We start from the raw sequence: 72,089 nt of genomic DNA, 5'->3' as shown, positions 1-72,089 counted from the left end.
CTAAAAATCTGCGAATATTTAAATGTATAAAACCCAATCCAGACCTTCTTTTTAACTTAGCTGGAGTAGTAAAATTTAAATCAGTATAAGGTTAGGTCCTGGATTTGGAGATACATTCCCAGACATTAACAACATTAGAACTATTAGACTCCTTCGTTTAACTGAATTACTCGCTCTACTTCCAGCCATAGGCCCCAGACAAGTTATATTAGTCATACAATAATTTCCCTCCCTAAATAAAGCACATTTCATAAAATCCAAATACATAAAATCCATGGGGTACAGCATTTCATTGTATTGTTCAAACATAACAGAGTTTGTGGATACTCCATATTGTGTCCGAATATCAAAATTTACAGCTGATGATTAACACACTGAGAATAAGCCAGAGACTAATATGAACTTGACAAGATGTCCAAAAGAATAAACTTAGAAAAGACATGCATCCAATAGTTAAACAAGCAATTCGTCGACCACAAAGTCCAATATATAGGCCCGTATAATAAAATAAAACACGTACCATGTCTCTTGTCCGTTTTGACCATAATCCCCGATACACAGTCAGATTCAGCTTGTAAACTGGATGCTTGTGCGCGATACAGCAAATGTGTGTGGTGTAACCAGATTCCAATCTGAGGCTCAAACAATGGCACATAATCACACACACTGTGAGGTTGCGTCCCAAATGAGTGGGTCGCTGTGGGTTCCCAGCCCCCTCCTCAACACAAAAGATGATGGACAACTCGAAGATGAAGGTGTAAGTGGTGGTTTATTTACAGTGCTACGAAAGAATAACCAAAATCCAAAACAAACAAAACAAATATATATATATATATATATATATATATATATATATATATATATATAACTGGCGTAAATGCACTAACCAACACAGAAAACTCTGAACCAATTAGATTACCGAAGATTTGCTCACGGCACCGCAGTTGCCCAAACACTAGTCAGGTAAAAATTGAACCAGGTTGTAAGTTTGGGCTCCTTTTATGCTAGAAGCCCCGCCTTCTTTGGTCAAACCCCAATTAACATCTTACAGGTAAGTATCCACATATTTACCAATTCACACCTACACATTTAACACCAATCCAAACATTTAGACATTAATAAAAATCAAAATAAATGCATAAATATAAGTAACACATAAATAAATACATTATATAAACAAAATACATAAATAAATGACAGTATAACAAAACACACACCCCTCTTTCAACACAGACAATGGACAAGTCGGCTTCCGGTTGCTCGAGCGCTTCCCAACTCATTCTTGACACTACTTATCCAGGCCACAGGGAGGCGCTCGAGTTGGCCGGCCGATGGGGACAACCCGAAGGACAGACAAACAAGACAGACGCAGACAACAACATACCATGGTAAGTATCTTACAAACACGATGCTAAAACAACACAAAAACACAGACAAATAAATGTGTTTGTGATCTGGAAGTGAACATCGGGCAGGTTATTGACGGGGACGGAGAAATGACGTGGATGTATATGCGTGTGTGAAAACCAGCGTGCCAATGGCGGCCGTGTGCACCCGTGCCGCTACCGGCATGAACGGAGAATACAGGCAAGCCATAATAAGTGTATGTGTGAGCACTGTATTATCAACCAGGGACAAGTCACTTCATCACACACACACAATAGCCTGGACCGGATCACTTGTAAATTGATGCTTGCGTGCGATGTAGTGAAAACAGTCCGATTTAAATTAAATTCCTGGTCAAACAAAACTTTGAAGGTTTAAAACTCCAAAAAAAAAATGACCGAAACAAAAGCACTGTCAGGTTTTAGTCTTGTATTTTCTGTTTTCCCAGTGTTTCCCCCCCCATGTTTCTATAGTAAAATGGTTTAGTCCTTGTCTGCCCCTTTTGGTTCATGTTCTTTTGGTTTAGTCTATGCCCATATTTGTATTTCCCCCTCTTTATCCTTGTTATCTTGTTTGTAACCACGCCTTGATTTTCTGTGTATTTAAGTCTGTGTCTGAGCACATCCCAGTGTCCGTCGATGTATTGTTACATGCTGTGTTTGTTTCCTGATTTGGTTTACTTTATTAGTGTTTAGTTTTGTTTAATAAATTAGTGTTTTCATATACTCCTGGATTCTCCGTGTTTTCTCCTGGCTCCTCTCACCCAGTGCACCACCAGCAACTGTGACAGATCGACAGACCAAATCAACATGACCTGGGCTGAGGATCTCCTCCTGAACCTGCAGCAAGGTGAGCGTTCGCTGGAGGAGTGTGTGGAGGAGTTTTTGAGCATTTACCATCTGGTGAGATGGAGCGACAAGACGATCAATGCATGTTTCCAGATGGGACTAAAAGATGATTATATGTTCCAATTGATTACTCCAGGTGATTGCTACCGTCCCGTAGCCGATTTTGTAAATTTTGTTCTTGACTTATGTGGTTCCTCGTTCCAAGTCATGGTGGAAGATGGTAATCCTCCTCCCATCTGGAAACATGCAGCGGTCACCCCATCTCACCAAAAGCCAGAACCCTTCGCATTTCACTCCAGTGACCTCACTCCCTCCTTGCCTCCCACGTGTCCCCAAGTTCTCCTAAGCCCCACGATGGTCCTCAGCCCAGTACCTCAGTGTTTGGCAGCCATTTAAGGCAGACCATGCCAAACAGATGGTGCAAAGTATTGTTTTGTTCCTGCGGACTCTACCAAGCGTTTTCCTAGTTTCTTTGTTTACTAGTTTCCTTGTTGTTTTCTCTAGCCATAGTTATGTTTTTGTTTTTCAGTCTTAGCCATAGTTCTTCCTAGTTTCATTGTTTGGTTTCTTTGCTACTTTGGCCTGCCCTCTTGGTTGTCGATCCCCGCCTGCCTTATTGGATTTTTTATTTTTTATTTTTTTTTTGTCTTGCCCTGTTTGTTCCTGTTTGCTGGTGTTCGACCCGGTTTGCTCTGACTACGATCTTTACAATAAAGCCTGCATTTGGATCCTCATTCTCAGTCGTCCCGCTTTGTAACACAAAAGACTGGAATATGGGGGAAAACAAAGGAAACTAAGGAACATAGTAATATTATTGCTGGACAGAGAAACTGGGGAAAATAACCCACTTATAAAGGGGAGCAAATGAACTATGACAGGTGGGGCGAATTACGCTAATAGGGAGGAAACACCAAATATGGGAAAGAAGAAACCAAAACACACAACACAAGGGGGAAGACACAGGGAGAAACCAAAACAAGGGGTCCAAGGGGAGAAAAACACTGGGAAAAACCTAACCAAAACATTCCATAAACCTGACAGGTTTTAAGTGTGTGACAACATCCTTAATAATTAAGAGTGAAACTGGCTCAAACTGAAAAAAATTATAAGACATGTGTGTTAATGCAGAAATTGTATCATATTTGGATGGTGTAATTGACAATCTTATATCCTCAATTCTTTGAATGAAAACATCAAAAACATTTCACACGTATCTGCTAATGGACACTGTATTCTGGTTTTATTATAGTATTTATAATTTTAAATAAAACCTGTGGACTATGGGCATTTTGTTCAATTACCCCTGAGAAGTATTCTGCTCTTGATGTTTTTACTGCTTTTTCATATCTTTGTAGACATTCTTTTAAGGCCTCAAAAGAGACCTGAAGCCTATCCTTCTGCCATTTCCGTTCCGCTCTCCTGCACTCCCGTCTAAGCCGTCGGGTATTTTCATTTATTCAAGGCTGGGTTTTGGTCTTTTGTTTCCTTAATTTGTATGGAGCAACATCATTAAGGATATCAGAACATACATTATTAAACAAACTAACCAATTCTTCTGGACCCATTAAGAGGAATGAAGATTCAATAGTATCAGTTAATGAATGAGCATAGAATACTGATGAAAAATCACTGACTGTATTAGATGTAATTGTCACGGTTCATGCATCTGCCGTGTTCTCAGGTCTTGTGATCATGTGTCTGTCTGTGTTGTTTATTATGACATGTGCTCTGTCTTGTCAGTGTTGTTTATTATGCCATGTGCTCTGTCTCGTAATCATGTGTCTGTCTGTGTTGTTCGTCATGCTCATTCAGCGCAGCTGCTAATCAGTCCGGCACCAGGTGTCAATCATTACAGACTGCTACATATACTCACGCCATTCTCTTCTCCTCTGTCCGATCGTTCGTCTTGGATGTTGGATGTTCGTGCTCGTGTCTGGTTCGTATCTTGTTTTTCGTGGATTTGTATTTCGTCGTTGGATCGTCTTCACTTCACAGGAAACATCACTTCACTTTGACACTCTGCCATCCAGTCCTTGCGTCAGTCAGTCGAGAGATCTCACCACCACAGAATCACCGTTTCACCACATCTGGATATTGTTCACCATCTGTTACTTCATTCTTCAATAAACATCATAACCTGCACTTGTTTCCCTTTTGTTTATTTCCCAAACGTTACAGTAATCGCACAAGTATAATAAGCAGTAGGTTTTTGTTTTGGGACTTCATAAAAGTGTGATATTAAAAACAATAGGGTTATGGTCAGAGAAATAATGATCTAAGATCTGTATGATGCACACAGGAATACCCATATAAAGAACTTGATCAAGAGTGTGACCAAGCTGATGAGTAGGGCCAGTAATACACCATGAGAAATTTAACAAGTCAATCATATTTAAAAACTCTCTGGCTAAAGGCTTTGATGGTTTGCAATGACCTATTGGTCAAGTCAAGTCAAGTCACCTTTATTTATATAGCGCTTTTAACAATACAGATTGTGTCAAAGCAACTGCACAGTATTTAAACAGAACAATAGTGTGTAAGTAACGCATTATTGAAGATAATCAATTTTCAGTTAAAGGCAGTTCATCAATGAATTCAGTGATATCATCGTCAGTTCAGTTCAAATAGTATACGATATCGCTGGAAAGTGTCCCCAACTAAGCAAGCCAGAGGCGACAGCTGCAAGGAACCAAAACTCCACAGGTGACAGAAATGGAGAAAAAAAACCTTGGGAGAAACCAGGCTCAGTCGGGGGACCAGTTCTCTTCTGGCCAGACGAAACCAGCAGTTTGTACCAATGTCCGATTGTAGAGAACTCATCAGGTTCCTGTGGTGTAGCGCCGATGGCCGTCTAGGTTGGCGAGGTCTTCATTGATGATCCGTCTCTGGAGCTCATCTGGTTGACATCCATGGCTATTGAAGTCATCTCCAGGTGGTGATCCATGATCTAAGCTGGGTGCGGACTGGATCCGGGGGACTGGAGTGACCATCTGATCCGGATACAGGCTGGGTCTGGTGGCTACGGTGACCTCGGAATAAGAATGAAACAGACTAATATTAGCGTAGATGCCATTCTTTTTACGATGCAACGAGTGCATCAGATGTTATGGGAGGTGTTTTCGGTTCCGGCTGACCTAATTAATGCAGCCTAACAATCCTTTAACAGATTTGAATTATAGGAAGGTGTTAATGTTTTATGTGTAAGCCAGGTTAAAGAGATGTGTCTTTAATCTAGCTTTAAACTGACAGAGTGTGTCTGCCTCCCGAACAGTGTTAGGTAGATTGTTCTAGAGTTTAGGCGCTAGATAAGAAAATGATTTGCCACCGGCAGTTGATTTTGATATTCTAGGTATTATCAAATTGCCAGAGTTTTGAGAACGCAGCGGACGTGAGGGACTATAATGCGATAGAAGCTCGCTCAAGTACTGAGAAGCTAAACCATTGAGGGCTTTATAAGTAATTAGCAAGATTTTAAAATCTATACGATGTTTTATAGGGAGCCAATGCAATGCTGACAGAACCGGGCTAATATGATCATACTTTCTAGTTCTAGTAAGAACTCTAGCTGCTGCATTTTGGACCAGCTGGAGTTTGTTTATTAAGCGTGCAGAACAGCCACCCAATAAAGCATTACAATAATCTACCCTTGAGGTCATGAACGCATGAATTAACCCTCCTGTTACCCTAAAATCCGCTAACACCTTTTTTCCACTGGGGTCAATTTGACCCCAGCAATTTAAAACCTCCAGAATATGATTTTTTTTGTTGCTAAAAGGTTAGTGTCAGGTAATTGATGTCTTTGTTGACTACTTAACAACACTCTGAAACACACCCCCCACTTTCACTGTTAAACTGTGACAAAATCTCACTGACAGAGAACCTTTGCTTAGAGGCCATTTTCAATTGAGAGAGCAATTCAATTGACAGTGGTTCTCGCAATACTACAGGTGTGGTTGTGTTAGTTTTTATTTTTATTTTTATTATACTTAACATATAAAATTATAGTGCATATTATAAAATCATAGCATGTTATAGTGACCTCAATATCACCCAAAACAAATGTGTGTAAATTTTTCATATTTCTTATGTTTTATACAGCTAAAAGACCCTGGGGTCAAACTGACCCCAAAGAACACCGATGTGACAAAATGTGTACAGGGCATTGAAATAATAATATCATGTTAATTTTATGTTTACCAAGTTTTCCCCATTAATTTAGGAAAAGTCATTCAATCTGAATAAAAAAAAAAGTCAATTATATATGTACATAGGTTAAACATTGAATGAGGTCAAATTGACCCCAAGGATAACAGGAGGGTTAATGTTTCAGCATTTGACATTGATAGCATAGGTCGTAATTTCTATATATTTTTAAGATGGAAAAATGCGGTTTTGTAAATGCTAGAAATGTGGCTTTCAAAGGAGAGATTGCTATCGAATAGGACGCCTAGGTTCCTAACTGATGACGACGAATTTACAGAGCAGCCATCTAGTATTAGACTGTGTTTTAGGTCATTACTTGTGGAGGTTTTAGGTCCAATAATTAACACCTCTGTTTTTTCAGGATTTAACAGTAAGAAGTTATTCACCATCCAGTTTTTAATATCAGCTATGCATTCTGTTATTGGTCTTATCACTGAGTCTGGTTCATGTTTGTAACCCTTCCCAAACATATCTTTCACATCTAAAATATGTTTATGATGCACTTTGACAAGGTTCACCCTCAATTGGCTGTTTAAAGTCCAGGTGCTGACCAAGGTTATTGGTGTACTGTGTGATAAAGGATTATCAAACATTACATCAGTTACTAATCTTTGAATCAATAGGGATTAAAGAAATAAGCAACTCAGGGACTTTTGTAACTTCAGTTTACTCAGCAGAATATTCTCTCTGGCCACTGTTATGAATGCAGGACTGCAGTGATGCCCACAGGTACTTAAAGTTTTGTTAGAGTTGTAAACACTTGTGGGAAATGAGCTGAAGAAAGATCACGTCACACCTCTCTTCATAGATTGCTCAGACCGCCAATAACTGCTTGCATCAAATTTAAGGTACTGATGTTTGCCTACAAGCCAACCACTGCACTGCGCCAACATACCTAGTCTCACTAGTTCAGACTTACGTGCCCTGCAAAAGTTTACATTCTGCCAGTGAATGACACCTTGTGACACCCAAAGAAGCACAAAATCACTCTCACAGACCTTTTCCTAGACGGTTCCCAGTTGGTGGGACGACCTACCTATCTCAGTTTGATCAGCTTTCTTTAGCCATTTTTAAAAAAAATCTAAAGACACATCTTTTTTTGTGATTTTGTCACCTGGCCAATTAATACTAGCACTTACCTGTTCTATTTGTTTATTTATTTACTTAAAAGTGCTATGTGTACTGTGCTAGTCTAACTGAGAGATGTTCTTTGATGACAGCAAAGGCTTTTTAGCAACAGACATTGATTACAAACAGTGCTGTATTAGTGCAAACCCCAACAAGCATTTCTTGAGTATAAGTTTTGTAATATTGGATCCATGCATTTCTTGAGCATTTCTTTAGTATACATTTTGTAATATTGTATCCAAACGTTTATTACCTCTCAGTTGGACTATTGCAACTCTTTGTATTGTGGCATCTCAAAGTCCAAGGTCATTAGTTTACAACTGGTCTAAAATGCAGCAGCCAAATTTCTAAAGAAAGGCCGCAAATATGACCCCGCCACCCCTTTTTTGCGAGCTCTTCATTGGCTCCATGTTCATTTTAGGATAAATTTTAAAGGTGCCATAGAATGGAAAACTATATTTACCTTGGCATAGTTCAGTAATAACAGTTCTGAACATGGAAAATCTGGTGTTTGCAAAAGACCACTGAAAAAGAGGCCAATTTCAACATAACAGACTATGATGTTATAGTCTCGGCATCATTAATAGTCACGCCCCCAACATTTGCATTGCTGAATCATCAGAAGTTCTGCATAGAGGTAGGCTATTGTGAAAAAAACAAAGCGAGGACAATAGCGAAAATGGCAGATCACGGAAATAAATGTTATGTTCCAGGTTGTGCAGGAAATGTTAAGTGCAGGGATGGGTTGGTGTCTGTACTCAGAAAGGCATGGAAAATAAATGAGGCGTTCTAATAAAATAAGTCGAGCCACTAAAGGGACATGGTTAACTTCTTGCTAGCGCTAGCCTGTTACATTGCAGTACATAAGATTTCACTTACCACATAAACAGAGTAAGGAGAGATGACTGCACGGACGATGACAAATTATTTGCAGATCCGCGGGGTCGTCTTTCAGACCATAACCTCCCGGCTCCAGTGAGTCTTCCATTCCACCCCGATCTCCATTCTGAGATTGAGAAGGTATGGGTATCCCGTATCCATGGTTCGCCACTGGCTAACTATGCGAACATCGAGGGAATGAGTGACCATGGCTATGAGAAAATGCCCCCTGTCGAAGAGACGCTGGCTTGCTATCTCTCTACAGGGCAAGCATCCTCTCTTAAGGCAGGGAGCCTTGCCATCTGCGGCCCTTCAGACTACATCACGCTTGAATGGCAAGGCGTATGCAGCAGCAGGTCAGGCTGTGGGTGCGTTGCACACTGTGGCGGTGCTTCAAGCCTACCAGGCCGATCTGCTGAAGGACCTGGATTAAGGTCAGGGGCTCTCCCCTGACGAGGTAGCAGAGCTGCGTCGCACCACAAATCTTGCTCTTTGTGCCACCAAGCAGGCCGCTACCCATATGGGTAGGGCTATGGGGGCTATGGTGGTTACGGAGAGACATCTGTGGGTCAACCTGGCTGAAGTCAGGAGGAAAGAGAAGGGCTTTCTCCTTGACGCACCGGTTTTGCCATCCGAGCTTTTCGGTGCTTACGTTAAGACAGTGGTCGAGAAGTTCAGGGAGGCGAAAACGCGCTCCGCTGCTTTTAGATCCTTCATTCCTCGAAGGTCCAGGTTCTAACCCGAACAACACAGGGGTCCTGCTCCGTCTCGTTCTGAGGTACAGAGACGAGTCCAGAAGGCTAGTGTTGCAGCCCGCGTCAGGTAGACAGGACCTGAGGGAAGTGATCCAGACGAGACAACGCTCTCATATGGATCAGAGTAAGACACCTACTGCCTTCCCTCTGTCCTGTTTTGTCCCCTCATTAATTCTCCTGCTTTTACCATCAGCACCTGACCGTGGTTAGGTAGGAGCTTCTTGCACGCTCCCTGGACCCATTTCATAGGACCCACCATTACTGATGGGTGATTACGATCCATTTCTTTTCTTTAACAAATTTTTATTGTGGACTTGCATCTGTGTGTTTGGCGGGTTTATGGACCTTATTTGTATGTCTTTCCTAGTGTTTTTCCCCCATAGTTCTAATGTTTTGGTTTCTTCCTGTGTCTCCCCCCTATTGTTCCGTTTGTATTGGTTTCCCCTTTTGCCCATATTTGGACTTCCTCCTCGCAATCTTGTTTGGAATAACCTGTCCTAGTGATTAGACTACCCTTAATAAGTTAGTTGTTTTCCATTGTTTCCTTGTTCGGCGTTGTTGATGTTAGTTCATGTATTCATTCCTACCTCCTTATGTTCCTTTGTTTACCCGTGTTTTAGTCTTTTGTTTACCGGTTATATTTCATTCATTAAACACACTGCACTTACTCCTTTGATGTTTGCCAGTTCCTGAGAGCACCGTGACAGTGTTGTGTTTATCCCTTTCAGGAAAGGAATAACAAGTCTTCAGCGGGTCTTTCAGAGTGCCACCCATAGGCGGCAAGTCAAGACTCTATGTTAGTGGTAGCTCCTTGTTCTAGTAAGTCTAAGTTCTTTGATACTTAGCCGTTCCCTTAGCACCCTCTAGAGGACACAGTGTCTCATTCCCCTTCTCAAGGAACCATGCATTCAAAACAGCAGATCCAATGCCCCACATATTAGGCTCGAGCTCCATAATTAAATGTATATTTTCCTCCATACAGGTCCTTCTCAAAAAATTAGCATATTGTGATAAAGTTCATTATTTCCTGTAATGTACTGATAAACATTAGACTTTCATATATTTTAGATTCATTACACACATTTGAAAGTAGTTCTAGCCTTTTATTGTTTTAACATTGATGATTTTGGCATACAGCTCATGAAAACCCAAAATTCCTATCTCAAAAAAATTAGCATATTTCATCCGACCAATAAAAGAAAAGTGTTTTTAATACAAAAAAAGTCAACCTTCAAATAATTATGTTCAGTTATGCACTCAATACTTGGTCGGGAATCCTTTTGCAGAAATGACTGCTTCGATGCGGCGTGGCATGGAGGCAATCAGCCTGTGGCACTGCTGAGGTGTTATGGAGGCCCAGGATGCTTCGATAGCGGCCTTAAGCTCATCCAGAGTGTTGGGTCTTGCGTCTCTCAACTTTCTCTTCACAATATCCCACAGCTTCTCTATGGGGTTCAGGTCAGGAGAGTTGGCAGGCCAATTGAGCACAGCAATACCATGGTCAGTAAACCATTTACCAGTGGTTTTGGCACTGTGAGCAGGTGCCAGGTCGTGCTGAAAAATTAAATCTTCATCTCCATAAAGCTTTTCAGCAGATGGAAGCATGAAGTGCTCCAAAATCTCCTGATAGCTAGCTGCATTGACCCTGCCCTTGATAAAACACAGAGTACTTTTTTCGGATGAAAGCAAATTTTGCATGTCATTCAGAAATCAAGGTGCCAGAGTCTGGAGGAAGACTGGGGAGAGGGAAATGCCAAAATGCCTGAAGTCCAGTGCCCACAGTCAGTGATGGTCTGGGGTGCCATGTCAGCTGCTGGTGTTGGTCCACTTTTATCAAGGGTAGGGTCAATGCAGCTAGCTATCAGGAGATTTTGGAGCACTTCATGCTTTCACCTGCTGAAAAGCTTTATGGAGATGAAGATTTAATTTTTCAGCACGACCTGGCACCTGCTCACAGTGCCAAAACCACTGGTAAATGGTTTACTGACCATGGTATTGCTGTGCTCAATTGGCCTGCCAACTCTCCTGACCTGAACCCCATAGAGAATCTGTGGGATATTGTGAAGAGAAAGTTGAGAGACGCAAGACCCAACACTCTGGATGAGCTTAAGGCCGCTATCGAAGCATCCTGGGCTCCATAACACCTCAGCAGTGCCACAGGCTGATTGCCTCCATGCCACGCCGCATTGAAGCAGTCATTTCTGCAAAAGAATTCCCGACCAAGTATTGAGTGCATAACTGAACATAATTATTTGAAGGTTGACTTTTTTTGTATTAAAAACACTTTTCTTTTATTGGTCGGATGAAATATGCTAATTTTTTGAGATAGGAATTTTGGATTTTCATGAGCTGTATGCCAAAATCATCAATATTAAAACAATAAAAGGCTAGAACTACTTTCAAATGTGTGTAATGAATCTAAAATATATGAAAGTCTAATGTTTATCAGTACATTACAGAAAATAATGAACTTTATCACAATATGCTAATTTTTTTAGAAGGACCTATATGTTTCATTCCTGCTGTGAGAGCTAAATGAGCTGCTCTGTGAAACAGCCAATCAGAGCAGATCTCATTATTGTCATTCATGAACCTTCCAAATAAGGTAATAACAGACCATTTCATTCTAGGGACAAATCCTAGGGTTGTAAATGGACTTGTAAAACCGTTTCTGGATAATTTTTGCCCTTACCTAAGCCATATACCTTCTATGTAGATATCAGACAACAATTTAAAGTATTGTATCAATGCATTCTATGGCACCTTTAAGGTTTTCCTTTTTGTTTATAAATGTATACACAGCCTTGCCAAGCGTTACTTGTCAGAATTGCTGCATACCCAACCAGAGATTTAAGATCTGGTAATTAAAACCTACTTATGGTTCCTTCCACAAGGTTGAAACGCAGAGGAGATGGAGCTTTTTCGGTGATGGGCCCTAGATTGTGGAACAGCCGGCCAGCTCATCTGAGACCTGCTCCATCTTTATCGTTTTTTAAATCTCTCCTGAAAACTCACTTGTTTTCTTTAACTTTTGCAAGTTGATGCTGTTGTATGTTTTTACCCTTGATCATTGTTATGCTGTACAGCATTTTGGTCAATCTCTTAAATTTGCTTCATAAATAAAAGAACTAGAACATGTATAAATGGTGCCACCTGCCGGGTTTTTTGAGAAGTGCACATAAACCCATTATTAAAGCACTGCATGTGAAGGGAAACAACTGTGTTCGCAGGTACAATTTGCTTTGGCTATGATGAATAAAGTTTATTTTAAAAACCAATCATGTTCAGTTGTGATGGCAAATGCTTGATATGTATTTCAAGCTTGATGTTAAAAAACAAACTTGGGGTGTCATGTAGTGCAAATCAAATCTATCAAAGAATCAGAGACAAACTCAGATTCCAAAAAACTGAATTTGTATAGTAATGAAATAAAAGAGCTTTGGATGAGTGTATGTTGTAATTAAAACATTCAGTATGAAAACTTGCACAAATGAACTGTTTTCATAATCTAAATTGTCTTTTGTCATTCCTGTTTTTGGCTGGTTGGGACATTTATGATGCCTGATTGTAATTATTTTAACATTTGTGTTCATTCTTCCCATTTACACATTACTTTCCTCTGACCTTTAATTCTTTGCTTGTAACTCTCCTTGGTTTATTTGTAAGCAGATTAATGTCTTTGGCTCAAAAGCTGCAGTGAGTCTAAAACATCAACACTTATTGTTTGAAGTCAAAAATCATAATATTACTAATAATGACACTTTTTTGAAGTGGAGAAGCACTTACAATCCACTTTTTTATGCATATGTGGGTTTGTATTACATTTATTACTTTTTTTATTTATTAACAAATACACTGAAGCTTCAGATTATATGTTTCTATTCGTGACCTCTCTGATTTGACAGGTGAATCACTCACATATTCCTCAGAGTTTAGACGGGGTTTACGCGCTTCATGGATGGGAAACGGACATTGAGGCTGTTGTTGCCTGAGTGCACAGAGAGGATGAGAATGATGCCCCCTTAACCACACAATCTTGAACAAGTGTGGGAGAACATGTGTGGGACAATCTGGCTGCCATTCCGTCTGTTCCAAACATTTGAGCGCCTACTGTCCATGAGCATGACTACCTTTAAAACATTTCAACCAGAGGTCTCAAACTCAATTCCTGGAGAGCCGCAGCTCTGCAGAGTTTAGATTCAACCAGCTCCAGCTCACACCTCCTTGGAAGTGTCTAGTAATCCTGAAGAGCTTGATTAGCTGGATCAGGTGTGTTTGATTAGGGTTGGAGCTAAACTGTGCAGAGCCGTGGCCCTCCAGGAATTAAGTTTCAATATCATGTTGTCAGCATTCCATTTCTTGCAAAATTTTGTTTCATATGTTTACAATTACATGCTACATTATCGCTACATTATTTCTGTGGTGTCAAGTCAAGTCAAGTCACCTTTATTTATATAGCGCTTTTAACAATACAGATTGTGTCAAAGCAACTGCACAGTATTTAAACAGAACAATAGTGTGTAAGTAACGCATTATTGTAGATAATCAATTTTCAGTTAAAGGCAGTTCATCAATGAATTCAGTGATATCATCATCCAGTTCAGTTCAAATAGTATACGATATCACTGGAAAGTGTCCCCAACTAAGCAAGCCAGAGGCAACAGCGGCAAATAACCAAAACTCCACAGGTGACAGAAATGGAGAAAAAAAGCCTTGGGAGAAACCAGGCTCAGTCGGGGGACCAGTTCTCCTCTGGCCAGACGAAACCAGCAGTTTGTACCAATGTCTGATTGTAGAGAACTCATCAGGTTCCTGTGGTGTAGCACCAATGGCCGTCTAGGTTGGCGAGGTCTTTAGTGATGATCCATCTCTGGAGCTCATCTGGTTGACATCCACGGCTATTGAAGTCATCTCTAGGTGGTGATCCATGATCTAAGCTGGTGCGGACTGGATCCGGGGGACTGCAGTGACCATCTGATCTGGATACAGGCTGGGTCTGGTGGCTACGGTGACCTCGGAATAAGAATGAAACAGACTAATATTAGCGTAGATGACATTCTTTTTACGATGCAACGAGTGCATCAGGTGTTATGGGAGGTGTTTTCGGTTCCGGCTGACTTAATTAATGCAGCCTAACAATCCTTTAACGGATTTGAATTATAGGAATATGCTAATGTTTTATGTGTAAGCCAGGTTAAAGAGATGTGTCTTTAATCTAGATTTAAACTGACAGAGTGTGTCTGCCTCCCGAACAGTGTTAGGTAGATTGTTCCAGAGTTTAGGCGCTAGATAAGAAAATGATCTGCCGCCCGCAGTTGATTTTGATATTCTAGGTATTATCAAATTGCCAGAATTTTGAGAACGCAGCGGACGTGAGGGACTATAATGCGATAGAAGCTCGCTCAAGTACTGAGGAGCTAAACCATTGAGGGCTTTATAAGTAGTTAGCAAGATTTTAAAAATCCACTAAACAGAAGGTTGCTGGTTCAATCTCTGCAGTTGTTAACACTAGCGTGTGTCCTTCAGCAAGGCTTTTTCTCCAGGGGGATTGGGGGTCCTTGTAATAAGAGCACTGTAAGTCGCTTTGCATAAAAGGAATCAAATGAATGTATATGTGATTTTTGTAAATGCTTTTTTTTTTTTTTTGGGCACAAACGCTTAATAAAGCTTCTTATTTCTTAAAGTTAATTTCTTCAAGGTACTACTATAATATAAATGCTTACATGCATTTCATACAATTTCTATTTGGGGCTTTAAAAAGTTAGTTCATTCAAACATATAAATTCAGTTATCATTCACATGCCTCCACGCTATTCAATCCTTCTGTTTTTTTTTGTTTTTTTTTGTTTTGTTTTTTTACACAAAATGTGATTTTGGTTAAGTTTGTCCCGCTGGTTTCTCTTCATACAATATCAGTCAATGGAGCCTGATTTTCAGAAGCTTCATTACATTATTTGATGATTCTTTTGAAGCTTCTGAAACTCAGGCTCCATTGACTGATGCAGTATGAACAGAAACCAGCAAAACAAACCTGTCTAAAATCACATCCTCCCCATTTTGGTCTTTCTCTATATGCTCTCGCTGGCTCTGGGTCTCATTCGTGGCACTGGACCATTTCCAGGATGATGCTGTGGACTCTCCATCCTCACTGCTCACACCAGTCTGTGGACATTTCAGATACTTTTTTCTTCATGTACTCTTTTCTTCCTACTATATATTATGTAAGTAGCCATATTTAAATGCAACTTAATGCCGCATTCCTGGCAACCCAATACCCGTGTTTTTCCAACCTTCTACCCGTGAAAGTGCTCCGGAAAGGCAGTCAAACCCGCGACTTCCCACCCGTGAACTCGTACTAGATCGATGCACTCCCAGTTCAGAGCTCTGTCGTAAAATAGCCCACGAAACAACGTCAGCTCCTACGGGTTCGATGTTTATGCAGGTGTTACATGGTGGAAAAATAGAGTTTAGGACAATATAACGTTGCAATCAAATTAATAATAATATAAAAATAATAAATGCGCTCAGGCAGTTTGGCGTGACTTGCCTGGAACGCTACAAAGGTGTGAGTCGTGGTTTAAGGTCGTGATTTACAGGCTTAAAAACCTGCCTGGAATGCAGCGTAAGTAAACATACGTCTGAAGGTGCAGTCACACTGCACTTTTCGTTCCATTGACGTCCATTCATACGCATGCGAATGCGTTAGACCGGAAACGCAAGACTGTGCGAAATATTTTAATAATAATTGAACGTTTGAAAGTTCAAGCTTGGTGAACTCTGACCAACGAATTTGCGTCACATGACTCTGTGTGACCAACAGGAGATCGATACGTCACAGCATGACCTCTAGCTGAATGAAAAGAACCTTAAATTTAAACATTTAAAACTGCAGCACTGCGGTAAAATGTAGTAGATTGTATGTTTTTACATTTTAAATGTATTACTAGTTGTCGTGCTGAATTTAAGTTTTTAAAAAGACGCTGCAGAGCATGACGTCATATCACGACCGTTGCAGGAGCATCCAAGGGAATTTCGCATGCTCAAAGTCTAGTGTGACCGCGGCTTAAATCTCATGAGAATTTGTGCTTCAGCCAGCTACTTCTGCCAGCCAGCCTACTCTCTTATGAATACTGAGGATTCAAATTTGCTCGCCTACTACTTTTTGTTTCCGTCTACTTTTTATTGTTTAAAAAAGTCATAGGCCTACTGTTTTATAATAATGATTAGTTTACAGTGAATTTTCAGTGATTGTTGAGGTAATCAGATATGTCCGAATTGTTCTTCCATATTCTTTACACTGCTCTGTTTTGTTAAAATGACACCCTTCGAAAAGTTGATATGCCTGTAACAGGGTTCAGTAACATCAAAGTGATCAAAATAACCAGTTAAATCAAAAAGGGCTTTACTGTTCTAAGACGCCAAACATACACTAAATTACGGGCATGGCACTTCATTTTTAACTGTCAAAAAGTGTTCGTGATATGATGTTATTTAAATATATAGTATCTAACAACTGTTTTAGAACAGAAATGTTAAACAACTAACAATAATATATATATAACTTATATAAAGGATAAAAGCTGCTCAATCTTCTTGTCAAATTTTGCCATTTGAGTTTCTTAATTCATAATTTGTCATTGTCAATATGTTTTTCTTTAAATAAAATAAATACATTTTAGCCATTTTCAGTGTTTTAGGTGTAAGGCTAAAAATATATGTATGCAACTTAAATAAATAAATGTAAACAATAAACCTGATTTTCTTAAAAATAATATTTATTATTAGAATATTATTCATAAAACATAAAGTGGAGGAGTTATCAATCTCAGACAAACATTTGAATATGGTAAAAACCTGCTTACATTGTGATGTGGACAGAGTCGTTTGTTAAAATTATTAAAAACATAAAATTGCAATAAATTCTAGATTCCTGAGAGAGAGCCAAAAGCCAAAATTTATTTCATACTGTACGTTGCCCTTTATTATATTTAGGACCAAAGATCATAACATAAATTAACTTTATCAAGTTTTACATAAAAACATTATTACAAAACATTAAAATGTGGGCCCTTATTACATTGAGAACTATTGAGGACCATTACATTGTAATGTAAATGTCAAGACAGGTTACAGCCTTGGAGAGAAGGGATAAAATCTCTCCACAGTGCATTACAAGTGTTCCGATTCATGCTCATCTTCATATTTGTTGTCAGGTAGACTCCAAGAACAATGTCTTTTTCTAAACCTGAAAAAAAGAGTTTAATTATTTACAGTACACAACAAAAGTGTGCAATATCACTAAAATTATTTAAACACTACTTAATATTAGCATTATTTCGAAGTCGGCAAGTAGATTATTTTCTTAATTTCTACAGACTTGGCACATCAATCGAAATCAGTTATTGTGGACACTGCATAATGTCAACTTATATGTATCCAAGAAAGAAAAAAAGAAAAAAATTTGCTTCTCTTTATGTCAGTTTGGGGGTCTTACTTGGGAGCTTCAATCACCTCAGAGTGGTACAAAAAAGGTCAATGAGAATTGGCAAATGAAACCTGCATTATATGCCACTCCTCCGGACATATGTGTATATAAGATGGCCGGGCCAGTGTGCTCTACTCTTTTATATTTTTTGTTTCAGAGCTGAGTGGTTACCTGTGTTAAAACAATCTTCCATTCAATTTTAAAGAATGGAAGAAAAGCCGAATCTCTTTTGCTGCTGGTGATTCTGACAGTGCATTCAGCACTTCATTCACATTCATAATATGAATATATTAATGAATAATGACATTGGGGATATGGCGATTATAGATTGCACCTTGATATAATAATTTTAATTCAAGGGAAAACAAAATATTTTTTCTTATCTCATTTTTTTTCCAACATTTTGATGCATTTTTTCAGAGAAAAAAAAACTTCCTATCTTGCATCTCAACTAAATGGACCTCCTTTAATAATGTTTAGGTAATTGTATTAGAAAACAAGACAAAAATACTAAGAAAATCTTTCCGCATGCAATCTAGAAAGTTCCTAGGCTTACTCTGGGTCATTTAAGAAAAATATTTGAGGAAAAAAAAAAAAACAGCCCCAATGTATAAACATTTAAATGAGGGTTTTGTTTGTTGTAAATGTACCAAATGTAACCAAGCTTTTAGTAATGTTAATGTTAATGTTAATGTTAATGCTACAGCAAACAGCAGAGGGTGCTGCTCTTACCTAGGTACAGTCTGCATTTGACTGATAGTCTCTGGTAAAGGTGATCCGAAACTCTCTGGAAGCAGAAGACTGAATAACCCAGAGAGAACATTCAGACTTCCAATTAAGATGTAGGGCAAAGATCTGTGATAGCTTCCTAAGGAAAAATAGGGGGAAAAAACACTGTCACTTATACCCCCTGTCCAATGCCTCTGGTCATGTTTAAGAAATAATGCAAATTGTATGGTTTGATCTTAATCTTGGTTTGAAAAGCTGGAGAAACTATGGAAATCTCACAATTTACTGTTCAGACATGACATGACCAAACTAGTGCACAAATCAGGGATGAACTGGAGAAATAGAAGCCCAGGAACAATTCATGAACTAAAACTCAACTGTTTTTTTTTTTTTTGTTTTTTTTTTTTTTTTTTTTTTTTTTGACAGGTCATATTTTTAGGGTCTTGCGTTTGAGATGTTTTCTTATAACTACAGCAGACACTGGAAATATGAAGTATTATAATTTTAAGGAAATTAAGGAAAAACTGCATAAATCTCCCTTGTATAGACTTCCACCATTTTTATCAATAGAATAAAAGAAATAGCATTTTATCAGATTTGTAACAAAAAGCATGTTGTCAACTACAAACTTATTATAGTAAAAGTCTTAAAAGTCGAATGCCTCGGTGCTAGTTTATAGTTTTTGTTGAGTCTTCTGAGTCTGTGAGTCTTTTGCTCTGTCAATTCTGCTTGTCTGTTCAGCTTTTGGTCCTCACCACTTTGGTTTGCCATAGTCTCAACTCCCCTCCCCTCTGTTTTGCACAGTTCCCTTTACTCCCTGCTGCTCCACTGGAACTCTCTGGCTGCTTCCCCACTGTGGTTCCAGATGTCCTCTGCCTTTTTCTCTGACTGTTTTTTGACAGGAAATGACACAGGCTTCTCCCAAAATATAAGATGATGTCCAAGAGGCATCATTGTGGAAGAAATTATTACTCAGCTTTTGTTTACATTTGAACAAAAAGTGGCATGTCCAAAATTATTCATACTCTTTGCAAACAGTCACAGTCTCTGGGAAAATCCAAAGTTCTATACCATTCCAAATAGTCCAAGCTATTCTAAAGCATCCTAATTACCCTGATTCATTGGGAACAGCTGTTTCAATAAACTCAACAGGTGAAACACAGAAGCTCTCTGCTGTTGGTTTGTGGACAGTCATGGCTAAGACAAAGGAGCTCACTGAGGACCTGCGGCTGCGCATTGTAGCTGCTCACAATCAGGAAAGGGCTATAAGACCATATCTAAATGTTTTCAAGTTCCAGTGGCTACAGTGCAAAGTATTATTAAAAAATACAAGACGTTCCGCACTGTGAAAATCTCAGAGGACGTGGTCAGTAACCAAAAGTGACACCTGTGCTGGCCAGGAGGATAGTGAGAGAGGTAAAAAAGAATCCAAGGATCACAACCAAGGCCATCCTGATGAATCTGGGCTCTGCTGGTGGCAACATCTCAAGACAGTCCACAGACACTGAACACAGCTGGATTCCATGGACGCAGACCAAGGAGGACACCACTTCTCCAGATAAAGCACACAAAAGCCGGCTTGGCCTTCACAAATGCTCATCTGGACAAAGGAGAAGACCTCTGGTCTTCTGTTTTATGGTCGGATGAAACAAAAATATAATTGTTTGGCCACAATGATGTAGCCTTCACTTGGTGCAAAAAAGGAGAAGTCTTCAACCCTAAGAACGCCGTCCCCACTGTCAAACATGCTTGTGGGAACCTAATGTTTTGGGGGTGTTTTTCAGCCGGTGGACCAGGGAACCTAATAGCAGTAAACGGCACCATGAAAAAGGAGCAATACATCAAAATTTTCAATACATTCAAAATCAGGCAGTCTGCAGAGAAACTTGGACATTTCAGGACGACAACGACCCAAAACAAACAGCAAAAGTAGTGAAGAAATGGTTAGCAGACAAAAACATTATCGTTTTGCAGTGGCCCAGCCTGATTCAAATCCAATTGAGAATCTGTGGAGGAGCTAAAGATCAGGGTGATGGCAAGGAGACCCTCCAACCTGAAAGAGTTGGAGCTCGTTGCTTAAGATGAATGGGCAAAAATACCAGTGGAGACATGCAAAAAGCTGGTCAGCAATTTGAAGCAAATAGCCAATCAAAGATTTTTTATTTATTATTGAGAAGGGTATGAATAATTTTGGACATGCCACTTTTTGTTCAAATGTAAATACAAGATGAGTAATATTTTTTTCCACAATGATGCCTCTTGTACATCATCTTGTTATCTTTTGGGAGAAGTCAAACAAAAACTTGCTGGTTAAAGTAACTTTAAGTCAGAATTTGCCAGTGGTATGAATAATTTTGGGCTGGACTGTATATATATGTATATGTATGTATGTATGTATGTATGTATATATATATATATATATATATATATATATATATATATATATATATATATATATATATAAGGGGTGGGCATAGATTAATTTTTTTAATCTAGATTAATCTAGATTAAAATGGCTAATTTGAATTCTGCTGAAGGCATTTTCAGAATATGTGTGCTACCCAAATAATGACTAAAAGTAAGCCTTCGAGAACAGGCCAGGTGGTGCATTAGATCAGGCGCTCATCTCCTGTTTCCAAAATGCATCACAAACTGCTTGACAATTGCATTTACAACATAATTACCTATACAAACTTCTGTAACCAAGTACTCCTGCGCAAAAGGCTGCATGACGTGCGCGTTGCCGTTAAGTACACAGACGCGCACGGGAATGGATAGCCTATCTGCGTGCATAGTCTTCGATTAAACTGCGTTGCTTTTAGAAGCGTCAATTCAGTTGTTGCATATAGTTTAATGTCTTTATTTCGGGATTATCAAAGTAAATTATAACTCAAACTCGAGATTTTACTGGGGCAACTTTGAGAATAGATTAACGGCGATATTTTTTTTATCGCCCGATAAGAGTCTCACGATAACGGCCCACCACTAATATATATATATATATATATATATATATATATATATATATATATATGTATATATATATATATATATATGTATATATATATATATATATACACACACACACACACACACACACACACACACATACAGAGATGATCCTCCATATACGCAAAATACACAAGCTGAATTATAGTTTGTGAATGAACAGGAAAAATTAGTTGAGTTTTCAAATGTGTCCCACTGACCTGATGTTATGGGAATGTTTTTTCTCCCTCTACATCACGTCAAACTCAAGGCCCACGGGCCAATTCCGGCCCGCCACATATTTTATGTGGCCTGCGAGAGCATATGATTGTCTTAAAATAAAAATCTATGCTGCCTTATATTATAAATTATTAAAGTGTATATCAGTACCACAAGTTTCTCTTTCTATTTGGCATGCTAATTATAAGCAGAAATTGACTTTTGCGTGCATATGATACGCAATGGTTAAGATCAGGTGAACATCTCGACAAATCACAAATGAATGCAAGCTGGGTCTGTCTACCAGGGGTTTTCAAAGTAAAGGCTATGAGAGCATGTCAGGGGGTGCACAGAGAAGTAAAACAATAATTACTGATTTGAATCAGTAAATTTAAATGAAAACAATATCTTATAAAAATGAAAAGAAGCAGATATTTTAAATCAGATCAACTAGTAAACTCCTGAAAAATTCCAAGGATCCAGTAAGGATTAGGAACTTGTTTAGTGGTCTTTTGATGTCTAAATTTGGTTCTGTTTGGTATTGCAGCTAGGTGTGTGCAAATGTTGTTTTAAAAGTGCTGTTAACTAAATGTGATGTAGAAACATTATTTTCTGTGAAGCTGCTTGTAACGCAGGACTCAGGGAAGAGTTGAGGATCCAAATGATTGCTTTATTGAACAGATCGTTGTCAAACAGGCAGGGTCAAATACCAGCAAACAGGAACATAAAGGCAAGACAAAAGCGTAGTCCAATAGACAGGCGTGGGTCAAAATCCAAGAGAGCAGTCCAAAGTAGCAAACAAAACAATGAAACAAGGAAAAACTATGACTATGAAACAAAACTACGACCATGAAACAAAACTATGACTAAGAAACAAAACCGTGGCAAAAACAAGGCAATGAGACAGGAGAAAAACGCTTAGTAGAGTCCGCACAGCAAAACAGTACTTCGTGGGCCTGTTTGGTGTAGCTGCTGTCTCAAGCATAACAAACCCCCCCAGGTCCATGCAGGGGAACAGGTTCAGAGTCAGGGCCTGGACCTTGGAGCAGTGGCAGACAGTGGAGCAATGGAGGTCCTGGGCCGCGGAGCAATGGCAGACAGTGGAGCAATGGAAGCCATGGCGGGGCCAGCAGTGCAGGAAGCCTAGGTGGTGCAGGCAGAGCAGGGAGCCTTGGCGGTGCAGGCAGAGCAGGCATTTTTTTGCGTTGCAGGCAGAGCAGGAAGCCTTGGCGTTGCAGGCAGAGCAGGAAGCCTTGGCGTTGCAGGCAGAGCAGGAGACCATGGCGGAGCAGGCAGAGCAGGAAGCAATGGCGGGGCAGGCAGAGCAGGGAGCCTTGGCGGTGCAGGCAGAGCAGGCATTTTTTTGCGTTGCAGGCAGAGCAGGAAGCCTTGGCGTTGCAGGCAGAGCAGGAGACCACGGCGGTGCAGGCAGAGCAGGAAGCCTTGGCATTGCAGGGAGAGCAGGAAGCCTTGGTATTGCAGGCAGAGCGGGAAGCCATGGCTGAGCAGGGAGAGCAGGGACATTGACAGTGGTTTTGCGGGTTTGGAGCGGGAGCTGCCTCCTCAGGGGGTTCCGCCGTGGACGCCGCCTCCATAAGAGGCATTGGCGCAGCGGACACATGGACAGATTCAAGGACAGACGAGGCCTCTGGAGCAGACTCATGGACAGATTCATGGACAGGTGAAGCTTCTGGAGCAGACTCGTGGACAGACTCATGGACAGACGAGGCCTCTTGAATGCAGTGTGCAGCCCACACACTTAAAATGGCGATGGCCATCACAGGCAGTGCAGTGGTTAATGGGATGCCCACCGGGCTGGAAGGTGTGAGGCTTTGGAGCGTCAGCTCTGCGTGGCTTGCTTGACAGGAACAGCAGCTGTAACGTGACTTGACTTGACAGGAACAGCAGCTGTAACGTGACTTGACTTGACAGGAACAGCAGCTGTAACGGGACTTGGCTTGACAGGAACAGCAGTTGTAACGTGACTTAGCTTGGCAGGAACAGCAGCTGTATTGGGACTTGGCTTGGTAGGAACAGCAGCTGCAACGTGACTTGACTTGACAGGAACAGCAGCTGTAACGGGACTTGACTTGACAGGAACAGCAGCTGTAACGTGACTTGACTTGACAGGAACAGCAGTTGTAACGTGACTTAGTTTGGCAGGAACAGCAGCTGTAACGTGACTTGACTTGACAGGAACAGCAGTTGTAACGTGACTTAGCTTGGCAGGAACAGCAGCTGTAACGTGACTTAGCTTGGCAGGAACAGCAGCTATAAAGGGACTTAGCTTGGTAGGAACAGCAGCTGTAACGGGACTTGACTTGACAGGAACAGCAGCTGTAAAGTGACTTGGCTTGGCAGGAACAGCAGCTGTAACGAGATTTGATTTGACAGGAACAGCAGCTGTAACGTGACTTGGCTTGGCAGGAACAGCAGCTGTGACGAGATTTGATTTGACAGGAACAGCAGCTGTAAAGTGACTTGGCTTGGCAGGAACAGCAGCTGTAACGGGACTTGACTTGACAGGAACAGCAGCTGTAACGTGACTTGGCTTGGCAGGAACAGCAGCTGTAACGGGACTTGACTTGACAGGAACAGCAGCTGTAAAGTGACTTGGCTTGGCAGGAACAGCAGCTGTAACGAGATTTGATTTGAAAGGAACAGCAGCTGTAACGGGACTTGACTTGGCAGGAACAGCAGCTGTAACGGGACTTGACTTGACAGGAACAGCAGCTGTAACGGGACTTGACTTGACAGGAACAGCAGCTGTAACGTGACTTGACTTGACAGGAACAGCAGCTGTAAAGTGACTTGGCTTGGCAGGAACAGCAGCTGTAACGAGATTTGATTTGAAAGGAACAGCAGCTGTAACGGGACTTGACTTGGCAGGAACAGCAGCTGTAACGGGACTTGACTTGACAGGAACAGCAGCTGTAACGGGACTTGACTTGACAGGAACAGCAGCTGTAACGTGACTTAGCTTGGCAGGAACAGCAGCTGTAACGTGACTTGGCTTGGCAGGAACAGCAGCTGTAACGGGACTTGACTTGACAGGAACAGCAGCTGTAACGTGACTTGGCTTGGCAGGAACAGCAGCTGTAACGGGACTTGACTTGGCAGGAACAGCAGCTGTAACGTGACTTGGCTTGGCAGGAACAGCAGCTGTAACGGGACTTGACTTGACAGGAACAGCAGCTGTATTGGGACTTGGCTTGGCAGGAACAGCAGCTGTAACGGGACTTGACTTGACAGGAACAGCAGCTGTATTGGGACTTGGCTTGACAGGAACAGCAGCTGTAACGGGACTTGACTTGGCAGGAACAGCAGCTGTAACGTGACTTGGCTTGGCAGGAACAGCAGCTGTAACGGGACTTGACTTGACAGGAACAGCAGCTGTATTGGGACTTGACTTGACAGGAACAGCAGCTGTAACGGGACTTAACTTGGCAGGAACAGCAGCTGTAACGAGATTTGATTTGACAGGAACAGCAGCTGTAACGAGATTTGATTTGACAGGAACAGCAGCTGTAACGGGACTTGGCTTGGCAGGAACAGCAGCTGTAACGAGATTTGATTTGAAAGGAACAGCAGCTGTAACGAGATTTGATTTGACAGGAACAGCAGCTGTAACGGGACTTGGCTTGGCAGGAACAGCAGCTGTAACGAGATTTGATTTGAAAGGAACAGCAGCTGTAACGAGATTTGATTTGGCAGGAATAGCAGCTGTAACGAGATTTGATTTGAAAGGAACAGCAGCTGTAACGTGACTTAGCTTGGCAGGAACAGCAGCTGTAACGAGATTTGATTTGAAAGGAACAGCAGCTGTAAAGTGACTTGGCTTGGCAGGAACAGCAGCTGTAACGAGACTTAGCTTGGCAGGAACAGCAGCTGTAACGTGACTTGGCTTGGCAGGAACAGCAGCTGTAACGGGACTTGACTTGACAGGAACAGCAGCTGTATTGGGACTTGGCTTGGCAGGAACAGCAGCTGTAACGGGACTTGACTTGGCAGGAACAGCAGCTGTAACGTGACTTGGCTTGGCAGGAACAGCAGCTGTAACGGGACTTGACTTGACAGGAACAGCAGCTGTAACGGGACTTGACTTGACAGGAACAGCAGCTGTAACGGGACTTGACTTGACAGGAACAGCAGCTGTAACGGGACTTGACTTGGCAGGAACAGCAGCTGTAACGAGATTTGATTTGACAGGAACAGCAGCTGTAACGTGACTTGGCTTGGCAGGAACAGCAGCTGTAACGAGATTTGATTTGACAGGAACAGCAGCTGTAACGTGACTTGACTGAGGAACCTCATCTGGAAGGACAGCCATGATAGATGTAGACTCTGGAGCAGGAGACATGACGTGAACAGGCTGTAGCTTGACTGAAGTGGCATAAGCAGGTGCTGGCTTGGCTGACGTGAGTTTAGGGAGACCAGCTGCTCGGTCCATGGCGATCTGTGGTTGAAAAGCTGCTGGATCTTTGGTAGGCAAAGTTTTTCTGTAACGCAGGACTCAGGGAAGCGTTGAAGATCCAAATGCTAGCTTTATTGAACAGATCGTTGTCAAACAGGCAGGGTCAAATACCAGCAAACAGGAACATGAAGGCAAGACAAAAGCGTAATCCAATAGACAGGCGTGGGTCAAAATCCAAGTGAGCAGTCTAAAGTAGCAAACAAAACAATGAAACAAGGAAAAACTATGACTATGAAACAAAACTATGACTGAGAAACAAAACCGTGGCAAAAACAAGGCAATGAGACAGGAGAAAAACGCTTAGTAGAGTCCGCACAGCAAAACAATACTTCACGGGCCTGTTTGGTGTAGGCCTCCTTAAATGGCCACCAAACAGTAAGTAACCAACGAGGCAGCAGAGGGAGCAGCAACAGTCAGTTCATGGGTAAGGGCTCCCTCTGCTGGCTTGGCATTACACTGCTTTACAATGATGTGTATCATGAAAAGCACTATACAAATAAATGTGAATTGAATTGCAAACAAGTATTTATTTATTGTGGCATTATATACATTATTGCAAATTATGAAAATGTATTTTTTTAGTACTTTAGTTTGTATATATTTATTTATTTATTGATTGATTGAATGATTTTTGCTTAGGGGAGAGGGGTTGAGTAACACCACTTATTTTACCAATTCAAGCACTGATTGCATATCATATGCGTGTCAATCTTTGCGTTTAAATCACATGCCAAATAGAAACAGAAAATCGTGCTATTGATGTGCATTTTCATAAGACGGGCTCATTTGTTTTTTTAAATGACATATCTGTCACACATTCTAAGCAGCTCACAATTATTTGATGTACTATAGTTCTGCCCCTCTCAAATGTAACAAAAAAGTTTTAACAAAGTTGATGTAATGACTTGTGCTTGGAAAATGTAAAAAAAATTCTGGAAAAATTTGCAGAAGATATGATGTAGATGAAACATCCCAAAACTAGCTTTTGTAAAAAGGATGCTGTGGGACTTCCTGATTACACTTTTGAGCAAAAAGGTTTTTTAAATTCTGAATAAAATAACATCTTCTTCCTAACTTTAGAAGCTAGACATATAACAGAGGCTGCAGCATTTGGGAGATTCGATAGAATAGAATGTACAGAGTAGAGTTTAGTGACCTAAGTAGATGAAGTATGGTGCCATTATGCCGCCGACTCTGGACGACATTGAGCAGACTCCTAAAGCGGTGTTCCTTATTACAGTGGGGTAAAGCTCCGCGGTAGCAGGGTACACGATTGCAAATGCTGCCGACAGACCAAACTTTCCCAGCATCACCACTGAAATGGCAACGGAACTCATATCTAGAAGTTAATAGAGACAAAACAAATAATGTAAAGTTGACCAAAGTTGATTTTTGTGTCAAAAATCAAACACATCATTAGACAGATGAATCCTTATAATCATGTTGTTGGTTATACCAATATTTTTAAGAAAAAAAAAATGCCGTTGGCGACAATAGGTTTAAGCATAATCAAAAGTGAACAGTAAAATTTGAATAAATCCTTATTTTTTAACAAATCAGTCAATGATACAGTGAGCCATTCATACAAACAATCACTTGCTTCGTTTCTACATTTGACAGCCCTAATATTTTAATAAACATTTAATATATTTGTTATTATATTTTATTAAATGTTGCCATACAACATTGCAGTTGAAGAAACAGGAATTTCTCACGTTGTGGAATGAGGTGTACGAAGAGAAGAACCAATCCTCCTAATGACAGAGTGGAAGACAAGCTGAGACGCCTTGGCCAGCGGCGAAGCATCAGCCAGGCCATGATGAGGGCAGGCACTTCCACAACTGCTGAGAAGAGGCAATTCAGGTAGATGTTCCCATGCAGACTGGAAGTGTTTAAAGACAAGGCACAGTATCCAATTGAAACAGCTGACCTTAAAAAAGAAGGAAGAGAGTGAGCGGCAGGTTTAGTATATAGGCATTATGCAGAAATGAACGCCAACTAAAAATATTATTATTGTCCTTGGGTATTTGCTTCCTTCCTTACTAAAAAATATAAAAATAATAAACACACACACACACACACACACACACACACACACACACACACACTATTAAAAGACCATGTTAAAAGGATTTAAAATATAAATCAGTTTGAACCTAGAAAAGTTTCAGGAAAAAGGTTTTAGGATTTTGAATATTTTTAAGCAATAAAATGTCATGATTTATCTTTCTATTTCTAATCAAACAAGCTAAAATGACATTAATTTTGTGAGTCTTCGGAACATCTCAAATCTTGCTGGAGAACATGACCATCAGCAGCTGATGTTTGAAGCCCACTGTATGTTACTGCTTGGGTATATATATGTTCAGCTGACAAAATGTCATTTACAGTAGATATTTGTGCTATAAGTCTGTACGGTTATACTTTAAAGATGTAATGAGCTACTTTTGTATGCAGTGATCTATGTTATAAACTGGATAATGTCTAGCTAGTATCTTGAGCACGTGGAAGTGTTCTCACCAGATCAGGCACAGCAAGACAGTTATGCAGCGGATGTTGGTGGACTTCACCAGGTCACAGAGATTGTAGGTCTGCAACCTTCCAGCATTTCCCCTTGACTGTAGTGCACATGTCACAACAAACATGTTTTATTACACAGCACAGGAAACTCAAAAAAAAAAAAACACTGCACAGCAGTGTAAGCAAAAGACCAACTGATCTTCACAGCTAATAAAAATGTGTATAGTCATAAAATCAGTGAAATACAATTTACCTGACATGCTTTTATCCAAAATGACTTACAAAAGACTTACATTCAGCTCTTTAATGGAAGCAGCTGACTAGTACAATGTGCTATGACAAGTCTCGGTTAGCCTAACGCAGTACACGTAGCAAGGTTTTTTGTGATTAAATAAAAAGAAAACAAGTAGATAGAATAGAAAAAGAATTGAGAAATTATTTATATATGCCATTTTTCTGAATTCTCACATGATCATCATGCAAAATTAGAAAATGTGAACATACTACAGGTTATTAACTTTGCAGTCGCATTTCAAACACACTGATCAATAAGCTTACATAGACTTCAGTCAAAATGTGCCCTTGCGGTTTGTCTATGCATTCTGAGTTGCTGCATGAGTTTCATCAACAATTTAAATTCATTTACATTAAATGTGATTAACACTCACTTATTTAATGTGCACACCCTTCCGTGTCAAATGTGTTATCAGATCTGATATATTGAAGTTGCGGTTCATTTTCAGCAAAATACTGAAAAGTTTGACTGTACCTGATATAGACTAGATATGTTCACTAGGGCTATCAAAAAATATTTGTTGAATATTTGTTGAATTTAAAATAAAAATCCACATTTGAATGCAAAAACGATGCTTTCATTTTTGGTGTTCATCTCATGTTTTTAATTGAAAAGTACTCTTTGTGTGCGGTTTTTGGTCCTTTGTTTTCAACTGTGCATTCATACATGATGCTGTTTCGTTTCTAATTGTTTAAGCAGCTAAGGTAATTATATTTGGTTTATAAACATTATTTTAAATATTATGCACTTTTTTCACAGAGAGTCATGTTAATTTATTGCTTTGAATTAAAGTGCATAGTAACATTTTGCTCCATGCGCCCTCTTGTGGAGCTCAGGAGAGAAGCCAAAAGCTTTTTTTCCCCTATCTGAAATTATGCCCTTTAAATTCAAATATAATTTGAATACTGATAATGTTTATGTACAAAATTCGAATTTAGTTTTTCAGCCATTTTGACAGCCCTAATGTTCACCCAATATACTGTACATACAGTTCAATGATATTATTTGACTTAAAGGAAGTGAAAGGAAGTGACGTGACTTGTGGCAAAGTATGGTGACCCATACTCGTAATTTGTGCACTGCATTTAACCCATCCAAGTGCACACACACAGTAGTGAACACACACACACCCGGAGCAGTGGGCAGCCATATTGCTATTGCTGTTGTGCCTAGTGTGCCCCTCTGTAAAGCTTTCCGGTCAGCAACAGAGCAGCTACCATACCAGACTGAGAGACTGCTGGTGAGGATGCTCTCAATGGCACCTTTGTAGAAGGTAGTGAGTGCCAGTGGGGGGAGGTTGGTCCTTCTCATCCTGCATAGGAAGTGGATGCGTTGCTGAGCTTTCTTGACCAGGGAGGTGGTGTTGGTAGACCAAGACAGGTCCTCAGTGATGTGCACTCCCAGGAACTTAGTACTTTTCACTGATTCTACAGTGCTGCCATTGATGGTGAGGGTTGTGTGTGGCTTGTGATTTCTCCTGAAGTCCACAGTTATTTCCTTTGTTTTATTGACATTGAGGTGTAAATTGTTGGTGTCACACCAGTTGATGAGTTGGTGTACCTCATCTCTGTAGGCTGACTGGTCATCGTTGCTGATGAGGCCCACTACTGTTGTGTCATCCGCACACTTGATGATGTGGTTTGAGTTGTATCTGGCACAACAGTCATGAGTCATCAGTGTGAACAGCAGAAGACTCAACACACATCCTTGAGGGACCCCGGTGTTCCTGATGATGGTCTGTGAAGAGTTTTTACCAACTCTTACTGTCTGTGGTCTGTTGGTGAGAAAGTCTAATAGCCAGTTGCAAAGTGGGGTGGTGATTTTTCCGCCAGGTGTTGTGGGATGACTGTATTGAAGGCAGAGCTAAAGTCGATGAACAGCATCCGCACACAGCTGTTTTTGTTCTCCAGATGAGCCAGACTGAGGTGAACTGCTGTTGCTATGGCATCATCAGTGGAACGCTTGAGACGGTATGCAAACTGGAAAGGGTCAAATGTGGCAGGTAGGCTGGATGTTATGTGGGCCTTGACCAGCCTTTCAAAGCACTTCATCTTGATGGGCGTGAGTGCTATAGGCCGGTAGTCGTTCAGTGTTGTGGCTGGTGATTTCTTTGGTAGCGGTATTATAGTAGTGGCTTTGAAGCATTCCGGTATGATGGCTTTGCTTAGAGAGATGTTGAAGATATCTGTGAGAACATCTGTAAGTGAGTTAGCACAGTCTCTAAGCACACGCCCAGGTATATTGTCAGGACCAGCAGCCTTCCTGGAGTTGACCTTTTGAAGGGTCCTCCGCACATCAGCAGGGTCAAGTTGAAGTGTTGCATCGTCCAAACAGTGTAGAGCTTTTGTTGGAGTGGTGTTGTTTTGCTCAAAACAGCTGAAGAATTAATTGAGTGAGTTTAGGAAGTCTGTGCTGTTCTCACATGGTGGAGCTGTAGGCCTGTAATCTGTTACTGACTGGATGCCTTGCCATAGGCGTCTGGGGTCTTTTGTGTCAGTGAAGTGTGACTGTATTTTTTGTCCATAGCCACGCTTTGCTGCTCTCAGGCCCCGGTTCAAGTTGGCCCTGGCAGTTCTGAGGGCATCTTTGTTTCCAGACTTGAAAGCAGCATTCTGTGCTTTTAGGAGCTCTTATACCTCCCTGGTGAACCATGTATTGTTGTTTGCCCTTGTGGTGATGTGTTTTATGACGGTCACATCTTCCATGCATTTGGATATGTATCCCGTCACAGACTCAGTGTATTCCGTTATATTGACATCCTGGTTGGAAGTGGCAGCCTCCCTAAAAACAGTCCAATCTGTGCAGTCAAAACAGTCTTGGAGTGCTGAGGTAGCCCCCTCTGACCAGGTTCTGATCTGCTTCACAGATGCTTTGTTCCTTACTAACAGTGGCCTGTAAGATGGCATTAGCATAACAGAAAGATGGTCTGAGTTGCCCAGGTGGGGGTGGGGAACAGTTCTGTATGCCTGTTTAATGTTTGAGTAGACCTGGTCCAGAATGTTTTCTCCCCTGGTTGCAAAGTCCACATATTTGTAAAAGTGTGGGAGTACTGACTTTAGTTTGGCCTGATTAAAATCGGCAGCGATTATACAGGCAGAGTCCGGGTTTGAGTCCCGCATTGAGCACACAGATTGATACAATGTAGAAAGTGTGTCTTTTGTGTTCGCACTGGGCGGTATGTACACGGCAGTAATAGTCACGGCTGAGAATTCTCTTGGCAAGTATACTGGACGGCATTTGACTGTTAGAAATTCTATGTCTTCGCAACAGTGACTTGAGAGGACTTTGACATTAGTGCACCAGTTGTTATTGATGTAGATTGCCACTCCACCACCTCGTAGCTAACCAGTGAGTGCGTGACTTCTGTCCGCCCTGATTGTTGTTAGTCCGTCCACCTGAATGGCGTTGTCTGGAACGGTGTGGTTAAGCCATGTCTCGGTGAGGACGATGGCGCTGCAATCTTTCACTTTTCTTTGTGTAATTAGGTCCAACCTGAGGTAGTCCATTTTGTTTTCCAGCAAACGAACGTTGGAAAGCAGAATCGAAGGAAGTGCAGGTCTGTACGGTTTGGCTTTTAGCCTTGCGCTGATGCCCGCTCGACTCCCTCGTTTGCTAGGTCTCACCCACCGCTTGCGACGTATGCTAGGTCTCACCCACCGCTTGCGTCTCCTCGAGCGTCGGCCGGTGTCGGGAGGGGGGTCCGCTGCTTTGCAGGCCTCTGGGTCTTGCTGGTGTAGGATGCCCAGCTCGTCGAGTGCTTTGTGTTCCAAAGCAAGCATAACTCCGGAAAGATCGTTTGAAAAGTTCGAGTTTCGTAGTCCAAGTAGTAGGTTCCTGTTGTAAACTTTTCTCGTAGCTGCCATCTTGAGGGAAAAAAGGGTCTTAAGGGTCTCAAGGGTCTCACCTCAGTCGTGGTATTGAGGATGGAGAGGGCGCTGAACATTCACTCCACCCCCCACAATCCCTGCCGGACCTGAGACTCGAACCCGCAACCTTTGGGTTACAAGTCCAACTCTCTAACCATTAGGCCCCATTAACAATGAGACTGTATTTAGAACAATATGCAAAAGTGATGTTGATATCATTTTGCCTTTATTTGTCAAATAAAAGTCTTTCTGAAAAAGAAAAATCATAGTGAGGGACAGGCCAAAAACCTTACCCTTATCTGCCTAAATGCAATTTAAATTATTTTTAAAATCGCATATTTATTTGTTGTTATAATAATTCTATGTTTGATTATTTCTTAGAGACAGTCACTGATTTGGTAGAATGACCCTTATGTTCCAATTTAAGTAGAACTTATGAATGGCTGGTGCAACTCTACCGTGTTGCTTTGGTCTTCATCAGCACCTGCCACTAAGCGACTAACAGCAGATGGAGCTCTGCACTGGTTCCCTAATGCAGTGGTTCTCAATCCTATGTCTCCTGTATTTACCACACCTGATTCAGATCATCAGCTCCATATTCATTGTGTCAGATAAGGGAGGCACACAAAATGTGCAGAGCGGTGTGTCCCCAGGATCAGAAAAGTGTGTATCAAATGGTTTCTATTGAAATATTGACAATCATGCTGACTTTCAGCCCCAAAAATGCAAGCCCTGAAAATATAATGCATTAAATGCATTAATTTACTTCCATACAAAATGTCATTACTGGATCTTCTAATAAAAATGACAAACTTTTGCAGGTGTTCTCCAGTCACATAGTGCTCTTAAACTCAAGCCCTGCAACCTAGCATTCAACTGCCTTCATTTTTGAGTACCACACATGAACATCTGAACTCTGGGAAAACTCTGGGTTATGAACTTTGCACTTGTTAATTGGTAAGCTTAAATGCTTGTTTCAAATTCCTAGGTGGACTTTCATCTAATCATTAATGGCATCATGCATCATACTTGCCCAATTATATCCAGTCTGCTACTGATCAATCTAAGACAGTTGTCAGGTTATTTTGGGGGTTTTATTTGTTGCCGTCTCATTCATTCTGATGGCTGTGGAGTTTGCCCAGAGCAGAGCCACACTGTCAACACAGATAGTTTTAATCATCTATAAAGTCTATATAATTATTATCTAAAGTGCTCCTGACTGTAGTCGTGTTGTGTGGATGTTCAACACCTTGTTTTAGTAAGTTTTTACTATGTTACAGTATATAAATGTGTTTTTTTCTTCATAAAAGCTCATATTGCACAGATCTGTGCTGAAGAGTAGACATGTAGTGGATCTGTGACATGCAGTTCACGAGATTGACTGCCCATCCAGTCCTGTTGATTAATGGTAACAAACTTGGCTTTCTGTCCTCAATAGAGGCTCAAACCCAAGGCTCAGACTGAGCTTTGTGTATTTAATATCTGAAACTTCATATTGTTGCCTACATACTATATATGTGGTCCCTGTGCTGCAGGTGTGAAATGAATGAAACAAGCCTAAATAACGGTATGTTTTTATAGTGAACCTCAGATGTGGTAAATCTAGTAATAAATCAATTTAGACTAAGTTTATCATAAAATAAGAACCATTTGAGGAGCTAAATAAGACGGTTTAGAATCATACGTCATTTGAGAAGCATAGGCAGATGTGGGTTTTACCTGAATTGGGGTAAAAATGATGTCAGGGGCCTTAACCCCGTTCATCTTGGCAGCCTTTCTCAGAATGGCATCAGCCTCGTCGACCCTCCCCTGAGACAGCAGCCATCGCGGAGACTCTGGAATAAACCTACAAACAGCAATGATTGATAAATAATTTACTGCAGTGATTTCAGTGAAAATAAGCTGTCAAAATCAAATAAACCAATATGAACAATGTTATGGCTTTGAATGGCTCTTCATGTCTCCAATGATTCTTTTGATGTTCCCCATTTTTAAGTCAGTAAATTAATGTTTCTGCTAAATGAATAATGTAAATAATGTAAATGTTGAGCTGTTTTGTGTGTCTTTATAAAAAAAATAGTGGTGGCTAAAATAAAATCTTTGGGAGAGAGAATTTATGAAAAGAAAAGGGTAAAGTCACAAACTCAAACCTGCATTACCCACACAGAGCCTTGTATGAGGATGGAAGCCAAAGAACGCCAGAAAATTTACTATTAGGCTGTAGAAAACCTATTTAATCACTAAAATTGCTGTGTTAATTGAGCTGGAGCTGATGCCATGTAGCTTTTTGGTGAGTACATCACATCGGCAGATGTCTTTTTTCTTTGGAAAGCACAATATCAAGCAGTGCCAGAACAGAACACCTTTTAAATAGACAGGGCTTCTGTGCATTTCAAATATCTTACATCAACTCTGTCTGAGATTATGACATCCAAAACTTTATTTAAATGCAGGTGTGGGATCTGTCACAGTCTTTGTCAAATGAGTCTGGTACAGTGGCAGAGCCAGGATGTGTTCGTAGGGGTGGCACAATAATCTTCATTATTTCAATATAAACGTGATTGACTGTAAAGTACTGGACTGTTTTAGTGACTAAAACAAAACTGAATACAATTAATTTTCACTTCATTGTAATTGAGATTGTTATATTAATTAGATCAAGTAATACTGAGTGAATTTGACTATTTTTGCAGGGGCTCACTCTTGCGCAGTCAGCTTAGTTATGGTTCTCAAAACCCCCAAAAGCTTGTCCTCCAACATTGCATACTCATAAATGAGACATGCAAGTAGTGATAAGAATGTGAAAAAGGCTGGAAGTCAATAGCACATAAATGCCAGAATGTAAAATAAGTTATTTTATAAATTATTACTTTACAAATTAATGAGAGAAAAACATTTTGCGCATATTTTCTAATTAGCGCATTCACTCACAAATAATAATAATAAAAAATACATAGTCTATCATCTTGCACTTTGTATTGTGATCTTGAATTGCAGAATAGATTTTAGTATAGGCATTTGAGAAATGTTCTTTAATGTGATGCATATATGTGCATGCACAGTTTGCAGCTTTAGTCGTCTTTTTGGTAATTTTATGACTTAACTGACGTCAGAACTATGCTTGTAGTTTCTTGTGTGCTTTTTTTTATGATGAAGCGATATGCGTGGCCTCATATTCGTGTAAATTTGAAGAGTGTGCGCCGTGAGAAATTGCTGACAGGACAGAAAAGTTTGTTTTACTGACATAACAGCATCTCATCAGACCGCGCACATTTGACTGGCGTCTGGTGCTGAAGTACGCGTCTCAAAAGTCTCCCGTTTTATGTGGTCTAAAGTGATACGGTGGTTCAGCTTTTTAATAAATGCACTTCTTGTTAAGAGAAAAGGCAGTTTTGAGTGGCTGGCTCCACCACTGGTTTGGTACAGAATTAAATGAGAGCTGCTGTTAGACAACGGGTCAAGTAATCTGTTAAACAGTTTGATTATTTCATAATGCTTCTAAGCATTTGTAGGTACACAAGCATTGACTAGAGTGACGATCATCGGTGTCCGCGTCGGAGCCGCGCCGTAGACGTGTGCAGTGCGTGGTAAGAGATTTATTCATCATGCAGTGTAGATAGCTTCACAAGCCTTACGCTGGAGCTGGTTTCGGGCATGTTAATAATGAAATAGATGAGCACAATAATGATAATATCATGTATCGGTGATCTCGCAGGCTGACGATAGGACCAACGCTACTGTAGCCGATTATTTACTCACCCTCCATGCATCCTAGGTATATATGACTTCCTTCTTTCAGACAAATGCAATCGGAGTTATATAAAAAATAATCCTGGCACTCCCAAGCTTTAGACAAGCATAGACTGAGCGGCATAGAAAAGTGTCTCTCTCCATCAGTCCAAAACAAGGAAGGGCCGTAGAAGGACTGAAACGCTGTCTAAGCTGTTCGCCAATTGCAACGCAGTGGGACTAATAACCAATCAGATCACATTTCGTTTTTCGGAAACGAAGGCAGACCTCCATCAAACCCGGAACTAATCGAGCCATTTGTGCCAGCCTGGGGAGAAATCTATTGTACTCATGTAAACTATGTGAAAAATAATGTGTTTTTTGAACCAACAAGCATAAGAGCATGTTCTAGTCACTAGTGCACCCCCAAAACAAAATAAAGACTTAGTAACAAAGCATAATAGGACCCCTTCAAATAATATCTGGCCCATAGCAAACACCTACCACCAGAGGGGTATGTAGAAGAAACCAGGGATGGTGAGAACCAGTAGCAGCATCCTCCAATCTCGCAAGAAGTAGGCAGCCAGTGGAAGCATCATATACCCGATTGAAAAGAAAAGACACACGCCAAGAGTGGAGAAGATGTCACGAACGGATGGGCTCAGTATTTCCATTCCTAGGGGAAGGGCAGTTTTGGGAAAAAAAAAAAAAAAAAAAAAAGTGTAATCCAGGATCTACGGTCTGAGTTATTGTTTTACAATTCTGACTTTTTTTCTCACAAAAAAACAACAACAAAAAGTTGAGATGTAAACAGAATAGCAAGCAAAAAAAGTCAGAATTGTGAGATAAGGTCACAGTTACATTTTTCATTTATCTCGTGATGAAAACAAGCTTTCAGAATTTTCAATAATTAATTGTTTATGACTGAAGCCATAGTACATAAATGTAAAGATCAGTTATGATAATTCAGTGCTAATATGAAATGCACACTAAAAATCAGAGCACATCAAAAGTTGTTACCTAAAGCAAATCCTGCCACATAGTTTGATATTTGTCCCATTCCAACAATGAAAAACAACACACAAAAAATCAACCAAGATGGAGAGAAGACTTGAATCAATGTGAACACCGTCTGAATCCCCATGGTAACAAACAGCACTTTTTTCCTGCCCAACCTAAAAACCAAGAAGAAACAAGTTTATTTCAAATAGGCATCTAACATTTGCTAGCCGATTTTCCGCACGATCGGCCCGGGACGGTGACCGGCCGGTGAGTCTGCCAATCCCGGTACGTTACACCTATGGCCACTGATAATGTATTTATGATGTTTGATGATGAGGCTCACACAGCCTGAGTGAGTATGTGAGAGATACTCATGCAAAAATCAAATGAGTATAACAGCTCTCACAGAAAGTTATAGATGCATACTATATTTTTAATATATGATTTGGGTACACAACATTGCACAAGCAAGATGTTTCCCTGAATATCAACACGATGTGACACTAATTGTATGCAATAGTAATTCAATAAACAAGAAGTTAAAATGAAGTGAATTACATTTTAGACACAATATTGACTGTTTCTGCTCAGTTTCCTTGACGAAAACCGTTCCAATCAAAGCCACAGCAGAACTGTTGCGTGTCTCTGTACAAAACAGCGGTGTTTCATTACTGAATGAATGCACATTTTTTTAAATGAATCAAGTGAGTGACTCATTCATAAAGACAGCCACTGCATTTACTGTATGGCACCTCATCTTCATCAAACAGTCTGTGTAAATACATCTAATGCCACTTCAGATTCAGCTTCTGTGTTTCCTGCAGTGGAAAGATGGAATTTGTTGATACTGATTTCATTTAAATGGTAACAACTCTACGGTTTCTTACTATTATAAGTAAATTAATTGAAACAATGTAAGAATTTGATGTGAAAGATGACATTTAATGATGAAATTAAATGATTTAAAAACAGGGGGAAATTATGTTTTATAATAATTATAAAATAATAATGTAATAGTATTATAATAATTTTTTATTATGTCTTTTTTTTTTTGCATTGAAAAAAAAAAGTATAGATTTTTGTTCGTATATGCCAGGGGTGGCGAATGTCAGTCCTGAACAAAGCTAATCAAGGTTCGAATGGTTACTAGCAGAGATTGTCCTACTATTGGGAGATGAGAGGGTCTGTATTACTTACTATTGGATAAAGTGTAACAGTCAACTTGGATCACAAGTGCCTTGATAACCAATTACAGCCTTGATGTCATTGAATTTCAATGTCAATTGAATTTACAGCGTTGTCTTAAGCCGTTACACTTTTTTTTTGGCTAAAGGTTGCAGGCTTGCCTTCCAGTGGCTTTGGTTACTAGGAAGCTACAGGCAGGTAAGTTTTTATTAGGGTTAGAGCTAAACTCTGCAGGACTGCAGCTCTCCAGGACCAGAGTTTGCCACCCCTGGTATTTGCTGTCAATTCTTATAAAGAAAACAGAATCTGCAAAAATCACACTTACTAAAAAAATAAATAAAAAAATCGGAATTGGCCAAGAAATTTGCAGTTGGTGCATCTCTAATTATAATGTGGAAGTAATTATATATATGTGGGGGGGAAAAGACTTGATTTTAACCTGTCAGACATCTGTCCAGAGATCACAGAACCAGTTAAAACACCACAGAAGAAGAGTGCGGAGGTCAACGGAGCCCTCCAGTCATCTGAACACACCAGATCCCACTGTGATTGAACAAACAATGCACGTCTTAAAATGATTATATTGATTTGCATAAGGAAAATAACGTTTAAGTTACGTTGCTAAAAGGTACACATCTAATCCACTAAATAGAGCAGTACATTATTTTGGCACTTCTGTTCTAATTAAATAAAGAAGAAATGGAGCTGAGACAATTTCTTATATGGCAGTGGTTTAAAACCTGTCCTAGAGGCACCCCAGCACTGCACATGTCTCCCTATATCAGTCTCCACAAATGAGCTGATGAGTTGAATCAGGTGTGATAGATGGGGGAGAAATGCAAAATGCACAGGGCTGGGGTGGGGTGCCTCCAGGACAGGTTTGAAAACCACTATATGTTCCCATGTATATATACGTATATATGTATAAATAGTGTGTTGAAATTTTGAGGTAAAATTCCAGTTCCACCAGTGGTCTCAAACTCAATGCCTGGACAGCTCTGCAGAGTTTAACTCCAATTAGCTCCAACTCACACCCGCTTTTGGAGGTTTCGCGTAATCCTGAAGAGCTTGATTAGCGGGATCGGTGTGATTAGTTTTGGAGCCAAATTCTGCAGAACTGTGGCTTTCCAGGAATTGAGTTTGAGACCAATGAGTTACACAATGGGTTACAATGGGTTTGGGTGTTGATGTGATTTTTCTTTTTTAAATCAGAATTAACAGCATGTTACTGGCCCACTTTAAACAAATTGTCAGTGCAAACATTTTAGACCCTTATAATCTTGAAACAAAATGTCAAAACTTGCTCTTTCTGTGATATGAATCACTCGGTGTATGAAAATCCATGCTGCAGTCACAATATATTTCGATCCAATATTACTTTTTTTCTTTTTATACCACAGTTTTTCCTCTTCAATGAGCATTTCAAGTCACAACATGGAAGGTACATACATTACAAAACTCTGGGAATTATGACCTACAAGCAAAACTTCCAATAGCATCAAAGTAAACACATCATATATAATGAAGTCTGTTTTCAGGACATGAATATTGCTCATAAATGTGAGGTTGGAGACAGCTGTCACATTGGTATCTTATCAATAAAATTATGTATTTACATTTGTTCTAAATATTTATTTATTTGAATGTTGCCTTAATGCTTTTTACATTTGTGCTGTTTTATGAATTGGTTTGTTCAATAATTGTCCTATTGGTCAAATAACGATGTAAAAGCCGTATCTTATAAATGCATGAATTTTAATAAATAAACAGGTGCCCGTTATGACAACATGCTCCGCAGCATGACCTGTATATTTTTCCAGGACAATAACAGTTCAGTCGTTTTTGTAGTCAATACCTCAAGACATTCGTCCACACATAAACTTACTTTCAAAAAACAAACTCGGACATGTTTCAAGCGTGACATCTCCCCTATTACATCTGAACTTCCGCTTCGCGCAGAATATGAAAGCGTTAGGCTGGCTGAAGAAGAAGAAACGTACCTCTGTAACGATCGTGGAGATGTATGTTCCTTTATCATATTCCCAGCCGTCCATACAGCCTTCTTGGGGAATAGTTGAGACATTCACATCCACCCACGGGAGCAAACCTCTGTCCGAATAGTTTTTCACGATGTCCATTCGGTGTCTTGAACATTTACTGAATCGAAAATCTGTGTTCTTATCGTCCTCATCTAAAGGAATAGACACGTTTCTCCATTCATCCGTGATATTCAGAGCTGCGGGAATGAGACAGCGATGAGCGGGGGTATCGCCTATGAAAACCATAGATAAACCCGTGAAGCCATTCGGAATAATGCTCAAACACAATAGACTAAACACCGTCTTTTGAAAAGGTCCCCAATCTCCCAGGAACGCGGTGCTGTCATCGTAGTCTGGGAAGTTCATGGCAGTTGCTGCACACGTGCGACAAAAACCTTCAGAATAAAGTGAGCTTTCACTGGTTTAAGTCCGGCTTTTACACACAAATGGGAGGAGGCAAACTCGCTCTAGAGTCGCTCCAGACGGCGCATCCAGGGTGCGATTTGCCGGGGGGATTCCCCTCCTCTGGTCTAAATATCCCTACTAGATTATTTAAAATGCCTAAAAATGAAAATATATCTAAGTAAAACGCTGTTAGCGCAAACAATGATAAAACCAGAAAAGGACTTTCACTATCAGCGCTCCTCAGGGCCGTGCAGAGACCTTTAAAGGGGCAGGTGCTCAAAGTATAAAAAGGGCATCTGAAACAAGGCATTAAGGAGCCCCTCGGGTCCATCACCTCATTGTAGGCATCCAGTTACTTATGTAACAAGTAACAATGTCATTAATAAGACAAATTATGCATTATTTGAAGTTTTAATTGCGTTTCAGGACTCAAACAACAGAATCAGTAATATTTGTTTCACTATAAAAGGGGCTCCATAAATAGGGCTGTGCTCAAAACATCAGTACAGCAATACTGTACTGTATATTGTGACACATTCCTTGCTGATATGTGACCATGGACCACAAAACCAGTCATAAGTGTATTTTTTTTTTAAATTTAGTAAATAAGCTTTTCATTGATGTATGGTTTGTTATAGGACAGTGTTTGTCTGTGATACAACTATTTGAAAACCTGGAAGCTGAGGGTGCAAAACAATCTAAATATTGAGAAAATCGCCTTAAAAGTTGTCCAAATGAAGTTCTCAGCAATACATATTACTAGTTTATGGTATATTTATGGTAGGAAATTTAAAAATATATATATCTTCATAGAACATGATCTTTACTTAATATCCTAATGATTTTTGGCATAAAAGAAAAATATATAATTTTGACCCATATAATGTATTTTTGGCTATTGCTACAAATATTCCTGTGCTACTTAAGACTGGTTTTGTGGACCAGGGTCACATATATGTATTTTTACAGTGGTCTCTAGTAGCCAATGCTGTGAAGCAGTTTTGAGAAAGAAACGGAACATAAAAGACCATTTTAATGTTCAAAAGATAAACAAATATTTTCCTTGGACCTATTTATTTTGATTAGAAATTGTTGTGTATTAAATTGTCAAACCTAAAGATTTTCTTCTCTCTGTTAAACACAATAATAAAGAACAGCTGTTATATTAAACTCTGAGTGGTCACTATTGAAACTATATGTGGCCCCTGATGTATTGTATTGTAAGATTGTAGACAACAGGCTTTACTGCAGAGTACAGAAATAACACAAACATATAAAGGAAGGAATTTTATTTCACTATTTTAAATATCAATTTAAGGCAATTTGCGACCCTTTTTAAGAGCCGCAGAAGTAAAATGAACAGTATGAGTAGGATTTGACAATGTACGGTAGAATATTAAGGCATAAAATGGCATGATTTATAATTCAGATACAGCTTCACACAAAACAAAATATCTTATACAATGGAATTTCAGCCTTTATACCATTAAAAGGGATAAATCGAGTTTATCATTTATTATATTTATTTAAAACATAAATATTACTGTCTTATTTGTTTAGATTTTTAGAAGGCACATTAACTAATTTCACATTTACAACTCTGTGTTTGCTGCATAACAACGTAGGTCGATAATTGCAATAATTTGACCATAAAGAGCTGAAAAAATGTGGAAAAGAAAAAGTCATTCTCTGTCACAAGGGGGCGCTTTAAGAGCGCTGAAATATTAGTGTCCCTAGTAACGGCTGTATACAAATCAGCATTAACGCTGTTTTATCAGGCAATAAATGAAAATGACAAGGACAGTCGGTTCCCTTCAGATACATTCATATAAAGACATCAGTGCCGCGTTTAGACTTTGAAACCTACAGCGTGCATATTTATTCAATGACATCAATGACCTTTGACAGAAGGGCACTTTGGGCATCTGAGCAAAAGGGGCGGGTGCTCGAGCACCCTCCGCCCCCCCTTCTGCACGTGCCTGGCGCTCCTGCTCCAAGGCCCGCTCGTGTGCCAATAGAGATGACTCCGCGTCTAGGACAGTTCCACGATCCTCTTTCAGTGGCCTTCCATGCAGGTCTTTTCGAGCTGTCACCAAGCACCAACTAAGGGTCAATGTCAGCGTAAAAAAATACAACTAGCAAAATAAGAGAAAAATGAAAAGAATTCAGAGCAGCATATCAGCATATTTTACAGGTCCATCACGAAAAAATTCTAGAAATTCTGAGGATGACGGATGAGACTATACAGGCAGGGCCGGATTTGCCTCTTATGTTGACATAGGCAAAACTAATTTTGTGGCCCCCTTTTTCTATTAATATACAATATTACCAGCAAACAAAATTATTTCGTAGCTAGTCAGTGGAAACCGTTACAGTGTTTTCATTGCCACTTCGGGACTGCATTATTTCTCTGATCATTTTAACAGCCTGGAGTCACAACCACACCTCAAGACATTGTGCAGATCTTTTATTTCAAGACATTTGTCATGTTTCAGTCCTGAAATCTCGTTTTTGTTAAACTAATTTCTTACACACTTCATCCAAAACAAATTCCAAAACGTCGTTTTAGAAGGCAAATTATTAGAATTTATACTATTATCATTTAGAAATTATTAGAAAGAGAGAGCGAAGGTGAATACCTGCGTCTTAGTTTAACTGGTTCAAGAACCTTGCTACTGAGAAATGTTATGTAGCCTAGCTTTTCAGCTGAGAAACTATTTTATTGATAAATTTGGGGTGCATCGCTGACGACAAGTTTCTGTTCGCGTCTCCGCATTAGTGTGCGAGTGCGAGAAACAAAGCATGATTTCCATACATAAAAAAGTGGAAAACATAGTTTGTCAATTTTTTTTACCCTATTGTTTGTTATATAGATACACATTTGCTTAATGTCTTCCGGGGTTTTGGGGTTTTAAATAAAAATAATAAAAATTATTATATTTCTCTTCCCAGATAGCACACGTATGTCTGCAAGAAGTCTGTTAAAGATCTCCTGCCAGCAAACAATTTTGCGTTTAACTTTAAAAGATGTCTATTAGCTGTTCAAACACAGCCCTGACGTCTAGGCTAAAACAAGACTGAATTTTGGCTGTCAGTGAAAATTTAATAGAAAACTTAGCCCAAAAATAGACTAGTCATTAAATAAACAGCTAATAAATGCCTACATGTATGCATCTAATAGACAACAAAATGGCCAATCCATTCAAACTAATTAAATATACAACTTTTATTAAGAAAACTATTTTTAAACAACTTTAAGACAATGCAAAATTATTAAAAATATATATAATAATGCAGAATAAAATGTTATAAATATAATATACTTAAATATAAATATTATGACAAAAATATTGAATTTTTAACAACCTAAGATAATTGTCACGGTTTGTGGTTGAAGCGAGAAAGCAAACGAACTTTACTTGACTTAAAACGAATGTATATTTTAATAAAGAACGCAGGAGAACAACGAACTGAGAATCGCAACACCAAGACATTTAAGACCAGACGAAAAGGAAGGGACAAGCAGGAACTTAAATACACAGTATAATTAAACTAAATTTACTGTCACGACTGCTGGTAGGGAGGTGCCAGAGGTAAACTCGCCGGAGCCAGGAGTACAAAACAAACACTTAACTTTATTAAAGCAAATAAACGGAAACCAGGAGAAACACAACACGTCGAAACTTCAAGACAGGACAATGAAACTGGGCAACAAAGGACTATTTAAACACAAGCAAAGGGGAGTGTCCACTAAACAAGGACAGGTGAAACCAATCAGGGATAACGAGGGGGAAATACAAATATGGGCAACAGGGGAAACCACCAGGGGGAGACAAGGAAGAAACCAAAACATAGGAAACACAGGGGGGAAACACACTGGGAAAAACCCAACAAAAACAGACTATAAACCTGACATTAACTAAACAAGGAAAGGAACATGACCAAATAAGGAAACAGGAACCCAACAGAAACAAAGACAGGGGAAACACAAGGTAAAAACCAGTCCATATACGTGACATAACTCCCCCCTCCCGGAAGGCGCGTCTAACGCCGTAACATATCAACCGGGGAGGGTGGTGGGCGCCCTGGAGGCCGGTAACTGAGAAAGACATAGAAGGCCTCCAGGGGCCATGGCGGATCAGGCAGTTCAGGATCCTCCACATCGAGTAGAAACTTGTAACCACTTAAATTAAGAATGTAATTTAGAAAATCCACTATGGGTCTGTAGCAATCAAGAGACAAAACTCGGAACAAATTTTCACTTTTTGGTCCCATCTGGAAGCATGCATTGATCATGGGATCGATCCATCTCACCTGGTCGAACACGCTCACGAACTCCTCCACATATTCCTCCAATGTTCATTTTAAAGGTCCCATATTGTCAAAATCAAAATTTCCTGGCTTTTTTCATGATAACTAAGGTCTAACTACCATATGAGTTTCAAAACAGTCAATCCACAGTAAACTGCACACAGCCTGCTTAAAGTAGCTGTTCATTTTCACGAGCAGCTGTGACTTCCGTAAAGATGTGACGTCCGATCGACTCAAGTCACCGCCTTCAGTCACAAACCAACGTCCCACCCTCCTTTTGTCAAACCCCCAGACAACAACGCATCCATTCCATTGAGCAACAACAACAGGAAAACAAATGGAGAAAACCCTGTTCAGTCGATAGATGTCAAGCTACGATCATTGCACAGGCTTCAGAACAACGTTAATATAAGAGACCAGTGGCACGTCAACTTCAGCCTCTTTCACACAGCGATTCCGGTAAATACACGGATAATGTGTCCCACGATTTGTTCCGGAATTGTTTAATTTGGTTCATTCACAGTTGTTTTCCGGAATCTGTGCGTGCTTTACCTTTACACACAAACCATAAAGACATGTGACGTTTGGATGTGAGATGTAATGCGACGCGTACTTTCACTAAACTGAAACTAACCTGAACAAACTGTGCTTCAGCGCTGATAGTGAGTGAGGAGCTGGCTCTGCCTGATGATCGCCGCTTCATTCCACTTTGCACGTAACGTTATTTTTCGTTGTGAAGAGTCGCTTGATAACGTGCATCATCACTACAACACTGCCTTTAGGTTCTGGCTTTGGTTCACACAGTTCCCGTAATTTTCCAGAATCAGCGCGCATTGTGAAAGGGGCTTTACTAAAGCAACAGTTATGTAGCTTACTGCATTCGGTGTTTGTAAAAGAAAAAACATTAATGATTATTCTGAAATATCATGTTGAGTATCAGCTCTCTCTATTGCTCTGAGATCGCTTACGCTTACAGCATACATGACCGTAGTTACCTGTGATTGGCCTGGTTGTGCGTCACTCAGAAAACAACAGGCCAATCAGAAGAGAGGCTCATGAATATTAATTAGATGGGCCAAAATCGACCTGTTTTTGACAGAGCTCCTAAAAAAGGAGCTGTAAAAATATATTGAGATGGATTTTGGCACTTATACCGCAAATATATATTCTTAAGGACATCAACAAATAAAATAAACCTCCAGAAATGTGTACAATATGGGACCTTTAATGGTCCGGTCTTCTGTCGCGGCTTGTGGTAGAAGCGAGAACACAGGAGACAAACTTAATTTAAAACGGATGTATATTTTAATAATAAAGAGCACAGGAGAACAACCAACTGAGAATCGCAACACCAAGGCATTTAAGACCAGACGAAAAGGAAGGGACAAGCAGGAACTTAAATACACAGGATAATTAAACTCAGGTGCAGGGAATAATCAATTAACTAAACAAGGAAAGGAACATGACCAAAAAAGGAAACAGGAACCAAACAAAAACAATGACAGGACAAACACATGGCAAAACCAGTCCATATACGTGATAATAATAAACATATAAAAATGATTTTTTAATAACTCATAAATATTTAAAATAAATAAATCAAGAGCATGTTGCCACACTTAACATTAAAACATTACCAGATAAATGACAACGTAAAAAAGAAGAACCCAACTATTGGTTTACTTATTTTAACAAATAAAACAACCATCAATGAACTTAAAGGAAATTATTGGTTTTATTTCTTGTTTAAAATGCATTCCTCAAATTTAACTCTGTTGCTGCCAGGAAGTTGGTCATCACAGTATCTGCCAAATAATAAAAAAGGGAGTCTTTTTCTTTTGCTTGGATGCACACTAAAAACAAAAACAATTGTGTATCAACATTCAGTGTGTAAAATAAGAGAGAAGCTCTCTGGTAAATGTTGTGTGTTGTATATACATGCCTCTAATGACCGAGAACAGTGCAGTCTTTTCAAATGCCTCCTTCTGCAGCGGACCACCCCCCTTCATGTTGAATTTGGGCATGAGGGAATTTTTTAAAACCCTAAAATATAATACAGATTGAGGTGCTTAACAGTTGCGGCCAAAGTTTGACATTTCAAAATGACCAAGGAATTATGCTTGAAATTTCTGATTTGTGTTGTAATTTATTAAGTATTGACATGACAATGTTTATTTAGTGTTACATGTTTTAAGGCTTTACCTCTCCAGCACCCTTCTGGCACTGTCTTTGAGGTTTCTTCCTTCAATTCTGCACAACTTTGACACCTGAATAACACATGCCAATGTCAAGCAGGTAGTATTATATGCGTCAGTGTACAAGTGTCCAAAATTGTCTGGCACAACTGTTTTCATAACAACACAGTGAGAGCTGCTGTAACTAAAAAGCAGCCCAGTACACACATTAACTTGAAATGTACATGGAATAGTAAATACACCCCTACCATTTTTATTACATTGTTTTCTGACTCTACCATTTAGGTTTTAATGCTGCATTGTGTCACGGCTTGTGGTGATAGCGAGAACGCAGGAGACAAACTTGACTTAAAATGGATTTTAAAGGGGTCCTATTATTTTCTTTTACAAAGTCTTTATTTTGTTTTGGGGTTGCACTAGAACATATGCTCGATTAGTTCTGGGTTCCACCTTCCGAAAAACCAAATGTTTTGTGATTGGTTAGCAGTCCCACTTACGTTTTCTTACGTTTTAAATATGGATATTTTTCTTACAAAAACACATTGGATCGCTAAAGGAGGCTTTTACTGACCCCCTGGAGCCATGTGAGGCACTTTTTATTATGGATCGACTTTTTTTGGACTGATGGAGAGAAACACTTGCCTATGCCATTCAGTCTATGTCGTTGTAAGTCATATACACCTAGGATGCATGGAGGGTGAGTAAATAAAATGCTGGTCCTATCGTCAGCCAGCGAAATCGCTGATACATGATATTATCGTTATTGTGCTAATGTATTTATTTATTTATTTACATGCCTGAAACTATAAGGCTAGTGAAGTCATCTACACTGTACGATGAATAAATCTCTTACCACACACTGCACATGTCTACGGCGTGGCTCCGACGCATCCACGGATGATCACTAGTCAAGGTTTGTGTTTACAGCAGTCGCGGCTCGGCATGTGTTTCAACCCTCTACTCCGCAACGGCGCAGCTCCAGCATGGATTCCGGAGCAGCTCGCGGACACTTTAGTTAAAGCTCGCGTTTATACGAGCCGACCTGCGGCTTGCTGAAGCATCCCAGAAGCGGTGGAGCAGACAGTTCAGGAAGCCATGGCAGATCAGGGAGCTCGGGGGGCCATGGCGGATCAGGCAGTTCAGGAAGCCATGGCGGATCAAGGAGCTCGGGGGGTCCATGGTGGAGCAGGCAGTTCAGGAAGCCATGGCGGATCAGGGAGCTCGGGGGGGGCATGGTGGAGCAGACAATTCAGGAAGCCATGGCGGACCAGGGAGCTTGGCGGGGCCATGGTGGAGCAGGCAGTTCAGGAAGCTCGGGTGGCCATGGCGGATCAAGGAGCTCGGGGGGCCATGGCGGGTCAGGGAGCTCGGGGAGCCATGGTGGATCAGGGAGCTCAGGAAGCCATGGTGGATCAGGGAGCTCGGAAAGTCATGGCGGATCAGGAAGTTCAGGGAGCCATGGCGGATCAGGGAGCTCAGGAAGCCATGGTGGATCAGGGAGCTCGGAAAGTCATGGCGGATCAGGAAGTTCAGGGAGCCATGGTGGATCAGGGAGCTCAGGAAGCCATGGTGGATCAGGGAGCTCGGAAAGTCATGGCGGATCAGGAAGTTCAGGGAGCCATGGTGGATCAGGAAGCTCGGGGGGCCATGGCAGATCAGGGAGCTCGGGAATTCATGGCGGATCAGGGAGCTGGAGAAGTCATGGTGGATCAGGGAGCTCGGGAAGCCATGGTGGATCAGGGAGCTTGGGGAGCCATGGCAGATCAGGGAGCTCAGGAAGCCATGGCGGATCAGGGAGCTCGGGGAGTCATGGTGGATCAGGGAGCTCGGGAAGCCATGGTGGATCAGGGAGCTCGGGAAGCCATGGCGGATCAGGGAGCTCGGGGAGTCATGGTGGATCAGGGAGCTCGGGAAGCCATGGTGGATCAGGGAGCTCGGGAAGCCATGGTGGATCAGGGAGCTCGGGAAGCCATGGTGGATCAGGGAGCTCGGGAAGCCATGGTGGATCAGGGAGCTCGGGAAGCCATGGTGGATCAGGGAGCTCGGGAAGCCATGGTGGATCAGGGAGCTCGGGGAGCCATGGCGGATCAGGGAGCTCGGGGAGTCATGGTGGATCAGGAAACTCGGGAAGTCATGGCGGATCAGGGAGCTGGGGAAGTTATGGCAGATCAGGGAGCTGGGGAAGTTATGGCAGATCAGGGAGCTCGGGGAGCCATGGCGGATCAGAGAGCTCGGGAAGAATTTTCCAGAGAAGACACGAGACCGCAATTGAAAAAGCAGTGCACCGCATTGCTCTGCGCAAGCGGCTGAATTGGTAGCATTGACAAAGGCCTGCAAAATTGCAATGGGACAGACAGTCACCATCTACACAGATACTAGGTACGCGTTTGGGGTTTCTCATGATTTTGGGGCACTGTGGAAACTTTAAAAGTCAGATGGTAAACCAATTTTGAATCGTGACAAAATAGCAGCCTTGTTGATAAATTGCTATCTGCAAATGCGTTGCACATTCCAAATTTGATAACTTTGTTTCTCTAGGTGACAGTTGAGCTAATGCAGCAGCCAAGGACATGGCAGTGAGAACATAACATTCTCTCACATGTGTAACTGTTGCTAATGTTGAATTAATCCATCTCTCTGACTCTCTTACAGCTATGCAGGCTTTCTCAACAGTTGAGGAAAAAGAGCAGTGGGTGAAAGCAGATGCACAATAAAGAACAATCTAAAGAACGAGTGTGATTCTATTACTGTGTACTAATCATGTTTGCCAAAACACTTCTTGCCCCACCATGCTAAGCTTACACATGGTTTGACCATGTAAGCAAAGGAAGAATGTTCAATATTGGTTCACAAAGGATTTCACGTCCTATGCTGATAAATATTGTCATTCATGTATGATCTGTGCCACAAATAATGTGGGCCGTGGTCAAGCAATGACTCAAGCAACACATCCACCACTAAATCAACAATTCAATCTTGTTATGGTCATTTTATTCTCAAAATGGGTGGAAGCTTTTTCCACATCAAAGCTGAATTCTGGCGCTTTTTCTAAAGCACTTCTATCTGAAATCATTCCCTAATGGGGAATTAGTGGTGACAATGGCACATCATTTGCAAATGAAGCCATTTCACAAGTGGGACAATTTCTGGGCATTGACATTCGTAAACATACATCATACCATCCAGAAAGTGCACGGTGCATGGAATGGGTTAATTTGACGCTGAAAAACAAACTTGCAAAGTGTTATGAACAGACAGGCTTGTCCTGGGTAAAAGCACTCCCAATTGTGTTGATGTATATGAGAATGAGAAAAAGAACATGGTCTAACTTAAGCCTATTATGTGAAGATAATATGCTTAACTGTTGTTCTCTCTCAGATATCTCAGCAGGTCAAGGACACCCTGCCGTTGCCAGCTAAAGGAGTTTTGCATGACATCAGGCCTGGTGATTTTGTAGTGGTGAAGGTCTTGAGGAGGAAACATTGGAAGTCTGAATGATGTTTGAATGATCCGTTCCATGTCTTGCTGATAACAAACGCAGTGGTAAAGGTTGCAATGAGGGCTACGTGAATACACGCCAGTTACTGCAGGAAGGTTCTCGCACTGCCAGAAGACACCACAGAAAAATAAACTGGTTAATCCGCTGCCCCGTGCCAAAGGGGGACGACTGACTGATCAAAGTGCTTAAGTAAACAGTTGTGTATGGGAGCTGAACACACATCAACACGACTGTATTGGAGCGATCTGAAATCAGTGCAGGCCAATGAATGACAAACAAAGAAACGAGTTCTACTCATCACCGTAGAGGAACAAGGAGTGCTTGGATTAGAAACATTGTGGTGGAATGCCAGAATCTCCAAAGAAACATCAACAGAGCGATGCTGGCATCTTTGTGATAGTGTGCAGCTTTGCCCAATTCATCCTGCTTATTGTCACCCTAGGCCTATTCATCCAAATCTTTCTAAACCTCAGATACTACGACTACTACGATGACATCAACAACGAAACGACCAGAGAATGCAAGCTGACCTGATCAACGACATTCTTCTGAGACAAATCAGAAAGGTAAAGACTGGACACGAGCAATTCCCACATAGTATAACAGGGGGGGACTGGTGGGCTTATCAAGATCCTAATCCAGATGTAGTAAAGTATCTGGCAACAATCACTGTAGCAGCAGCAGGCATGCCTGAGGATAGCAACTTGTGAATCATGGAGAACTCAACTGAATGGACAATGGTCAGAACTGTGAAAAGAGTAGCTGGACGTGTTCAACTGTGAAAGAAACGCCCAGAAACATCACCTGTTATCAGAATGAAGGGGGGCTAGAGCCTATAGAAAACATACCAGTCAGCTACTATAATGAGGTCTGCCACAAATTGTGATACCTCAACATTATCTCTTCACTGTCAACACTCGGAAAATATGCAAACAAGCCTGTGCAAGAGTCCACATGCCCGTTGATGAAGGTACCAGTGTAGTTGAAGAACAGACATGTGGTATTGGTTATGTGGGCATGTAGTGTATTACTTCACTACCCCGACACTGGACTGGTACATGCCCCATGTTACAGCTGTACGGAGGAACAGTTGCAGTTAGAGTGCATGAACAGCTTCACAACAACAAGCCAGGAAATTGTCTGACCAAGGTGAAAAGAGAAATTAGCATGAGAGTGATTTCACTGCAAGACTGTGTCAAACAATAAAACCTGGCAAGAGACAACCTCATTCCGAAGGAACACCGACTGTGGATCGGAGCTGAGAAATTCTTCCAAGCCTTGATTCCATCCTTTGGAGTATATTTTCTGCAGAATTCAATCACGAGGTATGAGCTGATAAGTTTCATGAACACCACGAAAGTGATGATGGAGGGCATCGAGGAAGAGCTACGAGGACTGGGACTTACAGCACTGCAGAGCAGACTTGTGCTGGATCAAATCACTGCGTCCCAAGAGGTAGTCTGTGCGATTGTAGGAACTGCATGCTGCACCTACATCCCTGATAACGATGCAGATGGTCACCTGATATTGATCAGGGGATCAAGAACATCACAGACACAATAAGAATGTTATCTGCTAGAGAAAGTGGTGTTGATGTGTGGGGGTGAGGTTGGTTCAGTGGGTTGTGAAAGAAAGCTGAGTACATCGGACTGATTGCCCTTATGGCTTTAGCTATAATTCTGTATAATGTTCTTTGTGACAGTTAAACCAATGGCACTTATTCTGAATACACTGAGGCCACAATTATGATGAAGCCTGACTTGACAGTGTCTCATCTGATGATGAGTAAATATATTAATTAGTTAAAAAAAAAAGTTAAAAAATCTCATTATCTGTGTTACGAGGTAATGTAACCAGAAAAGAAAATATATTTTTTTTTGTTTGTTTGTTTTTTCTTTCATTTTTTCAATCATAATTTTGTTATCACCTTTCAAAAAGCTTGCTTATTTGTTAGGAATAACTATGTTCCATTAAAAATGATTGCTAACATACATTCTTCCCTGCCCTTATAAGAGTGATGGTGGTTTTAAATCCTAGTGAATTTACACACTTGATGTAACCATAAGGGAATGTGTTTTCACTAATAAATGTGTTTGAACTATGACTACACTAAAGTGCTCAAGAAATGATCAAAAGTGGGGAGTGTAGTGATTTTTGTTTATTCTACTATGTTTTTTAAGCAAAACTGGTCAATTATCAATGAGACAGAGATCAATATTCATTTATCACATCCACTAATCATTAAGACTTTATGTATAAGGTGAATATATGTATGACCAACAAGGTGAACTGGTTCTTTATGCAAAAGTCACTTTTTTATACAACAGTCCAAAAAAGGGCCTTTAGTGTGAGAGAATCTTGAGCAGCCACAAAGCAGCCCTAACTCAGCTATGTGATAACAACTTTATATAACTTTTAGTATTTACAGTTGTCCGACCAATCTACTCGAAGTCTGAAGGCACTGAAGACACAGACAGAACGCTTGCTGGAGCTGCGAGCAGCGTGCGGCAGTAATCAGTTGTCTTTCAAAGGCAAGTCAGCAGCAGACGTTGATTGTGTTTCAGTAATTTACAATCCTTTATGGTGAAGTTGCAAAAACACCTCAATGTTATCTTGATTTCCCGGATGCAGAAAACACGGACGGAATCACGGAATCCAGCCATATACCGTATTTTCCGCACTATAAGGTGCACCAGATTATAAGGCGCATCTTCAATGAATGGCCTATTATGAAACTGTTTTCATATATAAGGCGCACCGCATTATAAGGCGCATAGAATAGAAGAGGCAGTCGGGAACGCATTCTGATCATGTTTTTTTTATTAGTAAACATTTGTAAAAAAAATAACTTATTTGCTTAAAAGATAAATTAATGTTTTTATACCTTCATTTGCACTGTACTGTAAATTAAAACTAATGGAAATGTGTAGTGTCACATAGGCCTAGATTAGAATAACAAAAAATGAGACATTTAGGCTATGGAACTGAGTGTGCCTATAATAGAATATTAATGTTATAGTTTCTTGAAAAAGGTCTTCTTAACATCTTCTAAAATGAAGAATTAAATTATTAACACTTATATTACACATTGTGCATTTTTAAGCTAATCAATTGATGTGCATTAGATGATGAATTGGATAGTCACCTCATTGGATTTAGCCATCAGACAATAATTAATGAGAAATGATTATAGCTTATGCTATTACATGAACATTTCTAACATGTAAATAATTTGAAGCCAAATAGTTATATTTCCCCAAGCTGTTTAGCTTTAATACAGTATGCATAGGCTTAATCAGGAGGCATACAGTGGCCCCACTTTTAACTCTCTCTTTATATTACCCTTATTGTAGATGGATGCACGGAAGAAGACACGAAGTGCAGTGTGGGAGTACTACACTCAACAAACACCAGGGAAGGCAGTGTGCAAAACATGTGGAGATGTACTGACGTATGGGTGGTACACTGGCAAAAAGTGCCAATTTCGTTGTTTTTAATAAGCTGAACCACTACATAAACTCAAATGGAAACCTGGACCATTTCCAATCTGGTTTCAGACCACATCATAGCACAGAGACAGCACTCATAAAGATAATAAATGATATTCGCCTAAATTCTGATTCTGGCAAAATATCAGTGCTGGTACTACTAGATCTCAGTGCTGCGTTTGACACTGTCGATCACAACATTCTTCTTGATAGATTGGAAAACTGGGTCGGGCTTTCTGGGATGGTTCTAAATTGGTTCAGGTCATACTTAGAAGGAAGAGGTTATTATGTGAGTATAGGAGAACATAAGTCTAAGCGGACGTCCATGACATGCGGAGTCCCACAAGGCTCAATTCTAGCGCCGCTGTTGTTCAACCTGTATATGCTCCCACTAAGTTAAATAATGAGAAAGAAACAAATGCGGATGATACCCAGATTTACCTAGCCTTATCGCCAAATGACTACAGCCCCATTGACTCTCTCTGCCAATGCATTGATGAAATTAACAGTTGGATGTGCCAAAACTTTCTTCAGCTAAACAAGGAGAAAACGGAAATAATTGCATTTGGAAACAAAGATGAAGTTCATAAGGTAAATGCGTACCTTGACACTAGGGGTCAAAAAACAAAAAAATCAAGTCAAGAATCTTGGTCAGAGGTGGGTAGAGTACCCAAAATCTGTACTCAAGTAAAAGTTCAAGTACTTCTGGAAATATTTACTCAAGTATGAGTAAAAGTAACAATCTTAATAGTTACTTGGGTAAGAGTAAAAAAGTATCCGATGGAAAAAGTACTCAAGTAGCTAGTTACTAGTTACTTCTGATCTGATTGATATGAGGTGAAAACCCTGAATTTCAAACTGTTTGGAAAGCTTCCGCACACCTCTCTTTGAAAACATAGGCTGAAGTAAGGTGTTTATATATATATATATATATATATATAGGGCTCGCAAAATTTCTGGTTGCCCTTCAGGCAGGTACTCTTCAGATTTTGGTAGCCCGAAAATTAATTTAACTAGCCCCAAATAAAAAAAGACCTTTTTTAAATATAGAAAAGCAGATAGGAGTCTAATCAAAAATGTTTTTAATACACATATAAACAAATACCAAGGAAGTAATTTTATTTCATTATTTTTATTTCATTTAGTGTATCTGCATAATTTTTAAATATTTTAAATAATTTAAAGCAATTCATAACCATTTTTAAGATCTGCAAAAGTAAAATAAACAGTAGGGGATTGGACAAAGTAAAGTAGAATATTAAGCCATAAAATGGCATGATTTAAAATTCAGATACAGTTTCACACAAAAACATAATATGTTACACTATGGCATTTCATCCTTTATAACATTAAAAGGGATAAATTGAGTATATAATTTATTATATTTATTTAAAACATAAATATTACTGTACTTGTTTAGATTTTTAGAAGGCACCTTAGCTTTTTACATTTACATTTAAAACTGTGTTTGCTGCATAAAAACATGGGTCGATAATTGCAATCATTTGACCATAAACAGCTGAAAAAAAAATGTATTGGAAATGAAAAATTAACTCTCTGTCACGAGGGAGCGCTTTAGGAGCGCTGAAATATTACGGTTTCCATAGTAACAGCTGAATACGAAGCAGCATTAACGCAGTTTTATCAGACATGAAATGAAAATTCCAACGACATGTTTCTGAGGACGGTAACGGAGGAACGCCATCAAATGTAGCGAAGTAAAAGTAATTTTTTTCACTATAAATGTACTCGAGTAAGAGTAAAAGTACCTATCTTTAAATATACTCTAAAAGTACTAGTTACCCCAAAAATTTACTCAAGTAAATGTAACGAAGTAAATGTAATTCGTTACTACCCACCTCTGATCTTGGTGTGATTCTGGAGTCAGACCTCAGTTTCAGTAGCCATGTCAAAGCAGTAACTAAATCAGCATACTATCATCTCAAAAACATTGCAAGAATTAGATGTTTTGTTTCCCGTCAAGACTTGGAGAAACTTGTTCATGCCTTTATCAGCAGCAGGGTGGACTATTGTAATGGTCTCCTTCCCAAGAAGACCATTAGACAGCTGCAGCTCATACAGAACGCTGCTGCCAGGATTCTGACTAGAACCAGAAAATCAGAGCATATCACACCAGTCCTCAGGTCAGGGTTAGGATCGATTTTAAAGTACTTTTACTTGTTTATAAAGCACTCAATGGCCTAGGACCTACATACATTGCAGATATGCTCACTGAATACAAACCCAACAGACAACTCCGCTCACTAGGATCGAGTCAGTTAGTAATATCAAGGGTTCACACAAAACAAGGGGAATCCGCTTTTAGCTATTATGCCGCCCGCAGTTGGAATCAGCTTCCAGAAGAGATCAGATGTGCTAATACATTAGCCACATTTAAATGCAGACTCAAAACTCACCTGTTCAGTTGTGCATTTTTTGAATGAGCACTGTGCTACGTCCGAACAGATTGCATTATGTATAATCATTTCTACTGTTTTAATTAATTTTAAATCAATTTTTAAATCATTTAAAATGTTCTTAAATATTCTGTTTTTATTGTTGTGATTTATTATGATACATTTTTATGATTTTTATATTATGATTTTAATTCCTCTTGTACAGCACTTTGAATTACCACTGTGTATGAAATGTGCTATATAACTTGCCTTGCCTTGCCTTGCCTGCCAATACTTCAAACCTGTGGTCTCATCTTACCAATTTTCATTTTTACACTAGACACATATCGGTCCAAATTATCGTTTATCGGTGCATTTGATCTGTAATAATCGGTATCGGCATCGGCCTTGAAAAACACATATCAGTCGACCCCTAGTGTGTGTGTGTGTGTGTGTGTGTGTGTGTGTGTGTGTGCTTGTCAGTACATGATTAAAATTGGCATGAAAATAGAGAGCTGTTATGCAGGATTTCTCACAAGAAGAAATATCCAGAAGATCCAAGGCTCTCTTCTCTGTCTTGCAATATACAAATATTTTTTTGAGATGCATGCTCTTTAGAGCTCAATGATGATCTCTGACATGTGGGTATAATATTCTGTAGTCCAGAGCAATCTAAAATGAATAAAGAAAAACAAGAGTTGAAATCACACATTATCGATCACATTATTATATGTCATTTAAAAAAGTGTGACAATGCATTTTTAAGTGTTTTTACACTTCACCAAAAAAAAAAACATAAGAAAATATAGCTGCAAGCAGCGATGAGCGGACCCTCGCCCTCTATGCAATCGCCATCCCAGTAGCATCAGGGAAAGGGTGGCCATTGCATTCACAATAACCTTTAAACCGCCCTCTCTCTCTCTCTCTCTTTCTCTCTCTCTCTCTCTCTCTCTCTCTCTCTCTCTCTCTGTCTCTCCCTCTCATCCCCTCCCCTTCCACTCACTCTAACACTCAACACACACACACACCCAAATAAAGGCAGTGTAAAAAGATGTCTGATAGTTTTTAAATTTTCTTTTATTCAGAGAGTTTTGTATATCTATGAAAAGTGACTGTTTCCTTAGAATGACTAGTTCTCTGTATGAAAGTTTTAAAGAGTTTGGATGCTGCACTTTAAAGATATAAAATTACTGAAAATGGAAAATGAAATTCTAAGCATGCTATCTGCCTCAAAAACACAGAAAACAAATATTTTAATGTATGTTTTTTAAATGTGCCATGGAAATAGTATTTGATGCATCAGGGACCTTTACAGATTCTCATCGGCCGTGTTTTGACATTATTCTGATGAAGTTTGAAGAAAATCGAGTAAAAATATATTGTTTATAGTTTGTTCATGTTTTTTAATGCATTAACTAATGTTAACAAAAGATATCCTATTTTAAATACTTACCAACATGTTTTATGATCTACAACCATTTTTAAATATTATTATAATGATCTATAAGAATTTGTGAAATAATTATAAACAAATATATTGCCAGTAATTACTTATTAGCTTATTTGATGTATTTGTTTCTCATTCTAATTAAGTGAACTGAGCAGTATAGTGTCATACTTATACATTTTTTATTCTATCAGTGAGAGTGTATATATGTATATAAATCATGTAATTTTTCCTTTAAAGATTAAAAAAAGATTGTATGCTCTTTAAGCACCTATACAAAATAATTATGCAAAAGTACACTGACAGTACAGTACATATCAACTGATTCTATGCATTATTGTCATTCTTATACACTGAGAATGAGCTTACAGTTTTTTTCAGTCGCTAACAAGCGTTTGTCCAAACAGTGGTCACATTTTCAAAACTCTAAACACAATTAGCACAGCATCGGTCTTTTGTGGCCATACCATTTACACATTTCATGTCGTTTTCACCCAATATGCAGTCAGTGAACACATTTCCACAATGCTTACATTTTCTTAACAGACAAGCTATACCTCCCAACAAAATTATGGATTGTTTTTGTAGTATTTACGAATGTTAACACACAACATCCCACAATAGCAAAAACAATATTCCAAACCTTAGATACAATATAAAAACCTCTGCTTCTGCAATGATATCAGTTCAAAAACAATATCAATATCAAAAATATATCTCAGCTGATAATAAACAAACAATTGAATAATTGACACACAGCTGATTTATGTTGGGTAAATTGGGCCAACCACAGCTGATTCCAGTCTGGCTTACACTCAGAGGCAGTGGGTATTTTTTTCTACATTTACACTTATACAGTAAAATGAGGACTTTGTGGAGTGAAGTTTTGGAAACAGGGTTGGGGTCAATTCAGGAATGAACTCAACAATTCCAATTCAAAGAAGGACTTGGAATTGGAATTAGAATTCAACAACAATTACAGGAAACAGAGTTGGAATTGAATTGGAATTACAGGAAGTGGAATTCAATTCAGGGAAATTCCACTGAATTCCATTTATTGCTGTTTCTGAGCATCTATGTGTGATTGCATTTAGAGACAAACATTTTAACTTTATTTATGATGCTTTACAAATACCAAGTAATGTATGAAATACAGTTGATCAAATGCAAGTAAATAAAAATGAGAACTGTACATTATGAATTAATAATTGAATGACAGTGGTGATAAGTTTCTGTATGTACTATACATTCAATATATGATTACCACATAATATATGTCTCAACTCACAAAAAGATTGGTCATGTTCATTCATGTATTTCATTCATTTTTATTGCATCGAATTATCATCATTTCCTGAAATTTGGCATGTGAAATGATCATGCTTACCTACCTAACCAACTAAACATACAGTACTTTGTATTTCTTTTATATGTTTGTTGTTTATGTGATTTACAATATTTAATGTACTATAAACTAGCAACTCAAGTGGAATTTTTTGGAATTTATTTGATTTCAATTCTGTTTCCTGACATTCCAATTCCAAATCCAATTCCATTCCAGGAAGTGAATTGGAATTTACCATTCATTCTCAATTCAATTCATTTCAAGATCGCAGAGATTAGATACAGTAATTTTGTGCTTTTTTTTAGACCCCCCTCCCCCTTTTTATCTAGGCTTTTTGCTGTTGTTTTTTTTGTTCAGAATGCTCTTGTGTGTTTCATTGATATTTTGTTCACTGTAAGCAATACAGTAAAACTTTTTCTGTTCTATCATACCGTGTTTCTACTGTACCTCCTGTAATAAACATAAAAAGAAACTTATTTGCTTTTTACTGGAATGCTTTTGAATGTGAACATTACTGTACATGTGGACAGACAGTTCCCAACCAAGAAATTTAGTGTCAAAATTGTGGATTGCATGTTTTGCATGCAAATACCTGTAAAACTGAAACATAAAAAGTCTATGCAGTTTTTGTAATGTCAACAATAGCCAGTATTTTGAAACCTGGTGTACTTTGATTGACTGCATGTACCTTGTGAAGTGAAAACAAGTGTTATTCTTTGACAGAATAATTTCATTTTGAGTCAGATTTCCAGTGTTTTGGTAAAGTTAGTGTGTGCAGAGAAAGATGTATTCTATTTCGAAATGAAGAGTTAGTATATATTTAACAAAATGTATTTTTGAGAAGAAAATTATCCATTTGGCCAATTGTGTTTTGTAGGTGTGAGTCTGTGTTAAGAGTTTAGAAAAAGTATCTGAAGTATGGGTAAGCGCTTGTTAGCGATTGAAAAAAAACTGTAATAGCGTTAGAGGTCAAACGATTCCTTATCTTATGAGGACCTCTAGTGTTCATCCCTGGTATTAGAGCCTTAATCTGACAAACATATACGACACTTTTAATGTTTTTGGGGCCTCTGAGCATGATAACATTTTGAAATTACACGTATTTCCTAAGAATTTCTTGTTCTTTATATGTAAAAAGTTTTGATGAGTTAGAATAATTCAATTTATAGATATATGGAAATAACTCTTCATCTTTTTTACTGTTACTTTCATAAATCACCACATCAACACTCTTCAAGATATCCCAAAGCCGTTCACAATTTAGCATCTTCAGTATCTTGGCATCATGTTGGCAAAGTTTGGTGTGAACTGTCTGATTCTGCTATGAGTGATATGAATTTATTCACAGCTATATTTGGTGGAGCCCATACATAGAGTACAAAAGTTGTTCGGCTCAGTGAGATCTATATGTGTACCGATTTTCATATCAGTACGTTCAAGTATGTGTGCACAGTACATCAAGTTTTCAAACTGTGTTCCAGGGGGCGCTGTACAGGCCCTGAACCACGCCCGGGTCCCAGCCTCTGTGGCGTCCGGACGACTGGGCTGGGGCCCTAATAAATCAAGCATAGTGTTAGTACCGGTAAGTGACGTCAGTCAAGCTCGCATCAGCTGATCCACATCTGCCTATCCACCTTAATTTTCAATGTGGAAGTAAGCCGTTTTTTTGAATGTGCGAGACCTCGGGTTCATTAGCCAATGTAGAAAACTAACAAGAAGAATAACAAAGAGCAGTAAAAGGGAAAACTGTTTTGCACTACAAGCCAGTGTGTTCATAATTAAGATAATACACTAAACTTCTATGGTAAGACAAACCAGTTTACAGTATCAAGCAGCAAAATTAGCTATTTTGTACAGCTAAAAGTAGCTGCCTGCGAATGACATCAGAAGCCAGTGCTATAAAATTTATGAATGTCCTCGCCCACTCTTATGGGATAAAAAGGTGGATAGATGTATAAGGGGTAGTCGTGGCCTAATGGTTAGTAAGTCTGACTTGTAAACCAAAGGTCATGTGTTTGAGTTTCTGTACCGGCAGGGGTTGTAGGTGGGGGGGAAAGTGAATGACCAGCGCTCTCTTCTACCCTCAATACCACAACTGATGTACGCCTATCTCAGCATTCACATATAAGGTCCTTCAGTATTATTAGCAACTTTTGCATTGCTCAATAGTTAATTACCCTTCTCCATTCCCACCTCCTCCTTTTATCCAGTTAGGATTCGGCCTCCTAATTCTCCTTTGAATCAGACTAATTTATAAAATGTGTACAATAAATTATTGAACATGAATGATTTCTTGAATCAGCATTCATTCTGAGTAAACTGGTTGGATGAATGGTTAGAATGATAGAATACCACTGTAACCTGAACTCACTGAAGTCCCTGCAAAAAAAAACACTTACACACAATCTGCCAGCTTGCACAGAGCATGCAGAGGTGAATAAAAAAAGCTCCTGCAGCCGATCTCAAGTATTAGGGTCAATAAAGCATTTTATTATAATTGACTAAAAATTTAAATCATTATAGTAGATGTCAGCTGAAGGCAAGCAGACATTGAACCCAAATACAGTTTATTTCAAAACAAAATGAAAAATAAAACAAGAAACACATTAAAACATTTAAACAAAATAAGATGTGATAAATGACAAACTCAGAACATGAATCATTAACAAAATGTATGGAGATGTGACGGTAGGGTAATTTTACTTTTTTTAATTTACTTGCTCAATAATGGTACTATTTATTTTGAAACAAAACATCTGTACAAATCCTGGGTGAAATATAATTTGTACCTTACAAAAACAAACATATGATAAACATAAACCAACAATAAGTCAACAAACCTCACACAAAATCAATAGAGAAGAAATAGTTTGCTATATTTGAAAGTCTAAAACTACATGAAGATGTCTAAGACATTACAAGTTCCTAGAGACACAGCTGGCAGCCGTATTCCTTAGATTAAAGTGTTGAACCAGAAAACCTTTGAGGGTGTTGAACAAAAAAGCACAATATCATAAAATGTTTGATCAGATCAACTGAGAAAAACTTGCAATGTACAGCCAAAGACTTTCAAGATGACCCAACGAAAGGACAAAAAAATATTTCAATGCTGTGTACAAGAGGAACACTAGACAAGTGTAGTCTTCATGTTGAGGAATCTTGCTGAATACCACTCTTGACCAAGAAGAAGAAAAAGGCTGCTTTGAACATGCCAAAATTCATTTGGATAGACCTGAGGAGTGCAGGAAGATTGTTTTATGGAGTGATGTGTCCAAACTGGAACTTTCTGGACCTATGGATCAGCAGTATGTTTGGTGCAAAAATGACAAAGCTTATAAGCAGAAGAACACCATCTCCATCATCAAACATGGAGGTGGACCAGTCCTGTTATGGGGTTGTTTTACTGTAGCAGGAAGTGGAAAACATGACCATACAAAGGATATCATTGATTTATTAAAGTATCAGACCATTTTGGCAAACATTGTGATGCCTTTTGTGCAATGTCTGAAGCTAATAATCAATGGACTTTCCTGCAGGACAATCATCCCAAAGTATACGTTCAAATCTACTTACGCTTGGTTCAGGGATCAGTCATAGAATGTTTTTAAGTGGCCTGTTCAGTTTCCAGAAGTAATTCTCATTGAAAATACACGGTTGAATTTGAAGCAAGCAGTGGCAAAGTAAAAACCAAAGATTATCAGTGATCTGAAAGCTTTTTGAGGGGAGGAATGGCCCAAGATTGCAGCAGAAAGGTGACAGAAGCATCTAAGCACTTCCAGGCAGTGTTTATTGGTGGTTTTAAAGAATAAAAGATTCTGCACCAAATTTACTTTCAGGGGATGAATAATTTTGAACATGAATGTTTAGAGCCAATTCGATTTTTTTTTTTCATTATACATCAACTTACGTTCTCAGAATTACTCAAATGTGTATTAATAAACTTTCTTTAATAGTTTACTGATGCCTCTGTTGAATTGTTTTCACAAAATGTTGTTCTCTGCAGCAAAATGTCTTGCAGGTCAAGGGGGTTGAACAATTTTGATTGCAACTGTAGATGTATATAGGCTTGAAAGTTTATTAACTTATGTGCAGCACTTCTTGCAGGTTAAGACATTTTCCCTGGACAGATCGCTTTCCCATTCTATGGTACAGACATAGAGCAGCAAAGCAAAACACGAAAGGTACCTGCAACGATGGGTGAGCAGACTGAAGATGAAGCTCAATCTGAGAATCTCTGAGTGTCACACATCGCCCCATATGCTCCAGAGGACAGAGGCCATTTCAGGAGTTATTTACAGACCTATTTAAAATGCATTTTGTTCCTGATTAACACAGTAAAACACATAGGAAAAACAAGCTGACCTGCAATGCAGCTTGAGATACCATCATGGCAAACATAATAACAGATCAAGGACAGTAAAACTCCTCATGAGGGCGGATTTGTCTCACAAATATGATCTTCCTATAAAAACTAAGCCAAATTTATGTTGTCATCTTATGAGCGTAATTTAAGGTTAGGGTCATTTATTTGATTAACAGGACAACATTATTTTATTTCACTGTCCAGTTGTTAAAGTTTCACTTCTTTGAAGACTTTACTTTTGTCTGCTGTCCACATCATTGCATCCTGTTTTTTAGAGCTCCTCAGTCTAAGAAAGACAAAAGAAATGAAATGTTATATTTTAGCTAAATGTAGTTCTGATGAAAATCAGACTTTAAGTATACGTATTTTATCTAAAAATCCCAAACCCTGAACTGAATAAAGAGTTCATGTTAAAGACTAAGGTAAGAATATGAGGCAATAATGCACTTACCCCTTTATTCGCTGCATCTGAGTAATGGTCTCAGGAAGAGCTTTTCTTTTAGTTTCTGGCAACAGTAACGTAATTAAGCCAGAAAACACAGCCAGGCTTCCAATGACAATATAAGGAATGTATTTATAGTAGTTACCTTTAAAGAGAAAAGTAATCAATTATCAAAGTGCTGACTCATGCAATGTTCAGATTTAGTAGTGATTATATTTAAAGTAATAGAAGCAATAAAAAGCTTTGACTGTACCCAAGTATATGATGAAGGGAGAAACTATACTGCCTATGCGAGCCATCATGGAGCATGTCCCCATGGCCATGTTTCTCACCACAGTAGGAAACAGTTCCGAAGTCACTGCGTACACCACACAGAATGCAGCTGTGACACCAAGTTTTCCCAACATCTCCAGTGAAGTTGCCAACTCCATCAGGTCTGCAATGGAGCACACACACATAACTAATGTGAATATAAACAACCACATACATACCAGGAGCAGCTAGCATCATAACCCTTCAACATGTAATAAAATCATAAAACTGTAACAAAATGTAAATTCTGTCATCTAAACTAGTATGTATCAAACCTGCCACGGATCTTATTTTGGCAAAAGTTTAGTCATGTTCCCTGTTTGATTGTGGACACACTAGGGGTTGAATAACTTTAGATTTTAAGTTGACATTTATGTGATGTAAGTGAACGTCGACTAGTTGCTGATGACGTCATTAATGAAGAAATAAGCCTGAACCTCGTGCTCCACTATAGCATATGACAGCACTGACCACATAGCTATTGCTCCTGTAACAGCTCATTTTGATCAGTTCTGTTGTCTTTGGGTTGTTATATATTTCACAGATTTCTGCTTGTTCAGATATGTATGTACAAGCTACTGCTGGTGGAATGAGACCTTTGATCTCATGCTCTTCAGTTACTTATTTTCCTGCAGCAAAATGCATCAGATCACTCTACATAGTCCTGTCAAAATGCCTGCCTATGTTTGGGACTCTTTTTTTAAGTATTCTTCTATTGTGTCTGTGCCTTCTTCCTGTTTCAGATTGTTTGAGATGCAACTAGCCTCACCTGAAATTTAGGCAAGAGTAGACGGCTACAGAGAGAGGGGAGGAGTGAAATAAGTGCCGTCAAGACAGACTGTTCTGACCTCTCGATTGTTTAACAGATAACTACGAGATCAAAGGCGGAGAGCACGTCATTCACAGTCATGTACTGTGCTGCTAATAAACATGATATCATTTCACCCCTGTTGTTTTTATACAAAAATAGTTCTGTCAAGGACCACTGTCGTCAAAATGATAGACATTTAGCATACAGTTTGGTTTGGTGGGATGGTTCTGTTCTGGGCAAAATACTCCCTGCCCATTCATGCAGACTGTCATAAATGAGCATGGAGAGCAGCAATAATAACCCCCCCTAGGGTAAACAGAACAAAGCAGATATCATTAATGTACTTAATGACATTTTAAGTGTAACACATGATTTGAGATAAAAGGAGACTAATTCAGTGTGGAATATCAGAAAGCCAGGTCCTGATTGCCGCAAAAGGAGGAGTTGGGGATGGAGCAGGGCATTAAAAGCTACTGAATAATACTGAATAGAGCTTATATAGGAATGCCGTGATAGGAGTAGCAATCCTATAGGTAGATGATGCGAGCTTGACTCACATGACCTGCCAGAACTAACGCTAAACACTTAATATATGATAAACGAGTCACACAAAGGGCTTGCTATTTAATTGCATGCAAAAGGCATATTTATCATCCATTTTTAATACAAACATGTAACATTACTTTTTTTTTTTTTTTAGATGCATGACAACAACCACATATCTCACACATAGATCGCACTGCCATAGCGTTTGGAAATATACATGCAGAATTTAAACACATAAATGCACACAAATTTAAACTCAGGGATGCACACAAGTTTTTTTGTCTGGTCCTCATAAGAGTACCTGGAGATTTGGTTTGGTCCTCACACTACACATAATGTGACCCATTAAATATAATTCTAAAAAAATTAATTAATAATAGTGATAATAATATAATTGGACTTATTTATTTATTGGTTTAAATAAACAAAATAATAAAGTGTGGTAGTAGTATTATGTTTTAAAATAAAAAGGGAGTATTAAATATAAATACAATTATTTTATAGTGAACTTAAAAATAAATCGATAATATTTACTTTTTCCACGTGAATTTTCATCATTTTCAAACCAAGATTAGCAAGCCTTTATTTTGGCGGGTTGCAAGTACGTAATGCGAACGGTGCGCAGACGCAGACGGCCTTCAGTATACACGCTCCCGAATAAAGAGCGTTCAGTGAATGAAATGTCACGTTTTGGCGTTGTACTTGTACTAGTGACTGTGCCAACCAATCACCCACACCTGTCCCTCATCAGCATCTTGTTCACTTGAGCATATATACCCCTGAGTTTCAGTTGTGTTTTGTCAGTCATTGTTTCCTGTGTGTTTCCAAGTGATTGTTCTCTTGGTACCTGTCTATGGTTTTTACCCTTGACCCAGGTTTGGATTATCTGTGTTGGTGTTTCCAATTAAACGTGTGCTTGCATGTGGTTTCTTGCTTCATCTCATTTCTGCATACATTACAGTTGGGGTTTTCAAACCTGTCCTTTTCCCACACCTGATTCAACTCATTATCTTTCATACTATTAAAGTAGAAACTACATTTTCTCATTGGTGTTAGTTTCTGTGTATTTAAATAGTTTAATAAAAGTTTTTTTTTCCTCAAAAGTGTTATTGCTGTTTAGAAAATACAACCTTCTAGAACATTTCAGTAAACCTCATGTCCTCAAACATTTACCTTCATATTGTGTGATGCAAAATATCATCAGTAAATGTCTTACCTTCGGGAATGAGCTGTATGATGAAAATCATAGCCCCACCTACGAGAAGAGTGGAGGACTGACAGAATCTCCTACTGCAGTATCGGAGCAACAACATGGCTATAATGAAAGCTGGGACCTCCACCACTGCAGACAGGAAGAAATTCAGGTACGGGTTGCCATGAAGGTTTGTGGTGTTCAGAAGGAGAGCGTAGTAAGACATGGTGATGACCATCCTAAAGGACAAAAACAGCCCTTGTAAACAGTTGCTTTTATCAGTCAGTTAATCCTGCTACTAAAGCACACGTTATGTGTCTCACTAATCTGATACATACGATTCAAATTCCACTCTTCGCTAATGAACTCATCAGGTGTGTTAGATGAGGGACACATCCATCTGACACATTCACTGATTTGATTTAAACTGAAAGGTTGGTACGCCAGTGGCCTGTAGCACCAAATGAGATGAACAAACTCTGAGTTTCAGAGTAAATTTAGAGTTGACAAACCAAACCAATCCAACCTGGATTTAGATCAGGTTCAGCGGGCTTTAAAAAGTTCGAAATAGACATTTTCTGTCAACTCAGGGTTGATCCAGTTTGTGATTAAAGCTGCCTTTACATCATATCGTAATTGTGGGATGACACCATGTGACATTCTGCTCGAGTTGAATGATGCGTTTTATGGCAACACTATCAACGCCAACACCCTCAAGTGCTCATGAACTCGTATTACAGCTTGCAAACTCATAATGTTCTGCAAGTTACGACTTGGACCAGTGACAGCTGTACCACATGACCTCTGCCACGCTCATTTTGGCACTACTTAGGTGTGAACTCCGAGTCCGAGAACATGAAAAATCTATGAGTAAAATGTCACGGTAGTTACGACATGGTGTGAACGCAGCATAGCTCTGGAGCATGTGCACCTGAAAGTGTGACACATGCAGCAAACAGCCAATCACAGGGAACATGGAGAGCATCAGATTGATTTACTTCTCATGAGAGTGTTGCAATTCACTTCTCTGTTAAAAATTAATAGATCTTGTTATTAAAAATATAATTATTATATATGCATTTACAAGGCAGGAATAAACACTGCCCAGAAAACGTTTCAGAAAGCAGCACTAAGAAACTTTTTAACTATACAAAAGAATCAGTTGAATTTAATTTATATACTTCCACAAAGAGCTAAAACAATTTGCCATTTTTAAAGCTTTATATATTGAAACTTATTTATAGGCGACGTATATGTCGAAATTAATTCAAATGCAAATTTAATATGAATTGCCAGCTCATATAATAATTTTTTTTAATTGTGAATCATTATAAATCATATGGTATTAATATAATAAATAATTAGCAGCAAAAGCAATTTTGTCTCTGAAATTCTTCTACTCTAAACTGCTTTAATTTGAAGCCAGAGATATGGGGGATTGGCTTAACTGCATCTGATATATGTCACTTTACTCACAGCTGATTGGTCCAGTTTGGGATTGCGATCTGTAACCCAGAATAAAACCTGCTCCGTAGCATTGGGATCATTATACCAGGGCTTAATGAAATCTTTTTTACAAAAACCTCAAATTTGACCAAAATTGACTTTTTTTTTAAATAAGCCCATGTGCATTTTTTGCTAGCATTGCATGTACATTTTTATGCTTAATCAGACTAAATCAATGCATTAAACCAGTGGTTCTCAACCATGTTCCTGGAGCCCCAGCACTGCACATTTTAAATCTCTCATTTGTCTGACACCCATTGCATGTCTTGAAGTCTCTACTAATAAGCTGAATTAAGTTGTGTTCTGCAAAATGTGCAGTGTTTAGCTCCAGGGACAGGATTGAGAATTGCTGTTATAGACCTCTGTGTGGTGTCTCAAGAAGCAGGATTGAGAAACTTTAACTTACACTCAATTTAAAGCAAGATTTGTGTGTGCGTGCGTGTGTGTGTGTGTGTGTGTGTGTGTGTGTGTGTGTGTGTGTGTGTGTGTGTGTGTGTGTGTGTTATAACATCACATAGGCAATCAAATTGAAACAAAGTAACAGCATACCACAGAAGTGAACAAATCATGATGGTAAAAACAGCATTACAGTTCCTTAAAATATCCAGAATATTATGTTTTTTCTCCCTCATCTTTGCTGCTTCCTCAATCTAAGGAAACATAAAAAGCATCAATGAAACTGTAGCACTGAAAAGTGAGTCTGAATTTATTTAAGGCCTGTTTGGCTAAATTTCATATCCAAGTATTATGGGTCTTAAGTGTAATGAAGTGTTACCTCAGAGGAAGTGAAGATGACTTCAGGTGCTGTGACTTTGTTCTTTTTAGCTGCGTGTCTCAAAATGGCTTCAGCCTCTGCTATTCTTCCCTGAGAGAGCAGCCATCTAGGAGACTCTGGAATAAACCTGGTGCACAAAAGAACATAGTTTTCTTACTGCTTTAGTTTTTTAAGGGACCTGGGGGCTGTACCACTGCAACTAACCAGGAAGGTTTTATAACAGCCAGCCCTGGGTTTTAGGTACCACCTAAGCTATAAACAGTGTTCTTCACCACAGTATAACTTGCGTTCCATGAGTTCTTACTCAAAGATCACAAACAAACACTGAACCAGCCATGAGCACAGTGACATGATCTCTGATCATACAGGACAGATCAACACAGAAAGTAATATTAAAAATATTTGTGTTCTGAATATTAACAAAAGTTTGGAACGACATGAGGCTGAGTAACTGATGAATGTTCATTTTTGGGTGAACAAACCCTTTAAACTAAGCTTGTGTTCTTTTAGTTTAGCTAAGAGATCACACAGTAACGTCTTATATTTGTCACACGTCTTCACGTGATATGAAATAGACATTCTACAGTTTTTTTTATTGCTTTCTATATGTATGCAAATGCATGAAACTGGAAAAGACCATTTGCTGCGTTCCAAAGTTCAAGTTTGGTGAACTCTGGCCTTTGAATTCATTGTGCAGATATATTCATCTACATTACATAGTGAAAGTTGTTTTGGCAGCTTGGTTTTTACTAAGAAAAAGTTGTTGTTGTTTTTTATTTACAAGGAGGTTTTGAGTTCTGAAACTTACAATATGCTTTTTTTATGTTTTTAAAGCACAATGTTGTCTTATATGTCAAAATTACAAGAAAGAAAAATGTGATTTCTCAATTCATGACCCTTATTGTTAACAGGAAATGCCTGATATTAAAGTGAACTGTGCTGGGGTGTGTTTTACACTACATTACCCATAAGGCTTAAGGCTTCAATGTTTCAAGCACCAGAGTCATCTGATTTTAGCCAGCCTGCCACATGGCCTCTGTGGATCCAATGCTTCACACAATTTCAGACAAGTTAGACAAACAGGAAGTTAAGGTATACGTAAACGCACTGCTTTACACCATGGGGAAATAGACAGAGACAATATTCACCTTGTTTAGGGTCATGGAGCCTGCCCATTCCAGCGATTATAAGAATGTGGTAGAAAAGTTTTAATGAACATTCATGCAGCATAGGACAGTTATATATGAATGTGTATGCTTTCACCAACATTCACAAATGCAGAAGAGTCAGTGGCGAGTGAGCTGGCGGAGCATTGTGTTTGTGTTTCAATGTGCCATAGACCACACCTACAAATGCCCTGCACATAATGCTGTAAATGCAATAAACACTTACCTATTCTATTCTATTATGTTCATATTTCTAATGTATTTATTCAAACAAAAAACTTGCTATGTGTACTTTGTTAGTCTGAGATTTGTCACAGCACTTGTATACTGTTGCCCTATTGCTGGTCTGATTGCTTCCAAAATTCTCCTCATTTGTAAGTCGCTTTTGATCAAATCAATTGATCAATGAATGAAATTGGGTGGCAAACAATGAAAACAATGGGAACATTTTTTGCTGAGACTGAAAGTAACAGTTTGTCACCAGTTTTAGATTTATTTAGTCGATGGACGATATACAAACACCCTTCTCAGTAGAAGTATGGGTGCTATGAGTCTAGTAGCTGGAGCTGACTACAATCATGTGGTAGTATTTGCTGAAATTGGCTGTCTAAACTGCAAGCCAATCTAAATTGAACTAAAGCCAGACGCACATCCTTACAGTTTAGCTACACTGCGAAGAGTGCCTTTTCCATTAATACAAAAAGTTGACGAAGAGCTACAGAGGATGCAGTCCATGCAGATAATATTAGACCTCACATAACCCACTGACTGGTGCACTCCTATGGTCCCAGTAACAAAAAAAAGGGCAGAGGGACTGTAATTGTAATTCCCACCACACAACGACGATAGATCCTTGACCAATTGCATAATGGTCACCAAGGGATAAACAAATGCAGAGAGTGAATTAAAATGTGAGCCACATGGCCCAGTGTAAGCACTTTGTTTGTCTCTGTTGACATACTTTTCTGTTGGAAAATAAACATATTTAAAGTTAAAACACATTTAAAGCACATTTAACCATCTGGTATTGTTCATTTGGGGGTCACACTTGTGTTGTTCATGGTCAAAAGTGAACGAACACCTGAAATGCAACTTTTAAAAAAAATGTATTTTAAATAAAACCAATGTAATATATTTTTGTTAAAAAAATGTTTCTTTTT

The 72,089-nt window shown here is 39.4% G+C and overlaps 1 protein-coding gene across 1 annotated transcript; it reads right to left on the bottom strand.

The window, feature by feature from the left end:
* Positions 1 to 16,867: 16,867 nt before the first annotated feature.
* LOC141292848 (solute carrier family 22 member 4-like) lies at positions 16,868 to 41,247 on the bottom strand. The gene is made up of 10 exons (XM_073824909.1): positions 40,692 to 41,247; positions 39,131 to 39,234; positions 37,525 to 37,679; positions 37,009 to 37,180; positions 34,495 to 34,621; positions 28,615 to 28,712; positions 27,810 to 28,024; positions 27,251 to 27,433; positions 18,417 to 18,552; positions 16,868 to 17,444 (listed from the first exon to the last, which is right to left on the bottom strand). The coding sequence occupies exons 1-10, from the start codon at positions 41,094 to 41,096 to the stop codon at positions 17,369 to 17,371; spliced, it is 1,671 nt and encodes a 556-aa protein (XP_073681010.1). The 5' UTR covers positions 41,097 to 41,247; the 3' UTR covers positions 16,868 to 17,368.
* Positions 41,248 to 72,089: the final 30,842 nt, after the last annotated feature.

The sequence above is a fragment of the Garra rufa genome, chromosome 19 (genome assembly GCF_049309525.1).
Source record: "Garra rufa chromosome 19, GarRuf1.0, whole genome shotgun sequence".
Classification (NCBI taxonomy): Eukaryota; Metazoa; Chordata; class Actinopteri; order Cypriniformes; family Cyprinidae; genus Garra; species Garra rufa.
This window is presented reverse-complemented; position numbering and strand designations above follow the sequence as displayed.

Coding starts and splice junctions, on each gene's coding strand:
- LOC141292848 (XM_073824909.1), bottom strand. CDS start 41,096: ATGAACTTCCCAGACTACGATGACAGCACCGCGTTCCTGGGAGATTGG. Junction 37,181..37,524: donor TGTGGCAGGATTTGCTTTAG/GTAACAACTTTT, acceptor CCCTTCCCCTAG/GAATGGAAATACTGAGCCCA. Junction 27,434..27,809: donor CGTACACCTCATTCCACAAC/GTGAGAAATTCC, acceptor ATTAACTTCTAG/ATATGAGTTCCGTTGCCATT.